Source organism: Phoxinus phoxinus, assembly GCF_949152265.1.
Source record: "Phoxinus phoxinus genome assembly, chromosome: 12".
Lineage (NCBI taxonomy): Eukaryota > Metazoa > Chordata > Actinopteri > Cypriniformes > Leuciscidae > Phoxinus > Phoxinus phoxinus.
The window spans coordinates 26,764,316-26,832,121 of NC_136887.1; the positions used below are offsets into that span (position 1 = coordinate 26,764,316).

Genomic DNA, 67,806 nt, shown 5'->3' on the forward strand with positions numbered 1-67,806 from the left:
ACAGCTGTAATCGCAGCAAAAGGTGGCGCTACAAAGTATTAACTTAAGGGGGCCGAATAATTTTGCACGTCCAATTTTTCAGTTTTTTATTTGTTAAAAAAGTTTGAAATATCCAATAAATTTCGTTCCACTTCATGATTGTGTCCCACTTGTTGTTGATTCTTCACAAAAAAGTACAGTTTTATATCTTTATGTTTGAAGCCTGAAATGTGGCAAAAGGTCGAAAAGTTCAAGGGGGCCGAATACTTTCGCAAGGCACTGTATATATATATATATATATATATATATATATATATATACAGAGTATCTCACAAAAGTGAGTACACTCCTCACAGCAAACATTTTAGTATATCTACTCAAGGGACAATACTATTATAGTATTAAAATAATAGACAATAACATCAATGGAGTTTCTCCATGTAAAGTATTTAAGGAGTTTTACCTCGAGACTGGAGAAACCATAGTTAGAGTCCAGCAATGATCAGAGCCAGAAGGATGTACAGAGAAGATTCTGAAAACACAGGAGAAATAATCAGAGAATATGATCACATTGAGCTAATTATATTAGAGTTATATCTCTGTGTTGGTTACAAATGTCTCTACTCAAAACAACACTTTCTCCATCTCAACCTGTTTTCTCTTTCCTGAAATTATGCATGTATGGGAACTAGTATTTCTTTCTTTTTTGTTAAACCTTTGTGCTGTAAAGTGTACATAACAGTTCAAAATGTTGACGTCAGTAAGATTTTTTGGTCCCACTTTATATTAAGTGGCTTTAAGTACTATGTACTTACATCGAAAAATAAGTACAATGTAGGCTACTTATTGTGTTCATGTTTTATTGTAAAAAACTTTTGCTGCTATTGCGGTGTGGTATGGTCAAGTTTAAGGGTGGGTTAAGGTATAAGGGAAGGGTCAACAGTGTAATTACAAATGTAATTACATTAATTACAGCTGTAATTACATGCAGGTATTTTAAAAATATAAGAACAATGTAAAAACATGTATGTACACAATAAGTCCATTGTATCAAATTAGTCATTTCAATGTAAGTACATAGTACTTAAAGCCACTTAATATAAAGTGGGACCCATTTTTTTAATGAAATAAATATTTTTATTCAACAATGATCGATACATTAAATTGATCAAAAGTGATCCAAAACATTTTTTTTTACTTCATATAAATGCTGTTCTTTCAACTTTATTCATCAAATAATTCGGCATAAAATGTATCATGATTTCCACAAAAAATATGAAACTGTTTTCAACATTGATAATAATAAGAAATGTTTCCTGAGCAGCAAATCAGCATATTAAAATGAATTATCATCATGAGTAATGATGCCGAAAATTCAGCTTTGATCACATGAATAAATTACAGTTTACTATGACATAAAAAAACAGATAGCCCATGTTAAATTGTAATATTACAGTTTTTACTGTATTTTTGATCAAATAAATGCAGAAAATAATTAAAAATCCCACAGACCCCACACTTTTGAACAGCAGGCTAGTGTACAATAGTACATTTACTATAGGCTAATTATGGTAGTTTGGTAAAAGGCACTGACTAATGACAGGCGGGTTCAGCGCACAAATCAGAAAATATTTAACGTTAGTGCAAACGTATTCAGATTTAGCATATTAATGATGCATTCAACTCATAAATCATGACACACTGCTCTAGCACAGGAAAGTGCTACAAGTTCAAGTGCAGGCTTTTAAAATTAAAGGCTTTTAAAATTTTGCTTTTAAAAAGTATTGGTATCGATACCGACGATATCGATACCGAAATGTGCAGTCTTGCCCACCAACACCAACCCGAATCACCCACTGACTGACATTACTAACTTACTCAAGGACCTTGACAGAAATGTAGTGGAGTAAAACAGTACAATATTGGTCTTTCAGTAGCCTACGTTATGTAGTGAAGTTAAAGTAAATATTTCCAGAAAAAAATAATACTCAAGTAAAGTACAGATACTCAAAAAGTGTACTTCTCAAGTAAATGTACTTTGTTACTGTCCACCTCTGATTTTCACATTAGTATTAATGTTGTTACCTGTCGTGTTCTCCAGTCCAGATGGATCTGTCAGGCTGCAGGTGTCGTTTCTGTCAAATAAGCTGGCCGATCGTTTAATGCAATATAACAGATCCATGTCGCTTCGATACTGCGTGTGTAAACTATATTTCACCGTGTCTATAAACTGCGTGTGTAAACTATATTTCACCGTGTCTATAAACTGCGTGTTTGCTCTACAAATGAGTAGTTTTTTTTTTTTTTTTTTTTTTTTTTTTTATATTAGACATTAGACATAACAAACATCAAAAAACACACTAACATGACAACGAAACTTGTCTATAGAGTATGGACGCTCCCCGTCTGTGACGTCATGAACTGAACTGGCGCGCCTGTGACGTCACTCGATGACCCGCGAAGCTGCTATGATTCGAAATGGCTCAAGATGGCGCTGTGAACGGCATGTGATTTTGCAAGCTGAGAAACAATATCGGGTATTTCCCCACAAATGAAGATACAGTTTTCGTAAAGTTGCTAACTAATATTTTTACTGGTTGCTGCATTTGATTATATAGAATTTAGAGCGGTGCGAACAGTTCAATTACCAAAGCAGGTGTTTGCTACACAGTTCGAAAAAATGACAGAGGATGCTAATCTTGGCGCAGAGATGGAGGTAGAGATTGTAAAAGAGAAGAGAAACTTCAACGATACCCACTCGTATGCGCGCGGGAAGTCATTTTTGACAGGGGGTGCTGGCGGCGGCGGCGGGGTGGGGATACTGACACACAATCAAAGACAGTACAGTTTATTGTTTATTCCCCGTGCTATACAGTTCTGCAGGCTGGGGCGTTTGTTTATAAAACAGGGTGGGTCGTTAGGCAGCTTAGGGGGGTTCGGGGGCATGCTCCCCCGAGAAATTTTGGATTTCTCGGACCTACATATGTGCATTTTAAGGTGTTTGAAGGCCAACAAATTGGAATACAATAGAAGCAAATAATGAATAAAAATACGTTTATTTGTATTATGTACAAACTTTTGTTTCGTCATGTTTTCATAGCTCAATAGCGTTTCGGTGTGCTCAGATGTGCGCGCGCTTGCAGTCGCTAGGAAACATGCACAGACGCGCGCGGACATGGATTTCTGTCGCACAGGAATGTTTATTTTAAAACAACCACAAGTAGATTAAGTGTTCACAAACCCCATAACGGCCAAAAAAAAAAAATCCCTAAAGTGCCACAAAGTAACAGACTATGCAAATCTGTCTTATCCGAGGGACATTCTTAAACGCTTACGATCCTTTATATAAATCTGGGCCTGCATGGCGGCAGGAAAAATATATTATATGACAAGAAGAAAATCATGTAACCAAATATGGAATGTGCGGTTGGAAGACCGTACAATGTGCGTCAATGATGACGATATATTCTAATTTGATTACGTCTTAGCACTTTCGACTCTGATTGGCGGGAGAAGTTTTAAGTCCCTCCTATTGTCCGGCTTTTACTTCAGAAAAAGCACGGGGTGTCCTTTTGACAGTAGGGCTAAACCATTCATTGGTGTGTAGGTGAATGTCGTGTTATAACATCTTGCTATTTTGTATCTTTCCTTAAATGAGTCTGAGATTTGTTTCAAATGGTGAACTCTTAAATAGCACTGATATTTTATATATAGAATGCCTCAATACATTATGTGATTTTATTAGTAAATGAAGACTCAATCTTCTAATCTCCCCTATCAAAATATAGTTCACGTGTCACCCTGGAATATGACGACACTACTACCGGCATCTTTTCCATACAGCGAAAAGAGATGTCAAAGTAATGTCCAAAATGTATTTTACAAGTGTTATATAGTTTAGTTAACTTATTTCTTCCGTATCCATACCATCATTTGCTAGAGTGAATCGGTTTAAACCGAGGTTCGAGGGACTGTCAACCTAAGAATAATAATGCATCCCGCCCGGCGCTGTTCATCGCTGCTTCATCGAGACCTGGCCGCAGTCTGTCTGTCATCACTGGGGACACATCCAAAGAAATCCGGTCCACTGAAGGAAAGCAGCCTTCCGAGCTCACGACTCTGTGTTTATCCTTCTCCTACCAGGTCCAACTGCTCACCCGTTCTTCTCGGTTCTTCACAAGGTAATTTAATTTAAGATTCAATCATATATTCCTTTGCTAAGACTGTGGTTGTGTTTCACAACTCATGCTCATATGACGCACACAAGTCTGTCTTGGTTCAGTGTGAGAGTAGGCTATGATAATCTTAGGAGACACACACTTAAATTTAAAGAATGTAACTTTGTGATTATCATATAGCGTGGCCATATGACTCATGTACAGTAATGGGTGTGATGACTTGTCACATAACGTTACATCCTGAGGTGTGGAAATACACTGCAGTTTCCTATAACAAATCCCTAATAACCGTGTTGATTGATTTAGTTTATAAAGGCATTTTATGATTTTTACTCAGATGCATTTAAATAGTGTGCTTTTAGTTTTTAACAGTCGTATTTAGCTTCATTCTTTATTTCAGCTTTAGTTTGAGTGATTTTAGTATAACTTAAACTTATTTCAGTTCGTTAACAACTATGCCAGTGCAACATTTATAGTTTCCATTGAAGTTTGTTTAATTTTATATTTTATGTATTTTATTTTATATCTAATATTTCGATTTTATTTTAGCTGTATTACCTGAAAATTATTTTTAGAAAAGTTTTTGGTTTTAAGAAAATTTGATATATAAATTTGTTTTAATAGTATTATTTTAGTTTTTCTTAACATTGTTTGTTGAGTTTGGTGTTCTGTACTTGGATCTATTCCAGAGTGCTTTCAAGGTAACTTGATAGTCCTGCTAAAGGTCAGTAAACAGTGCAGCGTAAACAGTCCCCAAGCCAAGGGTTCGATCCCCTTAAACAGGGTTTCCTTGCTTATCTGAGTGAGATATGCTCTCTTGACTTGCGTTACATTTATCAAACTCTGCATAATTTGTGCAGTTTTCTTATAGCATTAAACAGTAATGAGACAATGTTAATGAATGTCTGTGTTTAGCTTATGAAAAGATGGATGGTGACAAGCACATACTGTAAACCAAAAGTTGTTGTTAACCAGCAAACAGAAAAGTGATTTTAGCTCTGTGTGAACAAAGCCCCCTGCAGGACCGCTCTTGTGTAAGGGATTTGACCTGGTTTAGGAAAAGGTCTGGGAACAGTGATGTTATGTAATTTGAACTGAATAAGCAAGTAAAAACAGCTCCAGTAATTCTGGGAGTATTAACACTAACAATGAGGTATAGTATTTCATTTCAGCTTTATTGTCAATTCTTCACATGTTCCAGACATACAAAGCAATCGCAATTACGTTTCCCTCCATCCCACGGTGAAGACAAAAAACATGTATTTAAAACTAGACTAAAGTTAAAAAACTAACGGCCTGGTGACTGAGGGAAAAGAGTTCAGCATCCAGTATTTGATATTACATTGTACAATTTGGATTTAGAATGGTATTTTCCCCAGCAAATATATGCACCATAGAATCCAAGGCAAGGATGTAAGCAAATATTCAATATTGGCATGGCCCAAAGGTAAAATAAAAAAATCAGCTGCTGAAAAATCCATGATTATTGATTACTAGACAAAATATTGGGGTGTGTGTTTCTCCCAATGTCTATGTTGATTACGGCCCTGGTCCAAGGTGAAGCTTCTCTGTAAATGTCATTTCAATAATGACAACTGGAATAGTTTTAGCATGTTATTGAATACGGGGCTCGGGGGGCCCTAGAATCGTCTTCACCTTTCGCACCGCTAGCGATGTAAGCATAAGCCTTTGCCGTAAGCATGTAAGATATGCTGCTGCTGCATAAAAATAGACATAAATCCTGTAGCAGGTGGAGCTGGGGGAGGTGGAGGGTTTCAGATGAACTGGTACAGCAGGTACTGGTACTAGCGTACAGCAAACAGTGAACCAGACTATTTAAATGTTAAGCATTGGCTGCAGGATCAGCAAGAGCCAATCATCTTGTGTTATTATGTGGTAATGATGTGATTGATGTGAACTAGATATTTAGGCATAGTTTTTAGGTTATAGTTGGTGTGCTGTGAATTATCTTCATACCTAATGAAATTGTCAGCGTTTCTGTTAAACAGAGAATAGTTTTATATTTGGTCCTAATTCTCATATGCAATAGTTTTACCAAGCGTAATGTTACATCACACTACACATACAGGTCACGACTCATATACAGAAGGCAAATATGAAGTCTTGCTTCATGATTTTACATAATGAGTCAAAATAAGTGATAAATGTCAGAGCTTGCATGGGGAGAGAGCTCAGCGATGTGTAGAATGAGCATCAGTTACGTAATGAGGATTTATAATCTCTTCTTGTGCTTCCAAATCAACTGTATATTTTTTCTCTGGTTTAGGTGATCTAAAGCATGACCTAATAACGAATTTAACTTTATTGTAAAATGTCAGTGAAAAATGGTGACCTTATTATATTTCAGACAAATGAGCCACACGGTCTTTCTCAATCCATAGATTAAGTCAGGCCTGAACGGTTCTCTTTACTCACGTGCATGGCTGTGTGCACATGTATGCGCAGGCATGCATCGGGTCCCTCTCGTGATTTTCAAATGAGTCATTGTTCAGAATGAATGCTAAGGGGAAGCACAGACACACTGGTTAATTCAGGAACCCCTTTGTGTAGTTACACACACGCAGATACACACACGGTCACATCCACAGCCCCCAGAATCTTCACATACGAAAGCGAACGATCTCAAAGGGTGGATGCTAGTGTTCTCTCTGTCTAAACTTGTATTATTCACTGACCCACTGATCGGATACTGGATTAGTCCTGGACTCCCACAAATTCAAAGTGAAGAAGATTGTGCCTTTAGTTCACCTGCATCGGAGACATTCAGTGGAAAAGGAAAAATAAGAGGTAGTTTTAAAAGAAATGCATGTTTCTAAGTGTTTTAGACTAATGTAAGTCCTAAATGTTTGAGAAAGTGACTGTACGGACATTAGTCATTGATTTAGTTACAGTTTATGTGTCTAGAGATGGTGAGTTTTAAATTAGACAAGATTACAAATCAGATTGTTTAATGCTGATACAATAGATTAATGTGACCTACAAATTAAAAATGTAATTTGTTGCTTTAAATTATGGGTGCTGTGTGGTTTAAACGATTACTAAGCAATGACCAACCTCACCCATGAACAGCCCTTGACCAGTATTCAGTACTTGACTATTCCATTAATAAATGGAAAATCTTTATGTGTCACATATAAATAATACCAAGATTATGCTTTTCCGATATGACGAAGACATAAACAACCACATAAATATAAATAGAGAGACACTGGAAGTATGTATTTTTCTTGTGAAGGTAAAGGAGGAGACAGAGGTGGAACAGGAGGAATCAGATGAGATGAATCAATCGAAAACAGTATTTAAATTAACATAATTACACTAAGTGTAGTTAAGTATATACGTACACTATAAATGTAAGTGCACTAATGTTCAAACATTTGGGGTCAGTAGTGTTTTTTTATGTTTATTAATGAAGTCTGTTATGCTCACCAAGTCTGCATTTATTTAATCAAAAATACAGTAAATCAGTAATATTGTGGAATTCTGTTACCATTTAAAATAACAGTTTGCTATTTTAATAGATCGATAGATAGATAGATTTTCCTGTGATTTTTGTAACATAATAAGTCTTTACTGTCACTTTTGATACATTTATTGTATCCCCGATGCGATGAGTAAACGTATACATTTTTTTTTTAAACGTTTGAATGGTAGTGTAAATATTAGAGATTCTACTGTGTTTTTGGTGGTTGCCAAGACAATGGCAAATGTGAACAATGCTATGCTGTTGTTGCTAAGGTGTTCTAAGTGTTTTTTAGTATGGCTGTGCAGTTGCTAGAGTATTCTGGGTGTTTGCTAAGTGGTTGTTAACTGGTCTAAGTCAAACGAGAACCTTTTTATTCTCTGCTAGATAAAAAAAAATGATGTCTTGAGTTGCTTATTAAAGTAATAGAAAACCTACATGATTTGAGGTATCAGACATGCGTGTTAATATGCACCAAGGGATGAATTAATAAAAGGTTTATTGGGAACACTTTATTTTACAGTCATTGTTACATACTGTATGTTACATAAGTTATGCATAATTACATGCTAACCCTAAACCAAACCAAACCCTAATCCTTACCCTATAGTAAGTACAAGTAGTTACTTAATATTAGTCCGTACTTAAATATATAATTACAGTGTGACACCTTATAAAGTGTAACCAGTTTATTATATATATGAGCAACAGTAATTGTGATTCTCGTGCAAACAGTGAGCACTAATAAAGATAGCTTTTTCTTGTCCATCGGTCAGTGTTCCCTATAGCACAGTTTGTTCTCGGTATAGTGTCTGCGAGTGAGGCTGAGTTGTCATGACAGACCGTAGACAGCAGGTAACCCATTGTCCATTAATAAGATGAATAATTTACAGAACTCTCTGTAACTAGCATCCAATCTTTCCATTGAGGTTTGATTTGCTAATGAGGTTATTGAAATATTGTCTATACAGAGATAGCATACAAGCCAACAAACATGCACAAACTGCAAGAATGTTAATAGGTGATTCGTAACTAGTTAAACCTCTTTAGAAAACTAAAAACAAGCCCAGACAGAGGCAGACAGTCACAGGCATCTCTCTAGTTCCCAAAAGAATCAACCATGCAATCTTTTCCACATTTAAACAATTCTCTGCGAGGGAGCAAATAACCAAATAATCCAATTTTGTTCAAGCTGTATGAAGTGTGCATATTTTGTTGTCATGCGGCATATTATATAGGACATACTGTATTTAAGACAAGCCCAGGTAATACACAATATGAACAAGAACAGACAGTACTCAGGCCTAATGTATCTGCACTTTAAATAACTACCATGTGCTGTCATCATGCCACTGTTTATATTGTCATACAGAGTGCTTTACACTGTTGCTATTTATATCTTCAGTGGCTCCTGTTTGGTTTTAGTGTCTTCTTTCACATACTGTCTAAAAGTGAGTGACGGCAGTTTCTGCATTGTAACATGCCAAGTAATCTAAAACTATTTTGTAACTATTTTGCATATGTATTTTACATGCAGCATTTATGTCCTCATATTATTTGTGCTGTTTGTAAAATTTATTTGACTTTTAAAGTGAACTGCAAAACAACTAAAAATGATTTAAAAACATGAAAAAACTATTTATTTAGTCCAATTTAAGCACCTATAATATACCTATATGTTATTATGAATCTGTAAAGTTTTCCAAAAAGTGTTCATGCCAGAGTGTGTGTAACATGTTGTGTGTGTGTGCAGTGTGTCAGATGGGCAGTGGCAGCAGCAGTAGACTCTTCAGCACTCTGGCCCAGACTTTGAGCAGCGCTGCATTGTCAGACCCACATGTGGATCCTGACGACTATGAGTATGAGCAGGCCGACCCAGACGCGCTGTTGCGCGAGTGTGAGGAGGTTTTGAGGAACCGGCCCCCTCGACTGCACCGAGACTTTGCTATGACCAGAGCCGGCTCACTGCAGAACGCACCCCTCCGCATCATGCAGTGGAACATCTTAGCACAAGGTACAGAGTCTGTGCTTATGTCTTGTATTTGATTCCTCTTTGACAGCCAAAAATCATTTATTTTATAATTATAATTATTATATATTTTTTCACAATTCCTGAGGAAACCCTAGTACATTCTTGCGGCCCCAGTTTAAAAAAAATATTTATATTAATCTAGGACTTAACACACTTCACCTTTAACTGCAATGCTACCATATGATGCTCAAAAGGTGACGTAAACATTCTTCATTTTTCTTGTGTGTCTGTAGCTCTGGGTGAGGGCAAGGACGGTTTTGTGCGCTGTCCGATGGAGGCGTTGAACTGGTCTGAGCGGAAGTATCTGATACTGGAAGAGATCCTTACCTACAGGCCGGATGTGCTGTGCCTGCAGGAGGTGGACCACTACTTCGACACTTTCCAGCCTGTGCTCGCCAGCTTGGGCTACCAGAGCAGCTTCTGCCCCAAGCCGCGCTCTCCCTGCCTGGACGTTCACAATAACAACGGCCCCGACGGATGCGCTCTGTTCTTCAACCGCCGTCGCTTCCAGCTGCTCCACACCACTCACCTCAGGCTCTCCGCCATGATGCTCAAAACCAACCAGGTGGCCGTCGTGGTGACGCTTCGCTGCCGGCTCACAGGTCGAGTCTTCTGCGTGGCAGTGACGCACCTGAAAGCGCGGAGCGGCTGGGAGGCGTTTCGTGGTGCACAGGGGGCTCATCTCCTCCAGCAACTGCGCGACATAACCGCACAGTCATACCCAGAGATGGATCAGGAAAACCGGACTAGGGTTGGGGCAAGTGAAGAGGGTATTCCGTTAGTGGTATGTGGGGATTTTAACGCGGAGCCGAGCGAGGAAGTGTACAGGCGCTTTATGACTTCTCCGCTGGGGCTAGACAGCGCTTACAAGTGTCTGAGTGAGGACGGGACCACGGAGCCGCCCTACACCAGCTGGAAGATCCGGCCCAGCGGAGAGAGCTGCTCCACATTGGACTACATTTGGTACTCGGAAAGAGCGTTCCAGGTGGACGCTGTGCTCAGGATACCGAGTGAAGAGCAGATCGGGCCGGACCGGCTTCCGTCGTACCATTACCCCTCTGATCACCTGTCACTGGTGTGTGACCTCAGCTTCAGTCAGCAGCCTCATAGGCTCATGTAGCTGTCAATCATTAGTGCTCTCCAATAGGGATCTATTGTCTGAATGTGAGAATGCATTATTTGTATTATTGCTCAGAATGTAAATTATCTTATTCACATAAACTTTATTTTTACCTACTTATGTAGGTCTTAATGCACCCCTGTGCACATTATTTTCCTTAGAGATTAATTATTATCATGCTCTTGTTTGTTATACAGAGGTTGTGCAATATACTGTAATTTATTAAGTGCTAAAAGGATGATCTCAGGAAGACTCACATTCTCAATTAAAAGGTTCTAGAAGTGAAAGAACGTTTATATTTATATTGACTGTACTTTTTTTCTTTTAGTAGCGCTTTAATCATCAATATGTTTGCCACTGACCAATAATACAAAACATAACATTGTACTTAAATTGTGTGGTGTCTCATTCTTTAATGATCAGCTAAACTGAACTGGTTTGGGAAATCTAGATCAGTCCTCAAGACACTTTGCAGACTGAAAAACTAAACTTTTATTCAACTTGTATAATGTCAAACCATTTTACCATATCTGATATTAATACAATCGTTGTGTCTAATGTCAGCTTTACAAAACTTTTGTCTTTCTTTTGAGTTTTGATATCGTTATTGATATTCACACTACTGTTGAACTGACTCGTATATATTTTAACATTGTAATACTTCTACAACTACTTCACGCTGCCTTTTAAATCTGTCCTTGCATAAGTGAAAACTTTTATGATCCGGATCCAAAGATTGTCATCCTTTAAAGCCAACTTATTCTGGCCCGAATCCCTCAGAGCCAATTACTGGAAATACAGAGCAAGCCTTTGTTCAAAGTTAACAACTTAGTAAAGTGCTCTACAGTAATCCCTGTACATGCCACAGACTAAAGTCTCTACAGTTAGAGCATCTAAAATCATACAGTATATTTAGGGAAAGTTTGATATTATTTTGGTTGTGTATTATGGTTTCATAATTGACAGATATTGAACTGAAATTACTAAGATCAAACTTTATGCCTACACTTTGACCAATGAATCTCCATCCTTTTTCCATGTCAATTGTGATTTCTGAATAAAGTTTTTATTTATTTATCATTTGATCAAGATCACATTCAGAGAGTAATTTCTAACTGAAGAAATACTTTAGAACTGTCCATTCTTAATAATATACAGTACTGTGCAAAAGTCTTAGAAACGTTAGTATTTTCACTCCAAAAATGTTTTTAAGACCGTTGTTTATATCTTTTGCTGTAGTGTCACAGGGAAATATCAGTTTACATTTCCAAATTCCTTTTGCCATTAATTGTAATAATCCACACGGAGATCTGATCTCACCATCTTCAAGTCTCTCTCAAGAACTGTGGCAAAGTCTCCATGACACTTTAAACCTTCCTGCAAATCTCCCTGTAAAATATGCATAAGTGTGCCAATCAATGGGTGGTCACACCAAATATTGATTTGATTTAGCTAATAAGTTAATTGATAAAATCTATTTATGGCATTATTTTTGAAAGCCTCCTCACTTTACAGCATTTTTACACAAGTGCCTGAAACTTCTTCTCACAGGACTGTAGCTTTGCAGGAAGGTTTTTTCAAGCATCTTGGAGATGTTGTCGCAGTTCTTCTGGATTTAGTCCGTCTCAGTTTTTTCTGTTTCTTCATGGAAATCCCAGACAAACTCAATGATGGTGAGAAAAGATCTCCATGTGGAGCAGGCTGTATATGCCAGCTGTCAGACTCCTCAAAAAATCTCACTGGATTATTACAATTAATGGCTAAATAAATGTTTTGAAATGTAAACTGATATTTTCTACAGCAAAAGATAAAAATAACCATATTTAAAACCTTTTTGTGTGTGTGTGTGTGTGAAAATACTAACGTGCCTAAGACTTTTGCATAGTACTGTATGCATGTATGTATGTATGTTGTATGTACACACACATATGTTTATATATAAATATATATATTATTCCATTTTTATTTACTTAAAATTCCTTGATATTATCAGATTTTCCATGACTGTGGAACCCTGTGAGGACTAATGAACAAAAACACCTTTTACACATTAATTAATGACAGAAAGAAAAAGATCATTTGAACCAGCTGTTTGCATATTTCTCTATATTTAAATCTACTTGGATACATTTTTGGGGTAAGAATACAACAAAATATATGCTTCATATATTGAATATTCAATATACTGTATCAGACATTCTTTCCCTTTTTTTGTACACATGAAAAACAAAACATAAAAAGCAGTGGAAACCACAAAGCGATAAATGCACAGAAAGGAAATTATTTTAAAAACTCTGAGATAACAGGAAAAAAAAAAAAGATTGAAATGTCCTTCAGAAAACAGTTTTCTTTAAACTGTACAAAAAAAAACTTCCTGGTACAAAATATAAAAAATAAATCATATTTACACAAAGCACAATCAATTACTTTTAGTAATGACTTAGGAGGAAAAAGCTGATCTAAGGCTGCTTGTTTTATTTATCATTAACTACCGCAAAGGTACATCTATGCACAGATTCTTTTATGCTCCAAATTACCAGGTGATCAAAACGAGCATCTTGGCTGTTTCTCTTCACCCTTGACTTACTCTCAAACTTTAGCACCAAGTGAGGTTCGTTCCTACAGCATTACAGCACAGATGGTCGGCTATAACGAAGCATGATTTGAAAAGATTATTATAAGAAAAAGAAAAGAAAAAAGGCCTTCCAGAATCTAATCCAGATTTGAGGCTACACATGGTGGTTCTAGTGTAGGGAGTGAACAAGCGTCTGATCTGTAGTGCTGGTTTCATCTGTTTCACAGAAGACAGCCAGTCTTTACGTCACTCATTTCATTTACGTCACTCATTTCATTTGTATCTGTGTCACAAGTGTTGATGTCGGTTCCTGTGAGTGCAGTGACATTTGATGTTTGCTCAGCTCTGTGTGGTCGTGGGGTTTGTCTGTGTGCTCGGCGTGTTCCCTGCAGCACTGTTAACTGTCTGGTCCACGGAAACCTCAGGAGATTCAACCTTGATAATAGTCACATCCTGTAAAGACATTGCTGGCTGTACGTTCGGCACCATGGTCACCCCTGGCTGCGAGGTCACCACGTTTACAGGAGCTGTGGAGGTGGATGTGGTGATGTGTGAGGGGACGGCGAGCTTCAAGACTTGGGTGTTGCTGGTAGGCACGGTGACGGGGGAGAACGTGCTCAGAGTGATGGGAGTGCCGGGTTTTCCGGGCATGGTGGGAAGGGTGATGAGCTGCAAGGTGATTCTTTCACCGCTTTGCCCCTGAGCAGGCACTAGCGTTGGCACGGCCTGAAGAACCATTTTGCCAGAGCTGTTACCCCCAGTGATAGAGTTGGGCAAGGAGAGGATGGATGAGCGGACAGAGGGTGAGTTAACAGTTACTGTTGAGAATTTCTGACCCTGTGTCGTCATGAGAACAGGAACCTGCATGGCCAGCCTCATTGTCCTGGAAACAAACAACAAAAAAAGCATTGTGATAGGTGCGGTTGTAAGCAGTAAGCTGTGAAATCGTTTCTTCAAGTTCATAGGGCCCTACTATTAGCATTTTGATACCATACCCAGGGGCTGTTGCTATGTTTTCTGGTGACTGTTGGACGGTCATAAAGGCATCTTGTCCTGAGGATAGATTGATGATTTTAGATACAGCAGCAGAGGGAGAGACTGGCGTCCCTTTGCCTTTTGGATTGCTGCGATTGGAGGCGGCTGGGGTTTCTCTCTTTCCCTCGTCAATGCTGTCGTCCATATTGTCATCATCTATGAAAACAATGTCTTTGGGCATCTCCTTAAACTGGTACACAAGTCGTTGGCCTTCCACTTTTGATAAAATGCCCCGTTGGTAGTAATACCTACACACACACACACACACACACACACACACACACACACACACACACAAAAACAAAATAAAATCAAGACAAGACTGCTGGAACATTTCCTGTTCACTGGTAACATCGATTAAATAAATCTAAAACAACAGACAAAACATTACCGAAGCGCTCTCCCCATTGTCTCATAGTTCATGTCAGGTTTATTCTTATGTCTGCCCCATAATTTAGACACCGCTTTGGAGTCCACAAGCTTGAATATGCCCTTCTCCTTCTGAGTCCACTTGATGTACTTTGGACAGGTTTCCTTGTCCTGCAGAAGGTCCAACAGGAACTCCCACAGGTAAGTAGTTGAGCCTGTAAGACTCAGACTTAAAATTTGTGGCACCAGGAAAAAATATATTCCCTTGCGTATTTAAATAAACAGAAACACTCACCCTTGCTGTCTTTTGATTTCCTCTTATAGACCAGATCCAGAGAACCATCACAGCAATTTCGTGGAGTTCTAGGTTTTCGTCCTGCTGGTGAAGATCACACAAAACAAATGAATCTCTTCTAGAAAATTACAGTTTTCAATTGTAATTAATTGAGCTGAAAGTGCACTTTACGCACTGGTGCAGTTTAACACTTCAAATGCAATGTACCGGTACTAGAATATGCAGCAATAAACAAAAACTTGCATTAATTTCCCAACGTTGCTATAGTCAATTGTCTAAAGGGGTAATAGCAAACTGTGGTTCACCTCTCTTCTTCTTCTTCAGTAAATCTGCCTCCTGCAGGACAACAGATTCCATTTCCTCAGTTCTCACTTCCACCTCCATCTCAGACAGAAGCTCCTCTGCAGAGAGCAAGAGATCTACCATTATTGTTACTCTTCATACAAATGTGATTTACAGATGTGTTAAGTTGTAGTAATTTGTAACATTTAAGAACAAATAAGACATGAGGTACATGTTACCGTGCACATGCTTTAATCACACACCTGTACTGCGATCCCCCTGCATGCTGGCTGGTGAATCCATGTGGAGCAGAGCTTCAGCTGCCTCGATAGTTTTATCATGCACTGAGACCTCCACTAAGAAAGAGGAAAAAAGCTTTCTGTTTTCCAAGTTTGCCAATAAAAAAAAAAGAAGCAGATTCTGATACAAACAAACAAATAAATGCCATACATACCATCATTTAACATGTTCTAAACAATACAAAAGCCTTTTAGAATTTATGGTTGCAGTGTAAAAACAGATGCTGCCTACAGGGCCAAAAACTAATACAGAAGATTGAGCTTGTTTTTGATTAAAAGAGCATTCCTTGTTCATAAATATTCTCATGTACATAAACTCATAAAATTGGCGGTAAAGGCAAAATATATTAGCATTTCGATGTGTTCATTGGCTACACTGCAGCTTACGAATCAATCAATGCTAAGCGCTGAATGGCCAGGCGTCCTGTCACTCAACGCCTATACACTTCCGCCCTAAACTTCAAAAACAAGCGTTTTTTTTTTTTATCAAATGTGATATTTCACTTAGCGAAAGTCTTTAAATAGCTCTATACATCACAGAAAATAAGTCGAAGCGTTATTTTTTTTATAAAACCACACGGTTGCTACGTTGTATGCAACAATATCAAGCAAATCTCATAAAAACAAAAGCTGTCAATTCAGATTTCTTGCATGTCGCTTTTAATGACCAAAAAGCATTACCGCACCCGTTATACTTTAAAAATATCCCGCAACAAAACTGTTTATTATCGTCAGCGTTAATCTACAATCAAAACAATAAAGAACAGAACCGTTAGCTGATTTAAACAATCAGATCGTACAAATATTAAACTGCTACTAATAAAACATTTTTAGCTCCATGCTTTACCACAAAACCCTATTAAACAGTACATCATGTTATAAACAATATATCAGATAACGTGGCCAAGACGCAAAAAAGAAAACAAAAGCACTTCCTGGTTTCTGACAACCACCATCAATCCTCTAGAATAAATCATAACTCCAACCGACTTTAAACAAACAGTAATAAATACACACAACACCAATGCCACATATTACTCAACGAACACAAAATAAAAGTGTCGCTAAAACAAAATAGCAAGAAATTATTTAATATTACTTGGCGCACGGGATAACGACAGCTCTTCACTTCCTGGTTGTCAAGCGATTTTGCATCCTTCAGTTTAGCAGTGCAACGATCATTACCTAAAATCACGTGATACACTATTGTGATGAGTTATGTATTTTTTTTTTTAAAATTAGTATTATTATTGTCTATAAGCTTTGCAGAGTAAATCGAACTGGTGTTCAGATACATTGTGAAACGCATCTTATAGCCGACTAGTCTTACCAGCTGCTGCAGACTTCTTGACATAAAAATTACTAATAATATCTGCACCATGTATCTCTTCGTCTCCGGTCACAAAGACTACACTGCCTTTCTACTCCCTTTGTGCTTTTCAAAAAAAGGTCAATACTACATTGGGCAGCTAATATTGTATTTCGTATCCCTGAGCACAGAAAATATATAATAAAATCATTATTAAATCCGCTCAATATTTGTGCAATCGATATACCCTTTAAAAAAAAATCCTACACAAATTATTCTTTGAAGCAAAAGCTTTGTTTGTTTTTTCTTCTCATTTGTGTCTTTTATAACTTCCACCAAACCACCACAAGATGTCTCTCTTTAGCTGTTCCTGCTGTTAAAAGAAAACTGGAAAAAGCTTAGACGACTAAAAAACAATAGGCACGTTTGGAGATCATTCTAAAATTACCAGTCCATGCAATCGTAGTTTTCTGGGTTTTCAGAATTAGGTCTATTGTTCAGTTAGGCAAAAAACAAGACCACCTTTTGACTACCTCAGATTGGTCTTCCAAGCAGATATATAACAGTTTCCTTCCATGGAAATATGATCCTCTATGAACTGTGGAATTATTGCTCACCTGCTCCCATCTCCTGCAACTCAGTCTCCACAACTTGTTCCTCAGCCACATCCTGCACCAGGTAGGTATTCTGATCGTCATAGACTAGCACCTGTGCAGCATAGCACTGCTCCAAATCGGCACTATTCACCTGCTCCACTATCACTGCAGGACAGTGCTTTTCTCCATCAGACTCCACTCCATCAGGACAAACCTCCTGGAAAAGAAACGTCAACAATAAACACCTTGAGTGGCTTTAAAATGCCTAAGTTTATTGTGCATTTTAGTTCACGCTTTAAGCCAGAGACACACCAGGCCGACTTGTAAGCCGACTTGTGTTCCCCACCGTTGGCACTAGTCGGACACAGTCTGTTTTTTTTTTTTTTTGGGCCGATTCAGACTGTAGAAATCGGTGTCGGGCCATCAGTGAGAGAGAGAGAGAGAGATCTCTGATTGGCTGTTCAGTTTAGTGAATGAGTCAGTGCACGAGAATAATAGCAAAACAGCGAGCAAAGAAGTCAAGACGGTATAGACAGAAGGCTGTTGTAATTTTACATTATCTCACCTGAGTGTTCCTGGGCGAATATTTTAATAATAACATGAGATAGAAATAAAGAAAGTGATCAGCACGATTAATATTCAAAACGGTGAGCACGCGCTGCTTTGTTTACGGTTTGTGTATCTGCAGCCTGCAGTTCAGGGCCTATTTCCCTTTTTGAATGACGAATATAAACAAATATATCAGCAGAAATAGACATATCTCCTTTACACGCAGGCGCAGAACACATGCGCTAGCTGACAGTCAGCTGTAGTCCTTTCGGTGTGTTCAACTGCAGCTTTTTTGCCCCAATGCAAGACGACAACACAGTCGGCATTCATCTGCGCTAGTTCTTTGGCGTCAGTTTGGTGTGCCCCTACCTTAAGTTGCAATTCTAATATGAGTGTGTAGACTTCACCTGTTGTGCTTCCTCATCTCCAGTGACATACTCCAATATATTCCCTCCTCCATCTACTATCACCACAGAGGTCATGACTCATTCCTCTGTGTCAGAACCGAACTTATCCACTGTGCCTCTGCTGATGACCTTGGGTGATGTCACAGCCTGAGAAAAGAAAACAGCATTTATGAAATTAAAATGTACAAAACTCCCAAAGGCATTTGCCCTTTACAATCATGTGATAACTTTGGTTATTAAGCCATGTCCGGCTATCATCTCATGCCTTTTCAGCTGGCATGGGAAAAAACCCTTAATATTCTTACAAAGATCACGAGCAGAGCTTTAGGCTTAAAAAAAAAAAACACACATGCAGAAGCAAAGCAAGAAAACGGAAGAGGCCTGTATCCTGTTGGCAAAACTGATCTCAGCCCAGTCATATTCACTGTTTAAGTTTTGTTTGTTTTTAGAGTAGAAAAAACCCTAAGGTCATGCCCATTGTATGCCCCCTTTGCTTATCCAACATAAAACATGACTAAGACACTAAAGAACTAAGATGATTACTAACTATGAATGACCAAAGTTACTTCAGCAAACCCTCACCTTACACAAAAGTGAAAATGTAATGTTAATCTGGCTCTTCGTGAGGTTTCAGTCAATATGAACTGTTTTTAAAATGCATCAATAAGAATCAAGCAAAACTGCCAAATAGGCAGAATCGACAATAGAAAAAATCCTGCTTAGTCAACGGCTTAATTTTGCTCGTCTGTGTTAACCTTTATCATAGTTTTCCATCAAGCATGACAACATGTCAACTCTGAGTGTCTGACACTAGACTGATAGACACTGACAGACTAAATGCGCGCCAGGGGGGCTGCTATTATTGGCGTTAAAACAGCGCTTCCATTCTCCATATTGTATCAACTGATTTATCAACAAGGAGGAGCCAACATGTAAATAAAAACCGTTTAAAGAAAAAACAATACAAACAAATCATGTACTTTTACAAAAACTATCTAACACGAATAATTAGATCGGTAAACAAACAGCTTGCTGTATAAACAGCCACACTAAAACAAACTACCAACCTTCCGATGAAGTCTAAACGAATTAACTTTAACCTCTAATGTATGTATAGATGAAAAAATATGAAATTTCTCACCGTTTGTGGCGATTTCTTGTCGTTTGGTGAACCTCAAGACAGTCGAATACACCCTGTCATAAGGTTAGCATGCTAACCATGCTAATGACAGATTGACTGGCTGCTGTTAAAGCTGGTCAACTTGCGCGAACTGCTCGCTGATAAAGCGCACGCATGCAGGCGACAGACAAATGTCTATTTAGTCGATGTAAAATACAAAAGTATGAGTTTTGGCAGGCTGCGTTAGTGTAGTAGGTAATGTTTTGCGTAGCTGGTTTCGGGCCTCCCGTTAGCAGGATCTGACTGACGAACTGCGCACTGTGCGCAGCAACCGTAAGTGACGTCACATACACCCTTGTCAGGTGGCGCGCGCGCTTAAATTATAATAAACAAATAGTGACCATGACACAAGTTAACTATACAAATACAATCACACCAAATAATATCTCAATAATATTTTTAAGTCAGTGTGCAAATGTTTCAGGGGGAGGCAACAGCAGATGATACAAATACAATAATGTTGGCCAGTACAGACTTGTCGTTTGAATCTTGTTATAGGCTAATGTTTCAAAAAATGCAGCTCACCATTACACTGTGGCTTTGATACCTTAAAAATATATATTATTATTATTATTGGAAAAGCAATCTGTGCTGTCGTAACCTTATACAAATTATTATCACTGTCCTCGAAGATCCTTTCCTTTGAATTTACCAAAATTAGGTCTTTCTCAAATCCAACATATTAACAGCACTGTATACAGTGCCAGATAATCAAATCTGACACTCTTAATCTTAGTCACACACAATCACACTGAAATGTGTTTTAACCCTTTATTTTTCTTTGATGTACAGTACATTCACAGTTTAAAAAACCCTGTTCAGGGACTACAGTGAAAGTGAAACCTCAAAACAGCACAAGAATATTACATCCCTAACTGTTAAAACAAAGACAAAAGAACTTGTGAACACACCCTTTATGATACGGAAACATACTTCACATTATTCCCTCACATTCACATTATTAAGTTGTAATCTTACTCATAATACTCAAGGTCCCTTTTCAAACATGTAAAGAAAGAAAAAAAGAAACTGTTAAGTCAATTGTTAAGAATCTTTTCGTGTAATTTCCCTTGTGAATCAATTTAGACTGATAGACTATAATGGTAGACAATTAAGACTATACTATAGACTCTAAAATTTGAATGAGAGGAGATTAGCATCTAATCAAATCAAATGAGAATCAAATATGATGCTGAAAGTATCATAGAAAGTGTAACTTTGGCATTACAGGTCTGGGGACATTGCTTTTGACACAACAAGGAAAATACTTTATTATGCACTTGTCAAGCAACAGGTTTGCATGATGATGACGACGACGGACTGACGTCATGTTGTATTGATGGATCAATACAACAAACTAACAGAGAAGAGGAAAACAAAGACAGAGGATGCAGCAGTGTGATTTGCCTTTTGGCCTTTAGAAATTAATTATAGAATTCTGACTTGGCATGGCATAATATTTTAATGATTATTTTGATAAATGCAATCCGTTTGTCAGTTGTTTTTGTTTTGACCTATCGTATGACATTGTAAATGCAAGCTGGTTACTTACTAATACTGGTTACTGGAAATGTGTAAAAAGAACACTGTAATTTTAAGCTGAGGTAGAAAGGTACAAATCAAATTTAGTGTAAGTTCATAAATAATGCAAACGGGAAAATAGCATAGATTGAAGATAGAGGAGAACCTGAAGTTTGACCAGAAAACTGGTGGCCAGCATGCAGTTATGGCAGTGTTTGTGGCAAATTTGTGGCCTTGCTGGTATAGTAACTATTGACACTGCAATTCCTACTAATGTGAGGTTTGAGGTAGGGTTAACTATAGGCTTCAATGTGCAGTTGACTCAAAAAGAGTAGAGTTCCATTTATAAGATCGGTCACAGCATTTCATGCATATTATTATTGTCAAGAAACCTGTATCTCTCATATCAGAGAGGAGTGAATGTTCACATGAAGTAACCACGTTTCAGTGGAAAGAGAGGTGTACTTAAGAGCGGAGTGGGAAGGTAACAGCACTCTGGGTCCAGTGTTAAGATTACTGAAATCCAGAAGGTCAAATTGTTGGTGGGCTCAATGTGGACGCAGGCAATAGGGAAAGGGGAAGGCACATCACTAATTCTTTATCAGGGAACCGGTTTACTATCCCAGGACACCTGACTCTACTAAACTGAGAAAAAGACAAAAAGAAACCAAAAATTGTCATGTCAATGTACACTATGATTCAAAATCTTGGGATTGGAAAGATCTTAAAAAGTCTTTTAATTTGATCAAAAACACAGCAAGAACCATAATAGTGTTACAGTTTAAAATAAATGTCTTCCATTTCAATATATTTAATCAAATGTAATTTATTTCTGTGATGGCAAATCTGAATTTACTCCAATCTTCAGTGTCACATGATCCTTCACAAATCATACCAATTTGCTAATTTGGTGCTCAAGAAACATTTCTTATTATTATCAATGTTTAAAACAATTGTGCTTGCAATTTTTAATTTTTTTATTACTGTGATTAATTGTATTTAAGATTTTTTTGTTTACTAGAAAGTTCACAATTTTAGCACTTCTTGTAAAAATGTAAAGGTCTTAACTGTCACTTTTGATCACTTGTAATGCATTCTTGCTGAATAAATTGGATATCTATAAAAAAAATCTTACTGACCCAAACATTTGAACAGACACGCAAAGATAAAAAAAAAAGATTTCCACAATACGTTACCTTTTTTAGTTGCTGCTAATACATCTGCACTTTAAGCAAATGGCGCTTGCCCTATGAATGAAATAAAAGAGTAACATTTAGATCATAAAAAGGAGGTTACAAGGTGTATCATGAGCATTCATTAAAAACACATGTCTTGGATCTCTTCAAATCCTCTATAAAAAAATGAGTATTCACCACTTTCTCTTTTGAATCACTATTCAGTTAGTTTCAGGTCAAGTTTTGGTTAAACTAAATTTTTTGCTATCATCATGATTTAGTTAACTCAGCATTGCATTGTTAAACCATTACCTGTTACCTGACCCGATGGCTCTTCACCATCATCAGGGGCTGGGATGATTCTGCCAGTCAAGGGGGCCACACCAAGCACCATGGGCTTCTTTTCTGTTTTGGGACCTCCCTCCAAGACAACCACTATGAAGTCTCGTTTGGGGTCTTCCAAAGCATCAGGTGCACTTGATGTTTCAGCTGGAGAAACCTCCTCTGCCACCACTGTGCTCACAACATCTGGTTCAGCCACTCTTTCTGTAACATCCACAACCGGACTTGCTGCTTCTTCCTCAACCACACGCACTGAAATCTCCACAACTGCACTTTCTGCGATCACCTCTGAACATGCTGCTGCCTTCACTTCCTCACCTTCTTGTGCTTCTAGGACGACTGCTGGAACAACCTCTTCTGCTACCGTGGCTGCAGGTGTTTCCTCACGTTCTTCAGTTACCAAGAAAACTGGCACCTCTTCTGGAACAGGTGCTACATGCATCTCTGGTTCCGGTTCAACTGGTGCCTCTTCTGTCACTGGGTCAACCAGTACTACTTCTATCACAGGGACATCAGACGCCTCTTCTGAGCTTACTGGTGAATCAACTGGTGTCTCCTCTGCTGCTGGAGCCTCTTCTACCACTACAGTAACACGTGGTTCCTCTACAACTGGGGAAACTGGTGCCTCTTCTGCCACTGGAGCAATAAACACTTCTACTACTGGTGAATCAACTGGTGGCTCCTCTGCTGCTGGAGCCTCTTCTACCACTGCAATAACAGGTGGTTCCTCTACAACTGGGGAAACTGGTGCTTCTTCTGCCACTGGCGCAACAGACACTTCCTCTGCTACAGCAGCATCTGGTGCCTCTTCTGCTACTAGTGACACTGGTTCCTCTTCCATCACTGGAGCAACGGGTGCCAGCTCTGCTATTGGTTCACTTTCCACATTATCTGTTGAAGGCACCTCAGTGTGCTTCTCTGGTACAGCTTCAACTGGCACATCTTCCACAGATACAGACACCGCAGGAAGAACATCGACCACAGAAGCAGCAGCCAGCTCTACCGTTTCTGCATCTACTGGGCTGACCGACTCTGACGGAGCCACTGCAAGACACAATCAAGCCATCCAATAATCATACAAAAAAACAGACATCAGATGTTTGAGGTGACAAAATAATTAGTTTAAATATTGTTCTCTTTTTTTAAATAAATAATGATATTGCATTGTGTGAAGTTTAAAACAGCAGATGGATCTAGATGCAGACACAATGGGAAAGATAGAAGTGAGACTACTAAAAGTACAGTGCAGAGGTTCATCCTCACTACAGTAGAGATAGATCTAACAGCATGGAAAAGAGCTTAAGTAGTTTAAATAAAGTTCAAGAACATTAATTTATGATCTATGGTGTGTATATTTCACAGAATTTAAGAGATTTTTGACAAGAATCATGTGTGTTAACACCATGCAGCTCCATTTAGGAGTTTCCCCATTATTTAAAACATGCAGTACATGAAGAGGCTTTACTGCCAAATATCACATAGAAAAGGACACACCACAAATTTGATCACCACAAAAATTAAGATATGAAACTTCTAACATTTTGTGATGGATTTTTGAATTTAGGGATGATATCATAGACTATAATGTACAGCATCAGGACATCAATGATCTTTAAAAAATCAGCTTTAAAAAAAAAACACTTTTAAAAAAAAGAGGATGAACTTGCCAATGTTTAACGTGTAATATTTCAGTTTGTAAATGGAGATTTCAGAAAAAAATTAAACACAGAGAATATCTTTTTGATATTTATCCATAAGTTTATTAAATGGCTTCGAAATCCCTTATTCATTTTTGTTACACGAATGCCTTTTTTCCAATTTCATTGAATCACACACATACTTGAGCTCCTTGGTAAGTAACTGAGTTCCTTGTCAGATCAGTCATACAGAGGAATATAAAGGGGAAACTAATACAGAAACACAGCTGGCCTAGTTGCTAGGGAGCAAAAGACTCACAGATTTCACAATATCAACTGGCGTGTACCAACTAAGTGATATCTGGCAGAGAAGCACATGTTTGGACAAATCCAAAAATCAATAACTGCACTGTTAAAGTTATTACAGAACAAATAACAACATACAGCAGTACATTTGCAGCTCTTCTGTGTAGTTGTGCCTCTGTGCAGTTGTGCCTCAAAGAAGAGGTAAGGCAGGATAGAAGTTAAAAACGACAGGAGGCTGGCTCAGATTTTTAGAGGTCGAGAAGACAGACAGTGAAACTGAGTGTAAGAAACAAGAACAGGAGAAGATAGTCTGAAGTGTGTCCACTGGAATGTTTGGTCAAATGTAACAAAAAGCAGCAACTTTGGATTCTCACAGTGTTTTCTACAGTTATCATTATATAAGTTCATTAATATAATTTAAATATTCCAGCAAACTCCAGGAATATAATGAGAATATACACAATCAGCTGTGTGCTGTTTAGTGGGATTACATTATTGCACTGCAAGGATCAAATCCTGTTCTATAACTCACCAATGGAAACAGAGGAAGTACAGTACGATGAGGACTATACAGTCAATCACATGCACTTTCATTCAGTTAATGTCACTGAGCTCCTTACAACTTCAGTTAATGACTAAATAATCTAATTGGAAGGGAGGAAAACTGAGGATAGATAGAGAGACCTGCAGGTCTGCAATAAAATCTAGCAAGTGTCTAAAATTGTTCAAGTGTCATGTTTTGTTCTTTCTTGAGATTTAAGGATGACATGTTCGGATTAAGTGAAACAGTGACCATTTTGCTATAAAGGACATTTAAATCTTCTGTTTCTCGTGTGTGTAGGTGAGTGTTTGAGTACCCATGAGCCATTCAGACCTCTGTACTAGTAGCCTCAGCTACTGCCTCCTCTTGGGAGGCTTCTGGCGTACCGTTGCTCTCTGACACCGTCTCTTCAGCTTGGATGACCGGAGTAACAACAGTCTCAGCTGCTGCCTCTACTTCCTCTGCAACCTTCTGCACTTCCTCTGCCACCGCTGCCACCTCCTCTGCCGTCTCAGCAACAACCCCTGCCACCTCAGCAACCACCTCTGCAGTCTCTGCGACCATCTCGGCAACCTCTTCCACGACGGTCTCAAGGGTTCCCGTCTCCTCTCCAGTGGCCTTGGCTGTTTCCAGCAAGACCTCAGGTGCTTCAGCAGCTACATCCTCCTCGGCTGCGCTCTCTACGCTTTCTGCCACCTCTGCTTCCTCTGCACCAGCTTCTTCTAAACGGACAACAAATTAGGAAAAATTAAGCTACGTTTCCATTTCTTTTAGCATTCTTCTAGTTAATTTTGAATCTCACATAGAAATGACCAGGTCATATTTATCCCCAAACTAAAAATAAAAGGATATGAAGTCATATTTTGCCTAAAGAAAATGAAACCTATTTTTAGACTATTGAGATCGTTTTAAATTTTTTTTAATGACAATTAAGAATATTTTGCACAAAAAAGAAAGAAAATATTTTTATTTAATACCGTATCATTATGGTAGAGTAATTCAAATCATCCTATCCAGACACAATGCTTTTTTCTTCATCTATATTAAAAAAGGATAAATAAAATTCATAAATACCATGATGTTTTTAAAAATGAGATAATTGCATTTTTTCCTCAATTTATTATTTATATAATAAATACTCATTATTAAAAAATATTAAATATTTATTTTCTTACATTACTAAAAACTTTTATAAAATTTTCCTTAGGTAATTAGTTGCAATTAGCACAATATTCAATAGAGAGTTTTCATTTATGAATATAGAGAAGTAATAGAGCTTGCAAAATAGCAATACCTACACATTAATAATTTAATGGAAATTTATTGACAGTTTTTGTAAGGTGGTACTATAATTCACAATACCTATGATGACTTCCATATATTAATAAATAAAAAATCTGTGTTGAGATTTATACTAATTGCAACTAATTACTCAAGGAAAATTAAATTTTTAATATTAATAAGGTTTAGTAACGTGAGAAAAATGTAATTATTTAAATAAGTATTATTTAATTATACAAATAATAATGATAAAAAAGTAATAATTTAATATGCAAGTAAAGTATGTCATTGTAGTATTAATTGAACAATTTAAGTTATGTTAATTTCCTAGGAACATTTGCGTAGCTAAGAACATTTACTTCCCCATGCCATTCCCACGCACACAACATCCATCTTACCAACCTGGAAATACCTCATCATAAGGGTATACAAGGAATATAAATCCAGCTTTGTCAAAATCACTAACAACATAATCACTGAAGGCAGCATGCAAAACCCAAGAATGAGAAGGGAGGGTGTAAAGAAAGAAAAAAAGAGGGAGAAAGGGGCTGGGAGGACAAGTGAGGAGAAGGAATACAAAGATGGCTGAGCCTTACCATCTCTTCAAAGCTAGCAGTACCAGCAACTCTGTGAATTCCAGCAACACAGAATGACAAACAAAGGGCTTTGTTGTGTGTGTTTAATAAGTTAACCCAGCTTGGGAAGCTTTCTTTTACATGTCTTTCACCAATTTTAACTGTATTACACCACAATAAACAAATTTAATTAAGGGTTTCAAAGTCAATGGAATAAAGAGAAACTTAAAAAGATAAATATCAGTTCAATGAAATAGCAGGACTCATAATGACAATAACTCAGGAGAGAATCATCCAAAAAGTCCTGACTGAAGACTATAGGTGCCCAGCCACGACTGTCCAAATTAGTTTACTCTGGAAAGAGTCAGAACAAAGACACAGTTAGGAAAGTAAGGAAAGAGATTAGTTAAGAGTTTTGAGTTCGTTGTTCAATATCATGATTTCATTGTTCTGTTTTGACATTTGAAAGACTACAGTGTGTGACCACAGTATCAGAAGACCACTGTGCTTAGTGCTAGTGCTATTGGCTGGCAAGTCTTTCTGGACTGGACTGCAGTGATAAATAGAGGATCACAGGTAAATAAGTAGGGAAAGAGGGTCGTGAGAGAGAATGGGAGTGCACAGGGGTGCAGACGGATCATATAAATGGTTTATTCAAGAGGAGAGTGACACAGTGTCAAAGAGAATGACACCCAGTTCTGATTAACAAGCTTTCTGACAAATAGGATCAGGGGATCAGGTGGGTTAGAAGGGTAGGACATGAGGACAACTACTCAATCCAATCTCAACGACACCAAGAAAAAATATGCAGCATTTCATCAAAACCAATAAATAAGGCTTCCTCTGCCTTTTTAGCACACTTTTCTGGTTTTCTATTTGAAGTTTGTTGAACTGATAACAATAAACAAGAATTTTGTTTTTGCAGTTTAGCCATTAGATAATCTACCCATATCTGCCCATTGTAGTGTCTTTATAGGATATTTGTAAAACTTAAATTAAGTTGATCCTACTTGGCATATAGCAAATATTAATCAGATCAGGTCATAATCTGTGTGGCAAGAATATAATCTTTGTCCAGTGTTTTGCAGCTATCAGCCAATAAGATATCAGGATCTATTTAATGGGAGGAGACGAGCGCGCTAGGGGGCGACATAATTTAGTTACCATCTGACCCTCAGAAACCAAGGCTATAATACATTTCCAGATTACTCATAAATATCCCACTGGTTTTAAGACAAACAGATGTGTGATAATAGACATTTAAGTACATTTAAATATCAAAGTTATTTACTATGGTACAACATGGAGAGATTTTGACATAAAAAAGATCACATATAAACTCACCATCATCCTTCTCCCCACCTAAAAAAGAACAACAGAAACATGAAATGTTAAATTTTAATCTGTAATCTGAAACCTGAAGCTGCTGTATAAAGCTTTGTCAACAGACACTTACTCATATTAGACTGCATAACACATTACATGCATGTCCGCTTATTTAAAATACTTGAATGGGAGAGAGTGTTTCAAAGCTCCTGTAATTTGATAAGACTGTTTATATAGTGCTTTGGCTCAGATGCAGGAGTGTTAGAGAAGCTTGGATATGATACAATTATTCAATGTGGTGGAAGTGGTTTTGGCAAGACTGAAATGCGTACTAAGAGGGCAACATGTCTTTTGTTGTGGTTGTAATTATGTGTAGGAAGGGCTGCAATGGATTATTTATTGGCATCTGCAGTAGATCTCGTAGATACGTGCAGTAGATAAGTTGACAATTAAGATCAGCAGTCTAGATGCCACTGAGAATTAAACTTTTAGGGTTACTATCAGTGATGTGCGAAAAGCATTGGTTTTCATTAATATCTGCAACAAGATGCCAAAGATTGTCTATATGTTACCTTATGCCTGTATCTTTCACCTTCACATTTCATTATAAACTTCACAGACATGAGAAGGCTATACAACCAGTTTTCAACCTTCTGTAACCAGATAAATAATTTCCATTCATGCACCCTAGATTTAAAACTACTCATCTGAATACTAAAAGTGACATTGGCTGAAGTTACAATGCTGAAAGCAGAACTGACACTGAGAAAACAAAACCAGACTTACTCTTGGGCGGCCATGGTTTGGGTTTCCACTCAGACTTGGGACGAGCCTTAATTTCATTAATACGGTCATCAAAGCGTTCTTTGTCTGATACAACTGTTCTGTAAACCTATCATAGAATTCAAAAAGATATTCATTCAACAAATGTATGATCTGACATCAATCTATATCAATGGTTTGAGCTTTAACCATACTTACATATGTCAAGGAACCGGCGCAGGCTCCTACACAGAGGATGCCGTACAGGATATTATCGGCGGAGCCACCAGGAACTGATGACATGAGCCTCCGTGGAACGACTGCATAGAGAACAGAGGAGTAAGGGAATGAAGAACATATTAGTTGAGGCAACGATTACGGTCTCATTTCGACAGCTGTGTCCTCCGCAGGTCGCATTTGTCGGCCACATTTCTCTAACTCTTTCTCTCTAATAGTTTTAATAGTGTAGGCTAATAGAACTCAAATATTTTTTGTATTTAAGAGTTAATGTTTTAGTTAAAGTGCCTGGCACAGAGATTGACCTCCATGGCAGTAATATGGAGGTCCTGAGCTGCTTCCTGCCCAGTAGGTCACTGCCTGATTGGATTCCTGTCAATGGTTTAAGGTACCTATAAATATGCCTGTCAGCATTCATCCGGATTTTTAAACATTAACTGCATCAGAAATCGTATACTCCCCTACTATATAATTGGCAAAAAACAGTATGTGACAAAAGTATCATGTCCGAATTCACAGTACTCATAAAAGAGTAGGCAAAAAGTACCCGGATGACCTACTTCTTCCGATGAGATTCTGAAGTGTGCATACGACACTTTACTATCCCATGAGACCATAATGACAACACGGCGAATATACGTCCAGGTTACAATCATACTATATAGAACGTACTTTTTTAGCGGTCGAGAAGTAATTACTTCAAAATAAGTGCCTACTTAAGAGAGTATGCGATTTCGGTCGCAGCCATTGCGTTTTTGCATTTCCGTGACTTTAAATTCAGTATCACTCTATATAGAAGATTATCTCGAACAATTATTTTTATATAACATATGTATTGGTCAATGATTATTCTACTGTGTAAAGAGAATTATGCATTGTCTATTTTCTTACCTAAATAATTGTTTAATAACCAAATATTCTACGTTATATTCTATAGTTGAATGACTATCTTAGTACAGACAGTTCCTTGTCTTAATAAAAGTTTGAGGTCAGGGAGCAACTTAGATTTAGAAAACCATCAGTGCAGTACAACCATGATGATTGAAACACAAAGATCCTTCTGACATGGTAGAGGAGCCTTTTTTCAGGAGTCTCTTCAATATTCTCATTAAGATAATCCAGTCACTTGTGCCCAGCTAGAGTAAATGGGTTCTAGACACCTCCGTGTTATTTATACCAACTAATCTGTTAATCTTCCCTAGGAGTCAAAGGGTGAAGCAAACAGAAAGTGAGACATGCTTAGTTAGACCACTGGGAACCAACTTGAGTTTTTCAATGTCAGATGTTGATCAATATCTAGGTTGGCGATGGCCAATATAATACCTATATTTACATAAAACAATTTAACAACAGCAAATAAGACAACTGCTGAAATTAAACAAACATGTATTTTACACAATAAAGATTTTTAAAATATGGTAATCTCGGTCTTATATTGACACCTAGTGGTGTGGAATCAGATGCAGCATCAAACAAAACAAAACAAAACAAAACACAAAACAAAAGGCTTTCCATTACAGATGCTATAGAAATGCCCTGTTTGCAGAAAGTCACAATTATTTTATTCTGCATGCGAGTGTCCAATACTATTTTTATTTTAACAATAGGCCTGCTATGTTAAAAGGATAGTTCTCCATTACAACATAATCATCATTTACTCAACTTAATGTAAGTTGAAAGCATGACCTGTTTTCTCAAAACATCCATCCTGCAAATCACCTTCCAAAAAAAGATTAATCACAGCTTGATACTGGAACGGTTGAGCGGAAAAGAGTTAAAATGAAAGGCTTTAAGCTAGTGGTGTCTGACAAGTGTAGGCCTACTGTCCAGCCGTTAATGGCTATTTGAGGAGATATTTAGTGGGTAGGACAGACAGATTTAATCTATGCTTATGTTGTTTTTTTTCAACAGATTTTCAAGATGTAATATTCTTATTAACTGCATTACAAATATCATAACCTAGATTTTCCACATATATTGACTCATCTAATACAGTCAAGCAACAACAAGGGCAGACAAGTGTCTTGCTTTAAGAATGTCTGCTTGTTTATTTAAACAACCAGGGTTTCCCAACAGGGGTCTATGAGCCCTCCTGGAGTACATAAAGTTGGGGGTCTGTGAGTTTAAAATGCAAGAGCTAAATTCAATAGAATAATAATAAAAGCCTAAATGTTTAAAAGACTAACACAGGGGTTTGGGTGATAAAAAAGTAGAAACCCCTGAACCCTGAGGCAATCATTAATTTCGGAATAGCATACTAGAGCTAGCAAACAAAAATTCTGCTTGAAGTAGTATCTAATAAATACGTACTAGTCACAATTGGAATACATACAGTAGCTGATATTTGAATGAGGATCTCCATTGAAGTCATTGGCATTAAGAGTGTTAGTAACAATGAAATGGTTCCTAGTCACTACTGAAATAAAAAAAAGTATCTTAAATACTAATAGTATATATTTAATAGGTACTAGTATCTACACTGAAAAAGACTTGAAACTATTTTCACTCACAACAAATTACAGAGGCCCTAAAGGGACATTGTGGAGAGGAAAATAATGAAATGGTGGGGAAAATAATAAGTCAATGCTTTTGTGTTTTCTTAATTAAAAAATAATTACAAAGAAATAGAAAAACTGAAATAGTATGTTCTTTTAAAACTTACTTGCTTTGTCTACTTTTATTTTCTACAATGTACTGAATTAGGTGGCCATCTAATAAATAATAAATAATATCTAATGAATAATAGTATATTTTTTTTTTTTAAGTACTATTACCTCAATAATACTAGTATACCTAATCGAATTGATACTAGTAGGATATAAATATTTTTTTAGAATGAATTGCTAAAACGGCTTGCCATCATAGACAGTATATAAGAGCTTGCCATAGGCTACAGCCACTGAGTTCCATAGGTCCGCGTACACAACCACGTGATCTATACGTGAAACACAGAACACCGAACACCCTGAAGGTCAAAAATCAAGCGGTGTATTCATACTTAAACCATGATGCCAAAAATAAAAATTCAACCGATTCCCTATTACGCAAGTTCGTGTTTCATAATCCATTTAAGTGACGACGGAATGAATTTGACAGACATTATTTGAATCATATTCAAGAGTTCACAATAACATAACTTTTCACAACGTTTAAAATGCAGTGATAGTTCGTGTATTTTGAATAATAAATATGTGCAATATGATTACTGCAGATTTGCACTGCCCAAGATGGCTACATTCTTGTGTGCATGCATGGTGCCAGGCTGCGGTTTTAGATGTGTACATTGTGTTCCCTGCAAATGACACGGCGAACATGTGTTAGTAGTAGTAGGAGGCGTGTAACCTCTGACTGGCAATACAACTTGACAATTATCTCAAAAGCCATTTAAAAAAATGTGAAGTAGGCTACCAATAGGCTCCGACTGACCTTCATGTCCCCTTAACCCTAAACTACATGTCATCGGGCCAAACAATTGTACATTATGATACAAATCAGCCCTAACACATTTTCAATGTAAACTAAAGTCGAAATGCGTGAAATAACAATATTAGCAGATCACGAAAGCCCAAAAGACAACAAATATACTGCAAATGATATGACTAATAGATATAAACAAAACTTAACGAGACAGATAAGACGGTCCTCACCATCTCTAAAGAGGTGAGCACGATTGATGGACAGTCGTGCCAGAGGTCCACCACACCTCTGCCAAGATGCTCTGCATGCAAACATGGTCCAAATTGCCACTGCCACGGGAGGAAAGCAAGCAGCGTGAGAGTCCAATGGAGGCGCAATGAATGACTGTGTGACAGTGCGGAGATATGCGGAGGGGAGGAGTGAACTTGAGGGGAGGAGAAAACGCTCATCGAATCCTCCTCGTGCTAGGATTCACTGGCACGATGGCCTTAAAGAAATGAAGTATGTATTTACTCAAATGCTTTTTAACCACATGCGTATAGGCGTATAGGATGTTACAGACTCTTTTATTTTATTTTTTATCACTGGAATTTAAGTTCCACAGACTGACACCCTGACATGGTACCACCAGCACTGAACAACACCCCTTAAAGGGATAGTTCACCCAAAAATTAAAATTAGCCCATGATTTACTCCCTGAAGTCATCCTAGGTCAGGGGTGGGGAACGTCGGTCCTGGAGAGCCACAGCCCTGCAGAGTTTAGCTTCAACCCTGAAAAAACCCCTCACCTGATTGCAGCCTTAATGATCCTAAAGACATTGATTAGCTGGTTCAGGTGTGCGATTAGGGTTGGAACTAAACTCTGCAGGGCTGTGGCTCTCCAGGACCAACGTTCCCCACCCCTGTCCTAGGTGTATATGATTATGATATGACACTCTTCTTTCAGATTACTACAATCAGAGTTATTAAAAATAGCTTCCAAGCTTTATAATGTCAGTGAATGGCCGGTTTCTGTTTTAAGTCCATAAAAGTGCATCCATCCATGATAAAAGTGCTCCACACGGCCCAGGGGGGTTAATAAAGTGTGAAGTAAAACAAAAAGATTAAAATAACTTGCTTGCAGCAGACGGCCATACGCAAGTCGACTTGCGCCAAAAGAGTAACACTTGATGATGTATGGCGTAGGATGTAGGAGTAGCGTAAGCTTTGACGCCTCTCGCGGTTCAAACAAACAGGGCTGGGGCACAAACTCAAGCTCCTCCGACATTTCCCTTTAAAAATTCTCGTTTTAGACTTCTAATACGTGACTGGTGTTTTGTTTTGCTCTATCCTCAGCGCTTCCACGTTCGTCAATGCATCGTGCGTTTTTCTTACACGAACGCATCGCTTTGCTTCAGAAGGCCTTTTATTAACCCCCCGGAGCCACGTGGGTGGAGCACTTTTATCATGGATGGATACACTTTTATGGACTTTAGTTATGGATAACAGAAACATTATAAACCTTGGAAGAGCCAGGACATTTTTTTTATATAACTCCGATTGTATTCATCTGAAAGAAGAATGTCATATACACCTATGGCTTGAGGGTGTGTAAATCATAGGGTAATTTTCATTTTTGGTTGAACTAAGTTAGTAGCAATGTGTTTTGTGTTTTTTTTTATCCCAATTCTTCTTATCTTCTAAGAATATTCACATGGAGATTGAAGTGACAACCTAAGAATCAATACATTGTCTAATGTTTTTTTCTTCTATCGGTTAGCGCCTTTAGAATGTTTACTATACTATTCTGTTTAATAGTATGTCTAAGTACACAATGTGCCTAGCTGTGTGATGAAAAGCTGTACTGAGTAATGAAACAAGACACTGTCCAAAGCTCTGTGGCCTATTAATTTGTATGCTATAATGAGATATTGACAAATAAAATGTACCATTACACCTAACTTGCTGTTTTGTGACTGTCCTCTTGCTTCTCCTGACCACATTAATTATTGACTCTATACGATCCTAAAAATTTAATTTTGGGATATCACTGGTTTGATGACACTGAATGTTGTCTTCAAAAGTCCCATGCTTTGTAAAAAACTGACAATGACATTTACCTAATTCGGACAATTAGGCCTGGGTTCACAGGCAGGGCTTAGATTAAGACAGGATTAGACCTTAGTTAGTTCAATTAGGACATTTAAATACATTTTATAAATGTGCCTTAGAAAAAAAAAACATTAATGGTGTGCATCCTGAGATCTTAATATTTCAAGATATGGCAGTGCAAGTAGCTTTCAGATAAAACAGCTCAAACATGCATTTAAGTCTGGGACTAGGCTTAAGCCTTGTCTGTGAAATCAGGGGACAATTTACAAGAATGATTCTGTAATTGTTTTGCTTATAAACCACATCACTACACTGAATTGAAGGGAACAAAGGGAAGCCATATATATTTAATATAATATTTATATCTCTACAACTCATGTTCGCTGGAGCCAGGAAAGAGTGACTAGAGGCAAGTTATATATACACAACTTTATTTAATATTATTGTACATCATTCAATAGCATAGGAACATCGAAACAGGAAAAACAGAAGATCCATGAAGCACAGAGCAATCAATGCCCTAAAAAGGGGGGAAAACAATGACTATTACTTCATTAGCTTGGCATCAGGTACAGATCAATTAACAGTTATGTTATTTAGTTATATATTATATAACGTTAAATAAAACTTCAACAGACATACATTTTTAAATAACTGCTTCAACAACTGGAGTTAAGTGCTTTGGTTTCACAAGGTTTCCAATCTCACTGTCACACTGAATAAGGAAATGGTAATGGTTTTACTTACATATCCTTATGAATTACTCTAACCCATTCCTTGTTTTGTACTCATGCACATCAGTGCTGTGTTGCTTGAACAGCTGGTGGGAAACAGAGAGTGCGTTTAGGAAATTTAAAAACAGGTGTAAGTTAGTGTGCAAGTATGAGAGATCATTAAATGGAGTTACCAGTGCCCACAAGACAGCTGTACTTCCAAATGCCAGTCCTACTCTCAGCATGTTTGGCTTGGATGGATCAGGTTTGGATGCTGTATAAGCATTTCTACTAACCACTGAAAAAGAGAGAATAGCGACCATCAAAACAATCTATACTTAATGCAGTCTGATTTTTCACCAACACCTGAAAATGGCCATATCATTAAGACATACTAGACTACATATATATGGACATTATAAATGTGCACATTTTGTTCTAAATAAAACTAACGTTATATAATATAAATACCTCATACATGTGTTGTAACTAAATCATTGGCTGCTGTGTTGCTAGTCTTGCTAGGCTAAGAAAGGTCATGCCATACTCCTTTGCTAAGATAAGGCGAGTGAACAAATTTACCAAGGAAATGTATTGGGACTATAATGTTCGCTAAATATAATTCGCATGGCCGTACTCACTCTTATTGACAGTTGAAGTCCGCAACAATAACCGGCCGAGAAGCATTTTGACGGTGTTTCTCTACCAGACAAAATTAGATCTTTGCTCGATTGTCTTTCCTTCCTGCAGCCAGGACTGAATGACCTAGTGGCACGTAGAGTAATCGATCACTCATTCACTTCCATACTGTGTTTTGTGCTTGGAACAAAGTATACAGCAGTATACAAAAATATACAAATGTATACACAAATGTACCAGAGTGAACATAACAACCATTCATTGGTTAAAAAAACTATATTAATGAAAAATACCTCTTTACCTCTCTGTAACTGACGTTTGTCTTTTTGCCATTTTTGTGTATGTGAAATTTCCCCAAAACTAAAAAAAAAAAATAATAATACTTCAATTACTTTGATATAAAATAAACCTAATATTAAACTTTTAAAAAATAATAATAATAATTGTTGATGTTTTCATTGGAATAATACATGCATATATCAAAATAATTTATATTGGATATATCCAATATATATATATAGTATTTGTTTGTTTTTTCTAATGAAAATTTCCATATGCACCCAAAAAATGTAATGGGTATACACAAAGAATAGGCAATAGATTATTTTCTGTTCAACAAAATCTCAGGAATAATCCATATCTAAACGAAATCTCCAAAACACTCTTAGCTGTAAATAAACCCTGTAAATAATTTAAGTGTAATCTTTTTTACTTTATTATTTAAACGGTATTTTTCACAACGACATTAGCACCGTTAACATTTCTAAATACATTTGTCAACAATAAGCTTTTGTGAGAAGCTGTTTCGCCTATTATATGTTATTAGTGTTTAAGAATAAAAATATGTCCTGACTCAGTCAGAAACATTGATTATAATAATTATAATAACGTCAAAAAGGAAAACTGCCATTTTCTTACAAATTTGTGTATTTATTTCATATAATTATATATCTTAATTTTATAATATATTAAATATATATATATATATATATATATATATATATATATATATATATATATATATATATATATATATATATATATATATATATATATATATATATATATATATATATATATATATATAAACGATTTCATCCCCGCCTCGGAAATGCTCCACACTCGACGCATGCGCAGTTCACCGTTTGACCCGGGGAGAAGCAGCGTCGCCATTTTGGTTCTGAAGGGGGGCCTGCTGTCACCACGTGAAGTCGAGGAGCCCCAGACAGCGAAGTTCGGGGGGCTTTTACGATACAGCAGACAATCCGGCCAGAGGAACGCAGATTCCGATTCATGATTAGAGCAAAGTCACGGTGATCAACACTCAAAAGCTAGAAGCATGCCTTCGGTAACTCTGCCGCCGAAGGAGAACGCTCTCTTTAAGAGAATATTGGTAAGTTGGGGGAAATATATCTGCAAACGAACGCTGGATCGTTAATAATAGAAAGCAAGCGTGTGCCAGTCGCCTTCCTATTTTAGCCAGGATCTCTCTCTGCTGACCTCATGAGAAACCTCCTAAGAGTCTTTTGCAAGCAAAGAGAGAGCATTGGCGTTGCTTTAATACTCGTAACATGACTATTAGCTCATGCACATTCACGCACTTTGAGAGCAGATGAACTTGCCTGACACCGAGCAGCTAACGTTAGCTACCTTAGCACGTTAAGCGCAAAGATCAGTGATTTAATAGCTGTGGCCGGAATAACCATTAAACCGGGATATAAAATCGCTTTATAACGCTGTACCAATCACATTGTGTGGTGTTTGAGTTTCGTGCTTAACATCGTGTCAAAACACGGAGTTGAATCGATTAGTCACCGTACAAGTTAACAGTAGTATGAAAGTTAATCCATTTTAAGCAATACCCACCGCCAAATAACAGTAGTGCATTAAAGCACAAAGACAATATTGCAATAGTTACGTTAGTGTGTACAGAATTGTTACGCAAGTTTAATTGGGAAAAAATACTTTAAATCCACTTTTATTATTGTGTATTGACACTTTTATTAGTAACGTTACCTGAACGCCACGCCTCAAAAACTGCTGTCAGATGCTATCTGGACCAACTAACTCATTAATCATGTGTGGTGGTTATATCAAGGAGTGGGACGTTATCATACTACATAGATTTTGGTTAACAGAATTCTGTGTAATGCTGGATGAGTCAATACATTTTTTGATATTAAGTGCCTGCAATATTGATAAATCCCGTTAAAGGTAGGGTAGACAATTTGTTTAATTTTTGTTATAATGGTTGAAACTCTCTTCACATCCTGGCATTTATTATTTGTGAATAATTATAAGAGTAAACTAGTATATAGATGGCCTCAAAGAAGCGGACACTCTTTGCCTAAAAACTATATAGGCTAACCTTAATTGTGATTTCATAGGTTTTTAATATAGTTCATACAGAAACCAAAAGCAAATGTTTTCTGGGAGACTATCTTGACAGGTTGGCTGTGTCTCAATCTATTAAGCTGTCTACCTACACGGTTAGGTCTAGTTAGACAATAGTCTAGTTAGGGTTTGGAGACAAAGTTGGTCATGAGACTACTCTGATAGAGTGGTCATATGTCCAATCCAAATTATGCACTTTTGTTCTTCTGAAATTCTTTGTGCTTTGTTTTGGATATTGTTTTAGGTCATAGTGACTCAACAGCTGCTTGTCCAGTTTTTGCTCTTAGTAATGTGTGTATAATGACCAGTCGTGAAACAGACCCAATTAGTTGTTTTTACTGATTATTAGACTACCCTGACTTTTCATGTTCCAGAATGCAAAGTTAGACATCTTAATACATCTGACGTTGGTTTATTTGAGGTTTCTTACATTTGTTTCTCTTCTGGCACATGGAGGGAGCTTGAATTGCTAGATGTCTTTATTGTGATTTACATTTTTTCAACTCACACACTACTTTTAGACATGATAATGTGAACAGCAGTGCTCTGTCCATTAAACATGCTTATGTTAGAAGGGCATTCCTTCACATTACTGTTATGTCGATATTTAGCTGACAGCTTTCATGGGATGTCAAAACGGTTGTGGTGACCAAAGTAGATTGGAATCTGTTTGTAATCAACGTCTCCCCATCATAGCCTTCTTTCTTCTGAGCCTGCCACTGCGTTTTAGTAGCATTGTCAGGGTTCCTAATATGCTGTTTGGAAAAGTATGGAATTTGATTTGAGTAATTTCCAGGTCTGGATAAGTATGGACAAATATTTGTTTTTCCAGACTATTGCCCCATTCAGTTTTCTAAAGTACAAAATTATGCATTTCTAAAAAAATTATCATACAAGCAGATAGAGGGGGGTTAAAAGTATACATTTCTCGATTTTAATGGATTCTCATTTTTATGAACCAATATCAATTCTTAAATCCCAATAATCAATCTTTTAGTCTATGCTGTTTTCACTTGATGAATAAGAAAAAAAACTTTGTAGTATGCCTCCCATCCAATACATCACAGTAAGCTTTGTGCATTGTTACTTTTGATGTGAAACAAAGCCTCAGCTTTCAAATTCTGTCTTTTTTATTACAAAATTGAATGAAATGGAATTGAATCGCAAACTTGTGAATCGAAATCGAATCGTGAAGTTTGTCAATATGCAGTCCTACATGTAGAGTATTTTCATGGTAAAAGTTTAGTGATTTCTGATCACCTAAATCAGACTGTACTTTTGCTGTTTGGTGAACATGCAACATCAGACCTAGAATATCAAATTGATCTGTCAGAAGTGAATATATGCAGGTTATGAACCAATGAAAATGATTGAAAATAAAAAATATTTATAGATGACTAATGTTTACCTAAAAATAATGCTGTATGAACCATTTGTGTTAAATATGGTCTGAAAAATTGTTTGGCGGTCTGGAAATTTGAGTGTGATAATCTTTTTAAATGGAAAATATGTAGGAACTCTGCTTTGTAATTGTGAAGTACTTTAATAAGAGTTACATCATCAAATATACAGCAGATCTGTAAGAGGGTCATTGTTACAGAAGGTGCAGCCGCCTTCTCAGATTCTTTTCTTGATTATCCAGCGCATGTCTTTGCAGGAGTTCATGAAATCTTTTAACCTTTGTGTTCTCTTGTGCCGTCACAGAGTGTCAAGGTGGTTCACATTTGTATCATTGACTCAGTGTGCATTGGTTATTATGCGTCTCGCACCTATTTTCTGTGAGGTTTTGGCTTGATGTTTCTGGTTTGAAGTGTTCAGAAGCTGTACATCTCTAACCACACACCTCTACTGTACTTTCAGTTTGCCTAATACACAGTGAAAGTGTTTTTAGTGAGCGTGCTTTTCCCGGTTTATGTCTTGCAGAGATGCTACGAACACAAGCAGTACAGAAATGGCCTCAAGTTTTGCAAACAGATCCTGTTCAACCCGAAGTTTGCCGAACACGGAGGTAAGAACCTTCTCGGACATTAATTACTTCATTTTCTCATCATTATGAATAATTAATTTGGTTGAGCACATGATCATCAATCCCCCCCCCCCATTCCTCAGAGACCCTCGCAATGAAGGGACTGACTCTGAACTGCTTGGGCCGAAAGGAGGAGGCGTATGATCTTGTGCGACGAGGTTTACGAAACGATCTGAAGAGTCATGTCTGTATCCTTAACACTTTTCCCATTGACAGTAGATTCATGAAAATCATTGTCAAAAAGTATTAGTAATTTTTGCGTACGTATGAACATTGTACGTAACTACTAGTAAATGAAACCCAGCTTGAGGTACTTTGTAAATCTTAATTTTTAGTTGCCTGGCAACTGTACGGCACTGATCATCTCACAACACAAGTTAATTAAATAAGAGTTCAGCGTGACAGTTTATTATTATTATTATCTTTTTTACATGTAAATATTTCTTGTTGTTTAATATAATTAAAATAATAGTAGTAATAACAATTATTCATTACTGTCATATTGATATAATCACAACATTTTGGGCTAAATTGTGCAGCCCTACATACAACCACTGCAAACCTGGAGCTTTTTTTCTTTCTTTTCTTTAAAAAAAAATAGCAATCACAATTTTTGCTATCAGAATTTGATTCCAACACCACCCCTTCCCACAAAAAAGAAATTCAGCAACAGGCGCAGTGCAGTTTCCTGTCCTTAACTCTTCTTCAGGTTGGCACGTGTACGGTTTGCTTCAGCGCTCGGATAAGAAGTATGACGAGGCCATCAAGTGTTACAGGAATGCTCTTAAATGGGACAAAGACAATCTGCAGATCCTCAGAGATCTCTCACTGCTGCAGATCCAAATGAGAGACCTCGAAGGTTACAGAGTAAGTTATTTTGAATGGAAGTGCTTGTATAACTATGTCAGGAAATTACTATGTTTCATGGAAATTTCCAAAGTCATCCTTTCACTTAAATTGTTATGGTGATATTATAATTCATTTTTGTATTTATATTAAATTTGAAATATGCACATTATAAGAGTTGTCATTGTCACTTCTCTATTTTCTCTCTCACAGGAGACCAGGTACCAGTTACTGCAGTTGCGTCCAGCTCAAAGAGCCTCCTGGATCGGATATGCCATTGCGTACCACCTTCTGGAAGATTATGAGATGGCGGCTAAGATAGTGGAAGAGTTCCGCAAAACACAACAGGTTTTTTTTTCATAACTTCCGGACAGTTATGTCATCTGCACTGTTTATTTTTGTGAAAAGCTTGGGTAAGGGCATACCACCAAGTGTTTGTTTTTGAATGCCACTGAGGATTGTGGATGATTGTTTTTCAGACGTCTCCAGAGAAAGTGGATTACGAGTACAGCGAGCTTTTGCTGTATCAGAATCAGCTGTTGAGGGAGGCCGGGCTTATCAAAGAAGCCCTTGATCACCTGACCAGCTATGAAAAACAGATCTGTGACAAACTGGCTGTAGAGGAGATACGAGGTGTGTTTTTATAAATGTGTCAGGGGGATGTTCAGTTCAATAATGTGTCAGTTATTGGCTGATATTAGAGGGTCTTGTATTTTTTTCAGCTGATTGGATGTTTAACTATGCATGCTTTCATTTTTTTACTTGTAGATTAACTGCTGCCATCTAATGCTCACTTAGTTAATATTTAAAGCAAACACACATTTAATAACACTGTTAAAAGTTTTAGCAAATCTCAAAATGTATATTCATATTTAAAGGTCCCATATTGTACACCTTTCTGAAGTTTTATTTTAGGTTTTGATGTCTTTAAGAATATATATTTGCGGTATAAGTACCAAAAAACACCTCAATATATATTTTACAGCTCCTTTCTCAGGAGCTCTGCCAAGAACAGGTTGATTTTGATCTGTCTACATAATATTCATGAGCATCTCTTCTGATTGCCCTGTTTTTTTCTGAGTGACCCACCATTGGTGGGGGTGGTGACTGAGTTAGTGAGTTCTGACATCACATTTATACGGAAGTCACAACGGCTTGTGAAAAGGAACAGTTACTTTATGCAGGCTGTGGATCGACTGGTTTCATAACTTGGTAGTTTCGTAGCCCCTAGACCTCTGTTATCATGAAAAAGGACAGGAAATTTTAGTTGTGAGTCAATATGGGACCTTTAAATACTGCACAATATAATGTTGTGATGCCTAAATTCACTTACACATTTTTTTTTGTTATTTAACTATTGTTCAAAAGAGGTCAATAAGATTTTTTTCATGTGTTTGAAATAAGTCTCTTACGCTCATCAAAGATGCATTTATTTGATCAAAATACAGCAAATTTATGTAATATTATTATATAAAAAATATTATTACAATATAAAATAACTTTATATTATATAAAATAATTCTATTTGAATACATTTTAAAATATTCTTTATTCCTGTGATGCAAAGCTGAATTTTCAGCATTACTCCAGTCTACAGTGTCACATGATCCTTCAGAAATCATTCTAATATGCTGATTTGATGTTCAAGAAACATTTCTTATTATCGATGTTGAAAACAGAATCTTTGTTGAATCTTATGATCAAAGAACAGCATTTATTTTAGATATAAATCTTTTGTAACATAAGTATCTGTATTAAGTAACATTAATTTCTTTAAAAAACTTTTGAGTGGTACTGTATTTTTTATTTATTTAGACAAAACAACACCATTTAATATGAATCTGTACATTACAGCTGTTAGCTAGAACTTTAATAAGGGTGCATCCTTTTGTGTGTTGTCTGGGAACTCGTTTTTCATGGGCTGTTGCAGTTTCTCTAAAGCAAAGTGTGTTGGTATGTGTGTAGGAGAGCTGCTTCTGAAGTTAGACCGGGCTGGTGAAGCTACGGAGGTTTACCGCCGAATGCTGGAGAGAAACCCTGAGAACTGGAGCTACTATCAAGGGCTGGAAAAAGCACTCAAACCAAGTAAACACACATTATCCTGAAAGCAGCAAATCTTGGCTGATTTTCATTTCTATTAGCCCTTATTATGTCATGCTGCTTTCAGAGAGTGTCGAGGAGAAGCAGAAAATCTATGAAGATGCCTGGGTTAAGTATCCTAAAGGCCTGGTGCCAAGAAGACTGCCTCTCAGCTTCCTCACAGGTCAGTCTTGTCAAATCAATAAGGCTGTTATGCTCTCATAATGTGTCTGTGTATATGACCGCATTTGTTTCTCGCAGGTGAGAAGTTTAGAGAGTGTTTGGATCGCTACCTGAGGATGAACTTTAGCAAAGGATGCCCACCTGTCTTTACCACACTAAAATCACTCTACCACCACAAAGACAAGGTGAGATGACAATATGATATGACCTAGAGATGTGTAGAAATTTCTGCACTTCAACAAATTAGAAAATTTCTTTCTGTCTTTTGCAGGTAGCGATTATTGAGGAGTTAGTTGTGGGCTATGAAAAAAGTTTAAGAACCTGTAAAATGTTCAACCAAAATGGTGAGTACTTGTAAACCGATTTTAATGAAGGATGGCAGTTGAAGTAATAGTATTATAGGAATAGTATTTCAGCCTTTAGTTAAACACGATTATTTTTTTCTTATGCATGCTATTTTTATTTCTTATGCAAATGTGATTATTTTATGATTTTTTACATTCCTTTTCTATATAAAGCCCTTTGAATTACCATTGTGAATGAAATGTGTTATATAAATAAACTTGCCTTGCCTTGTAATGGTGTGGATGGTGCCAAATTTCTCACTGTGGACATGTGTTGCTGAATTTGTAGATGACGGGAAAATGGAGCCACCCACCACTCTACTGTGGGTTCAGTTTTTCCTGGCCCAGCATTTCAACCATATCAGCAAACAGACGCTTGCCCTCGAATACATCAACACAGCCATTGAAAGCACCCCAACCCTCATAGAGCTCTTCCTCATCAAGGCGAAGATATACAAGGTAAAACACACTTAGGTCGAAGGAAACAAACTTAGGTACTTTGCATCAGGAGTTAACGAAATGACACACCTTTACGTTTGAGAAGTGTTTCAAAATATTCTCAAGGGACTTATTTTCCATCTCGCTCTTGTTCTCTTGAAAGCATGCGGGTAACATCCGTGAAGCTGCCCGCTGGATGGACGAGGCCCAGGCTCTGGACACTGCTGACCGCTTCATCAACTCCAAGTGTGCCAAGTATTTGCTCAAGGCTGGCCTTATTAAGGAGGCTGAAGAGATGTGTTCCAAGTTCACACGGGTTAGTGTGGTTAAGCTCAAATGACACCAATTATTGCATAATACACTACCAGGGCTTGACATTAACAACTGCCAACCCGCGGGTGGATTTCAGCAGCGGTGTATAAAGCAGTCATTCCTACTAGCCACTTGGTTGGTTTTTATATATAATAAATATATACGTTTTTAAATTGTAGTCTTACTCGTTCTCGCATAATTTGATCTCTCACCCAAAGTGCACACACATAAAGCCACCTCTCAGTACTAAATTGAGTTGTTTTTGCTGCTTATTGTGCTTGAACAGTCAAATACACACGAAATAATGTCAAAATGACGGTCTCTGCGAGTATTCACGTAAACAGTCAGTTATGTTTTAAGTGAACTTACAGTTGAGAAAGGAAACGCATGTGTAACAGAATGATAGATCTGTGCATCAGGTTTTAAAGTGACAGCAACCTAATATACCTACTGCGAAATTATGAGCAAGCAATAGGGGAAACCCTGTTTTACACCTTTTTTGCTGATGAGCAAAAAAGTTGGTGCCAAGCCCTTTACACTACAATTCAAAAATTTGGGGTCTAGGATTTTGTTCAAGAAATTAATACTTTTATTCACAAAGCTGATCTGAAGTGAAGACATTTAGAATGTTACAAAAGTTTATTTCAAATAATGCTGTTCTTCTCATTAATCAAAGAATCTTCATAAATATCTATCACAATTTCCACAAATTCAACTTTGCCTTAACAGAAATAATTTTAATTTTAAAATGCATTAAAACAGATAACCGTTATTTTAAATTGTAATAATATTTCCCGTATTACAGTTTTTACTGTATATTTGATTGGTTAAATGCAGCCTTTGTGAGCATAAAAGACTTCTCAAAAACATGAAATCTTTATGTCCCCAAACTTTGAATCCAAGTATGTTCCTTTAGCTGATATTTAACGTCCCTTTAAAAGACAAGTTCATTCAGTTGGAGATGATCTTGGCAGCTGTTTTTTGGCTTGTAGTGTATCGGAATAGAGAGAGGCCAATTACATTGAAATACTACATTTCAGTAATGTTTAAGGAGTACATTTTTTTTTTTTTACAAAAAAACGTTTCAGTTTTGTCAAGTTAATGCCCACTTTCCTGTAAAATCTGTCTGGTAATGCTTTAACTGGTAATTCACTTATCACTTGTAACTAACTAACCTTTTTAATTTCTCACATTTATTTTTCCAGGAATGATCTGTCTTCGTGCCAAAAACATATAAATCTGAGTGTATCTGATCTTTGTTGTTTCCTGCAGGAAGGAACCTCTGCGGTAGAGAATCTGAATGAGATGCAGTGCATGTGGTTCCAGACAGAATGTGCTCTGGCCTACAAGTCCTTGAACAAATACGGAGAGGCGCTGAAGAAGTGCCATGAAATTGAAAGGGTAAGTCCTACAGCATTAGACACTGTCAGATGTTCAACTTATAATCTGTAGTTTAATACCTCAATGCTAAATCCGTTGGTTTGACACAAAGCTAGTTCAAGATGAATGGTCTGAAATATCCTGACACTTTCATCTTGCTGTTCACAGCATTTTGTGGAGATAACAGATGACCAGTTTGACTTCCATACATACTGTATGCGGAAGATGACGCTGCGCTCCTATGTGGATTTGCTCAAACTAGAGGATGTGTTGCGTATGCACCCTTTCTACTTCAAGGCAGCACGTACGGCCATCGAGATCTACCTCAGCCTTCACGATAACCCGCTCTCTGATGACAACAAGGAGTCGCAAGCCGACAACGGTACCTTCGTGCACACTAAACGAACTCAACACATTCAAACCTCCAGAGGCCCATCCTTGCTTTTTGGAGAAAGTTGACAAAAATATGAGATGGTTTTGTTTTCTGAATAATTGTTTATTCTGTAGCCAACCTGACAGACAAGGAGCTGAAGAAATTGCGCAACAAACAGAGACGTGCCCAAAAGAAAGCCCAGTTAGAAGAGGAAAAGAAGAATGCTGAAAAAGAGAAACAGTTAAAGAACCAAAAGAAGAAAAAGGAAGAGGACGAGGAGGAGATTGGAGGACCTAAAGAGGAGCTCATACCAGACAAACTTGCAAAGGTGTGTATGTTGACACAGCCACTTGCTCTTTAGAGGATAAAGTATTTGATTTGTCATCACATTGTCATGTTTTTGTCTGTAGATTGACAGTCCTCTAGAAGAAGCGATTAAGTTCCTGACTCCTCTGAAGAACTTGGTAAAGAATAAAATAGATACGCACCTGCTGGCCTTTGAGATCTACCTCAGGAAAGGTGACCATATTGATGACCTCAACATAATGATTCTTAACGTTTCCGGTTCTGTGATTTTAAAGCTCATAATGTGTGTTTGTGTTTGTAGAGAAGTATCTTTTGATGCTGCAGTCGGTGAAGAGGGCTTACTCATTGGACCCCGATCACCCCTGGCTCCACCAGTGTTTGGTGCGATTCTTCAAAGGAGGTGCATAAAGGCGGACATACTTTCCCCACATAGAACAAAAGCATTACAAGTCCACTAAGATTTGTTTGTTTTCAGTGTCGGACAGTAAGGACATGCCTGAGGCAGTGCAGACGGTTCTGAAGCAGGAGATCACAAAACTGTTTGGCGAGAGTGACCCCAAGACTTTCAACAAGAACTTCTTGAGCAAACATGCAAACTCAATACCACACAGAGTTGCAGGTACCCACTTGTGATGTTACTGAACTTTTAGAAACCAATATTTTGGAAACTTCAATTTTTTTACATAAAGTACAATTGTAAGTATATTGTAATCTTTTGAAAGAAATTAATAATTGAATTCAGCAAGAATGGAGTAAAATGATCAAAAGTGACAGTGAAGACATTTATAATGTTACAAAAGATTTCTATTTTAAATAAATGCTGCTCTTTTGAACTTTCTATTCATCAAAGAATCTTGTAAAAAAAAAGTTAGAGGTTCCAAAAAAATATAAAGCAGCAGTTTTCAACATATATAATAATAAGAAATGTTTCTTGAGCAGCAAATCAGTATATTAGAATGATGCCTGTTTTGTTTGCAGCTGCTAAGATGATGGTCTTTCTGGACCCGTCCTCTGAGAGCATGGCTGCTGAGCTGGCTACTTCTTTAAACGAGCCCCTAACAGGCAGTACCATTCAGGTACCAAAACTATAAATAGAACAGTGTACATTTTGTGATATTTCACAAGAAAAGAATGATGCTACATCTCTCATTTGTATGTGTGACTATTAGACGTGCACCGAGGCGCTCCAGGCTTTGAGGGACGGCAGTCTGGGCTCGCAGCAGGAGAAATTTATCGAATCATACCGTGTGGCTTGCCACGGTGTCTATCCCTACGCTGTAGCCTTCATGCCCCCCGGTTACCAGGACAACTCTGCGGTGACCACCAACGGAGACCTGTCCCCCTGCGACCACGAGGACATGCCCAATGAGATGTGAGCATTTCAGGAAGTGAGCAGGGTGGCCGTTTTATGGCCGTCAGCATTTTGAGACCAGACGCCCCACAGAGGTTGAGACTCCACTGCACTAACGAGACCAGTTACCTTCTGCCTTCGCATCTACTCACAGGAGCGAGCGAGCAAGCAATAGGGGAAAACCCCGTTTTACTCCTTTTTTTTTCTTTCTTTCTATCTTGTTTTTTTCTTTTTTTTTATATGGCCAATGGCGTCTCTTATGCTAGAACAGAATAAACGGTATTACAGAGAAAGATTGATCAAGACGGTCACAGTGAACTCATTGGGCCTAATTCCTGTTTATCAGACACATGCATCTTGCTTCTCATGTTTTTAAGAGTAATTTATATAAAATAATATTAATGAGAACCGAATAATATCAGGAGCAGCAATACTCTTGGTCCTGGTTTGTCTTGCGTGGTCGTGTGCCAAACCTGTGGGGTGGACCTTAAGATGCAGATGACGGCACCTGGGGAGGGGGGTGGGGGAGTGTGTGGTATTGAATTAATTTGGCATTGTGTTGCTGGGCACAACGCAGTTCCAGGATCAGCCACCAGGTGGAGCCAGCAGTCGAAGACTTCCATGTCAATCGGGAGGTGACTCGGCCAATTCAGCCGATTTAAAAGTCACCTGGAGTGCCGAGGAGAGGCAGACGTGCATCTCTTTATTTTTTCCTTTTTTCATCCTCTTCTGCCTTTCGGTTATTCAGTGAACGTCTTAGAGGCGGCAGTGGCTTCTGTTGGACCTTTTACTTTGACTGTGTTTCTTTTGGGTTTGTTTGGCTTATTTTATTTTTCTCCCACTCATTGTTTGGGTTCTCCTTATGCTGGTTTCAACCTTTCTGTTTATGATTTTTTTTTCTCCCCCTCCATCAAACATACCACTGTCTGAATTCTGAGAAAATGTCCCGTCATTTGACATTCACACAGTTACAAATAAAACAAAATAACAACAGTGATGCACTTCTCTTTTTGTTTTTAATTTCCACATTTGGTTGTACACTAAGATGTAACCATTTAATTTCTTAGAAAATACAGACCACAAGAATTTGCAGAGGCTGCTAAAGTTACATTTGTGCTTGAGTACTTTTACTGGTTGTTTGGAAATAAGATGCCTTTTAAAATATATTAAACTGAATTATAGCCTCAACTCATGTTCTATAGCTATGGTTCTCAACCAAGGCTCTCCATGTTCCACAACAATATTTGAAGGCCAGTTCTTTGTAATTTATTTATTAAATTATTCTTTTTGATCCAGTAAAATATTTTAGAACTTTGCCTTGGTCCAGGTCTAGATGTTACACTTTTGAAATTAGGATTCCTCATATATTCCTCATATAGTTGTTGAGGAGGGGAATTACGATTAGACATATCTTGATTTTTGGTTGCTTTGGCCTATCATTTTAAGTCAATTGGTCGAGTACTAGTACTACTGTGCTATCGTTATATGGAAGTATTTTGACCCATCTTCATAATTATTTGTCTAAAAATCTAGGTATGAAGACTAGTTTCACAAATGTTACGAAAACATATTCATGCATTCATGGATGTATTATTTTGCTTGTGATGTAGAAGTAATTTTAGACTTGTGTAATCCCACACTTGTTTAGAGTCTGGCTTTGGGCACCGCATCTGTCGGTCCGTTCTCATGTTGGCTCTGAGAGCTGAGGAAAGTGTGGTCCAGGTTAAGGTATGTAGTGATGAACTCTGGGAAATTATTCTTCTGCACTATCTCTAGAAACATGGACACAGCAGTCATCAACCTCTCTCTGTCTCTAAAGAGGGTGGAAAGAGAAAAGGTCAGTATTTCTCAATGTGAGCTCTTGGGCAATCATAGGTGGCATAGCTCTCTGTATGTAACAGATTTACAATGGTAATTTAGACAAAATTATTTTTTTAATACTGCATTTTTCTGAGATATTGTTGAGACCCCTGGGGGACATTAAATAAAAATCATTAAAGCAGTATTCATTCATCTACCAAATATATATATATATGACTGAACTCTGATTGGATGAGTAATGTTGAACATAGGCAATATATACACAACAATGTGAAACTACAGTTAGTCCAGTGTTATTTTAATATTTATATACTACTATATATTTTTTTAATTAGCTTTTATATTTTATCATTTTAGTTCATAAGCTGTAGTAATTTTATTATGTGCTTGTGCCTTTTTAGGTTTCTAAAATATATCTATTTAGCTTTCTTTTTATTTCAGTTATAGTTTACATCAACTTATTTCAGTTACTTGCCATGGTCACATTTCTATTTTTTGTCATATAGGCCTACTATTTATATTTTATTTTAGCTTTATTTCAATTACTGAAAACAATTTTAATAAACTATTATATAAAAAAGAAACCCCTTTTTCAGGACACTATAAATCCAAGTAAGCTTTATTGGAACATCTTCAGACAATCTTTAGTTTTTCATGCTTGTTCAGTGAACCATAAACAATTATTGCACATGAACCTGTGGAACACTTAAGACAATTAACAGTTTACCGGCATCAGTGAACATGCCATTTAGTCCTGCTGCTTCTGCTGAGGCCTGCACACCGTTTTTGGTTCCCATAAGAACCTTTCAGTGAACGGATCTTAAAATAATCATTTATTTTAATAGTGTGAAGAACATTTTAATAATATAAAGACCCCTTTTCCACTACAAGGAACCTTTTGTGCAGTGGAAAGATTCCATGGATGTTAAAGATCCATTGTGGAACCATTGATGCCAATAAAGAACCTTTATTTTTAAGAGTGCAGATGTAAACAGAGAACAATAAACTGCAATGTCCGTAATGTAAGATCTGATCTGATCCTCCTTTGTTCAGGCTTCACCGAGTTAGACTAATAAACTATATAACTTTGAGGAGGTTTATTTAATTAGTACTTTGTTTTATTAGTATATATTGAATTTTCATTTTGTAATATAATTTTTTTTATACATGTTATAATTGATAAATTAAATAGTAATTGTTTCATATCGTCCACAAGAACACCCTGTAATGGTAAAATCACTGCAACGCATGGTCTCTTGCTTTAATCCCACTTAATTTTGTGTACATTCCAACAAATGTATTTCACCAGCATTCTCTACCTGTTTGTTTGGCAATTTATGGCTGCCTTTAGATCTCCCATCAGATCGTCGGCCAAGCTGCTGACTAGAGCTTGTGTCACCACCATCCCATCATCCTCCAGTCTCACCTGGTGCCGGATCCACTGCCAAACCTGATAAATGCAGCCTCTTAGAATAAGAGATGGCGTTGTATTGTACCGTGTGAGCTGGGCAGTGTTGTGAACTGACCTGAGATCTAGATATCTCTGCAGTTGCTGAATCCTCAACCTTCCCCAGATAGAAGAAATGACCTCTGCCTGGTGTTAAAAGTCAATATTCATAAAACCTCAAATTTTTTGAGCACAAAGCATAAAAGTGTTGTTTAAGAAAAAAACTGTCCTGTACCTGAAAGCCAGGCTTCAATGAAGAGGACTCCTACAGCGATGTTGTACCTCAGTCCATGCAATGTTACTCCTCCCTATATAGAGATAAAGCACTTGAAAATTAAATATAATGGCGACTCCATTTAAACTATAATACAAATTTGCAAAACCTCACCACACTAAAGACCTTGAAAGGAACTTTGACCACAAATGTATTAATAAGTTGACATGATTTGTAGTGATGGAATTGAACTAACTGCAGGCATAATAAGCAAGTCCTCAGGGGTCACACTGATGTCTTCACGCAGCTGCATGAGTTGGTTCTGACCGTGAGAGTGAAGCTGGAACAGCTGTGTGAGAGAAACAGTTTTATATATGCTAGTGATGTGATGGGAAAGTCAATGAATAGACCTATGAACAACCTGTTATAGTACGTGCCGTGGGACACTTACTTTTTGCATGGGCTTAATCAGGTCCATGTCGTAAACCATGAACCCATCAACTCCTGCTTTGATCTCCAGTAACTTAAGTCTGAAGCAACACGAGAAAGATCATTTGTATGAAGAACAAATACAGAAGTACAATTGGATGAGCTGTGTTTTTTGTTCAGCACAAATACATTATATGTAGCCTAGGCTTTACCATAACTTGTGTTCAATTTTAAAATTAATATGACTGATCGGGCAATTCAAATATGGATTACAGAACTGTAATGACATAAGTAGAGTCTGATAAACTTGACTAGAGAGTACACCTGTGCAAAACAGGCCCTTACAATGTTATGGTGTTGTGGATGGTTTGAAGGGCTGTATAGGATTGCTATGCGGTTGCCAAGGTTGGTGGTTTCCAAGTCTAAAGTCTAAAGTCTCTATTATACGCTGGTCCTTAGATATGGTTTGTGCTCCTCCTTCAATGTGAATAGGCCTAGGCATATGTTTTATCGTCTGCAAGGGAACAATAGTCAGCCTGATGGCTTTGATCATCTCCAAAAAAGGTGCGTGATTTAAGGTATAATTTGTGCATGATTGATGCTGCCTTATTATAGCATAATGAAAATATATGATATCCAAATAACTCAAAAAGTTAAGGCCATTTCATGTTTTATGCCGTATTTGGATTTATGTGCCACTGCATTTTTATTGTGATTATGGATTGGATTCAAATCATCATAACCATAGAGCTGTTATTTGCATCTTGCCTGGTGACAGTAGCGAGTACAGTCTTGTAGAAGTCACTCTCTTTGTCTCTAGGCAACAGCAAAGCTGCCATGCCACCTGTTGCTAGGGCACCCCTGCGGTGACACGTCTGCACTAGAAGGTCCATGTAGCTGTGCAGAAAACGCTTCTCCATATCTACATACTTACTGCGGTCAGGGAGGAGGAAATCAGCCCGATGACCTAGAAAGCAAACCATCGTCATTAACAAGAGATGTGATTGGGTTTAAAGCCGTCAAACTTGCAGAAAGCATATGAGCTGACCGAATTTGTTGACAAATGAAGCGGAGTAATCCCAGATGCCACAGTTGAGACCAGCAGAGTGTTCCTTGAGCTCATACAAAATCTCTTCCATCTCGAACGATGCCAGGACACACTCGATCAGCACGGTAGCCTTTATACAGCCCGCTGGCAGGCCAAGCTACAAAATAATTCAATCGGAATATGAACTGCATGGTAGTTAAAACTGCAATGGATCATATGCAATCTCGATCTGCACCTTCTTCTCAGTCCAGAAAAAAATCTGACTCCACAATCTGGCTTCCATGTAGCTCTCAACCTGTACAACAAAACAGGAAGATTTTCTTGGATATGTTTGATATACATTAAAGTTATGTATGAAGAAACATGATCTGACACTGACCTTGGACAAGTAGAAAAAAGGGCCACTCTGGTTTTGAAGAAGTAGTTTTGCATTATGAAACATCAGCAGACCAAAATCGAACAATGGACCAGGAACCTCTCGACCATTCACCTACAGCGAAACAGATGTTCATAGTCTTCTCGCTACCAAGAAGGATATTTTATTATTCAGGGTTAGCTCATTTACAGCTAAAGAGATTTCTCAGTTATCTTTCATTTTGTTCACTGTGATTTTGCCAAGTAAGACATGTTTCTGGATCAACATATTTTGTATGTATATATATTTAATCTGTGCCATTATACCAGCTCACTACAGATCCATACCATCATGTTGTGCTCCACCATGTTCCACGCTCGAGGACGGAGCATCAGGACTGGAGCCTGAGAAATGGGTGGTACATCTATTTATAAGAAATGTGACAAATTGTTAACACATGCTTTCCAGATCACAATTTTAATAAAAAAAGTAGCAAGAGATGACATAAGACTCACCCTGAAATTGGTTGTGCACAGCCAGGTAAACATTATAAATGCCCTTTATTTGATTGCGATATGTTGGACAGTTGCCATCATCAAAATCAACCTACAACAGAGCAGAACAATAGTATAATTACAACCAGGAATCCATTATTTATCTGTTCTTTATTCAGTGCATTGATTGTAGTATACGTTTGCCACTATAGTTTTCTGTACTGTATGTCACCACCATCATATTGGCACAACTAAGTCCTACCTGTAACCCTTGGGCAGTAGATTGTAGTCCCATTATAAGACGTTGTGTATCACAGGGTGAAAGGTCACCAATGTCCACATGTCTGCAGTGTAATCTGTCTGGAACTGGGTTAACTCTCCAGCTGGGATCATTTCGGATGTGAGCTGTGTCCTGCAGAAAGTCTGGTAACTCTCCAGTAAGATCCAATTGAACTTTCCGGAGAACTCTCAAGTTCAAAACCTTGCAAAAGAGTGAGAATATCTCTTAATGAAAACGTGTCCAAAAAATAAATACATAAACAAACATTGTTATGAGTAAATATGTAATTTGAGTTTCCTCTATTTTAAATGGATTACTGTGCAGGTTAGTTCCAAAAACACAACAAATCAACATTCTCATTTTGATATATATAGCCTATATATATATATTGTTATTGACTATTATATTTTGATCTTAAAACAGAGTAACAAACTGTAAAAACTATTAGAAATTATATATAAGTTAAAGTGGGTACCTTGTCAACCTCTGGTTGGAAGGTAGAAATGAGTTCAGACAGAAATTGCAGAGCATCAAAGTTAAATAGAGTATGAAACTCTCTCTCCAGTCCTGAGGGAGGCGTTTCCAGCTCAACACCTTGATGTACCTATTTATCAGCAAATTAAATCTGCATGATCTCCAGACAATGATGCCTAAGAACAGTTTCATATAGGCTACTAGTGTTGCACCGTTGAGTGACATTGTGACACACTTTATAGGCTATAAATTCAAACAAATAGTTGAACATAATGAAAACATTTTAGTGAATAAACTTTTAACATTTCATTGAGTGTTTTATTAGGCTACCGGTTTAAAACAGTAGCCTAACAAATTGTAAGAACTTACCAACATTTTCAGCAGTCGTCCAGTAGCCTAAATCTAGAGTTGGACTTTGGTAACTGTCAGTGTTTACTTGAAGCCACACTATGTACAGTGAGGTTTCACTCGTGAACGGCTTTTAAGCGAATGAATCAGTGAACGAACATAATTTAATCTTTTTAGTCCATTATCCATCAATGTTAAAATAACAAATATTAATCAAATCATCTCTGGAAAGAAAGTGAAATCATCTACCACGTTATTTATACAAAAAATAATTGATTTAATTTAATTACTTGTATATTTATTTAGTTTGTGAGTGTGTTTTTTATGTGCTCTGTAGGTTCTGTTTACAGATGTATGTTACATTTTTGTTATGTGTTTTTTCTTTCTTTGTGTGTATTTTTTGGAAGTAGCCTACCAAACAAACTCTCTCAGTATTCTGTAACTTCTCGCGAGATTACAGTTATGTGTCAACGTCGTACGTGGCTAAAGACCCAAACAGACAGAGGACTCCGCCAGGAATGCATCAGCAAAATGTACAGTGTACCGGTCAACACGTCAAATACACTCACCAACGTTTGAATCTCTGAGTTTTGCACATGAAGCTTGAGGTGAGGGGCTGAAGGTTAAGCGAAACCTACGTTTGAATCTGACCCGTTAACGTTAGTACATTTTCACTGTGTCAGTCTGTAAGGGGCACTTGTTTCTCTATAGGAAGACAGCATGGCAGATATCGAGTCCTCATTTGAATTTAGCTCATCTTTGACCAGCTCTTCGCTGCCTCCCCCACGGACTCGAATCTTTAAGATAATCGTGATCGGTGATTCTGGAGTTGGCAAGACTTGCCTCACCTATAGATTCTGTGCGGGCAAGTTTCCAGACAGGACTGAGGCCACTATCGGGGTGGATTTTCGGGAGAAGATTATTGAAATAGATGGCGAGAAAATCAAGGTGAGGATGCTTGTAATTTTATTTATTAATTGTGTTAATTTACTCCAGTTTGCGTACCCAGTAAAACCTGACACAATGAGATAATAGTCAGATTATTATTATTATTATTATATTTTTTTATGTAACAGAACAGTTTGCACATGTGTTTTATGTTTTGTATCATATTCGATACACTTGGGGAGAAAAATATACCTCAATTTTATTCAGAGGCCCAAATTTAGCTCAAATATGCAATCTGGAGCAGTTATTTATGCCCAAAAGTAAGATGAAATTCTGATAGAATTTAATGTAATGAGATTTTTGTAACAATATAGCAGAATACGAAATTAAAATGCATATAAAATATCAGTTATCACTATGGCCTTGTTTCACAAACAGGGTTTAGATTAAGCCAGGATTAGGCCGGAGTTCAATTAGGATATTTAATTAGCTTTTATAGATGTGCCTTAGAAAAAAACATTACTGGTGTGCATCTTGAGATGAAACAATGGCATTGACATACTTTAAGATACGTCAGTGCAAGTTGCTTTTAGTTAAAACAAAACTAAAGTTGCTTCAATCCACTAAGTGTTCATCAAAAGTTATTCTTATGTTTACTTCATACAACGTATATTATTATATTACCGTATATAAAAACTAAAGATTTCAAAGCAAAAATACATGTACCACAAACTATCAATCAGACCACAGAACGCATGTAGTAGATTGTGTTGAATCATGTTTGATTATGTTGAAAATTTAGAGGCCTTAGAAATTCAGGCATCAAATATGATACAGTTTGAAAGACAATAACAAGACAGTGAAATCAAATGCAGTGTTAGGCTCATTAGTGTGTCAATGCATTGGTGTAACCGCTTGTTCTTCCCCTATGACGTTCCCAGCTGTCATAGTAGCCTCAGTATAGAGCTCTGTTGCACACTTAATGATATTTTCGAAAACCTCTCATGCACAAGACCCACACTTCACCATTCACATAATACCTGCCAGTGTTGTTAAATTAGGCATGAACACACCCTGCATTCTCCTGCAACGTTTAAAGAACAGATATGTGTGCTATGATGACATAAGTTGACTGCTAATTGCTCTCCCTTTTCCCCTCTCCAGGTCCAGTTGTGGGACACCGCAGGCCAGGAGCGCTTCCGTAAGAGTATGGTGCAGCACTACTACCGCAACGTCCACGCTGTGGTGTTTGTCTACGACGTCACTAATGCCGTTAGTTTCCGTAGCCTTCCGTCATGGATTGAGGAGTGCCGTCAGCATGCCCTGGGGCAGGAGGTGCCCAGAATCCTGGTCGGCAACAAATGCGACCTGCGCCACGCAGCACAAGTAAGCACTGACGTAGCACAGCAGTTTGCCGATGCACACTCAATGCCTCTGTTCGAGACCTCTGCCAAAAACCCCTACGGAAACGACGATGGCAGTCGGAATGACAGTGACCACGTAGAGGCCATTTTTATGACTGTGGCGCACAAGCTGAAATCTCAGAAGCCGCTGATATTAAGCCAGCCACCTTGCGGATTAGGAGATACTGTCACTCTCAGGAGGCAGGATGAGGAGGAGAGGGGAAGTTGGGGCTGTGGTTGTTGGAGGAGCTAACGAAGTGCACGTTTAAAGGAGGAGGCACCCCTTTACAGAACGGAGATGATAGAAGGTGAAGCACTTTTTAGAGAAGCAGATTTAGAGGTGCTTTTGTGTTCTCTGTGAAGCGGAACTCCAGGATTGAGGACACAGGAACATTTATTCTCAAGATTTCTTAGTGTGTCTGACGTGCAGAATATGGCCATTATTTAAAGGGGAAACGACTTTAGGAAAACGTTTCTCCAACACTCATTAGAAGCTTTGACAAGTTGCATGTAGGCCAACCTACCTTACATATACAAGCTTCATATGCCACTGCCAAACACTTTCACTAGAATTACCTACTAGTTTTGTCGGTTATGCAGTTCCGCAGTGGAATTGAAGGGTGAAATTGTCATACACAAGATGTTACCTTTTTAATCATATCTTTGAAACTATTTTCTTGCCAAAATTAGATAAACTGTTCTGTTAAATCACTTCAGCCTCCCAGTTGAAACGCAAATCTGGTTTAGTCTGTGTGTTTGTTCTCTCATCCTCTCCCACCCACACACAGGCAGGCGCTTCCTGTGAAAGTTGGGAGGAAAAGACAAACCGACAAACGCTCACTAAATGCAGGTTATTTATTATTAGAGAAGCGAGGGATGAATTTAAAAGTAAAATAAAGCTGATATCCTTGCCTTTCTGAAAAAGTCTTAAAGCCAGTCCTTGTTTCACTGCCAGTATTTTATTTATTGCCAATTTATTTTCTTTTAGCAGTCACTTATCTGAATAAAACAACTGTAAGGAGTTATGCATGTTATCCAGTCCTTCTTGTGAATCGGCTCAAAATTTAGTTTAAAAAGACTTTTTGGTAAAAAGGGACAATAATTCACTGAGGATATTTACGTCAGTGTCTAAGGTCATGTTTGGTATGTAGTACTGCTTTATTAGGCAAAATGAAAATGATCTGTACGGTATAATCACAGATTATTATGATTACCTCATATTATTCATGGCTCTGTGCATGCATTGATCTGAACAAAAGGTCTGATATCAATCTATATTTGAATGTATAATCTTAGTAGTAAAAACATACAGACTCGCTAATGGCTAAATTATCTCTTTCCCTTTGGCCATTTTATTTCCCACACTAATATGCAGCACAGAGTTTAGTCCATTACGAAATATCCATTCATGTCTTTAATGTAACAGCACAGCAGGTCCTGTGAAGTGCGTGAAAGAATCTCAGGCATGACATTTTTTTTTTTTTTATGGGGAATTGCCAAAAAGTGATTTTGCATATGATTTTCAAATATGTATGTGAAGTGGGTTGGTTAAGGGCCAGGTTAGCTGATGCGTTCCATTGTTTGATTGGGGTACACGATACAGTAGGGGAGCATATGATTGGCTGAGGAACTGTGCATGGTATGGCCCTTAAATATTGAATGCATAGTAAAGACGTGTCTATTTGTGCTTTCTGTTTTGACCCTGGGTCTTTACAAAATGATTATCTCATCATTTATCTGCCAGAAACATCATGAGCATTCATACTTTTTGTCACGCTGAATTGATCTCTAGATAAACGCTCTTGTTCTGGGTTCTATTGTTTGTCTATTTATGTATTTCTGTTTGCATTAACACATTAATAACAGATAACAATGTACAATTTAAGCAGATCTCAAAAGTCCACAGAATGTTCCAGATTGAAAATTACAAATGCAGCAAATATATGGAAGATTGTTGAATGTTTCAAGTGACACACTTTATTATTGCATGTAGGTTACTTATGGTTTATTATTCTTTCAGTGGAAGTTATGCATCTTGCAAACAGTGTATGAGCCCAATACATGCTATCAGGGGTCAACAGTTGATAAAACAAAAATGCTAGAACTCAAGCATGCACAACATATCTTTACTAATATTTTTTCTGATACAATTCCAATCTTCAATGTTGGGTAGTGAGTTGAGTGAAAGTTAAGGAAATCAACAATATAAACCATCAATCTACTGTAATCAAAGGAGTGCAAAAGAAATCATGCGTCTGCGTGTTACGGTTTTGATTTTAACAGTTAATGTTTTACTAAGAAATAAAGTACCACATCTTTGAACTTCAGAAGAATGTTGTGCCTTATTTATCCAATTAAAGAGTGCATATGGGAAATCAATTCTCGTCAGACTATGAAATTCTTTATAAAGTAATGAACTGAAACGCATCTTAAAAAACGATACAGTTTAGTGTTTGACATGGGTGCCAACATCAAGTGCATAATCCAAATTAAATTTCTGGAACTGATTACTTTTATTAGTCTGAACATCCATTTAAAAGCAATAGTTTTAGATCCATAAAGAGGCAAATCGAATTCTTAATTAATAATTGTTTATTGTAAAATATATACAGGTTTATTTATGCAAAAATATCAGTTTGATGTAAAAAAGTATAAAGCTAAGGCATATGCGTTTAGAAAAAAAAGCACTAAAATATAATTTAAAATTGATATGGCACTGATAATAACTTAAACATCAATAAACACATTTAAGTAGAATTGAAACAAGCAAGCTCGATGAAATTTGGACATTTTACACTTTCTTTGGCAAATTAATTAACTAAATTTCCCAATATTTGATATGTTGTCCAGTCACATACATAAATTTTTTTTAAAAATGACTAAGCTAGTCTGCTATATGGTGGAAGCGTGGAGAGGTCTTGCTGTTCCTGCTCAGGACAGCGATCAATGAATGACACGGGGGAGTTAAAGATGCGCTCTTCACCATCTGCATGAGAAAAAATAAAATCTCATTATATTCAGCCACATCCTCACTAACATCATCATAATTGCATACATTGTGGCTCATGTGGCAGATGACTCATGAAATATGATTTTGTTATCTCAGTGTGTACAAAGCCACTTCAACAACATCTCTTGCGTACCTTGCCAAGTGCATACGAGTTCAGTTGGAGAACAAGGATCATTCTGAGGAACTAGAAAGTCCTGTAAAATACCCAACCATGCAGTGATTAAAAGCTCAATACTGTGTACTGTATATTAACTTTTAGATATTGCAATTTTCTTATGAGATCCTTGTTTTAGAAAAGACTTCACCCACCATGCCATTTGCAGAATCGTAGCAGCCGCAAAACGGCAGACTGCGACAGCCAACGTATACAATCAGAGAAGAAAAGAGCAGAGACCCCGTGCAGGCCAACAGAAGAGTGCTGTTTGCGCCTTTTACCATCCGGCTGAGTACAACCCTCTACACAGGACACAGCATTATCAATCATTTCTATATTTTAAGCTGAGGGTATAACATAGCAAATTAAACATGATCTGGTGTGACTGTACCACTTCAGGGATAGGATGGGGATGAAAGACCTCATCATCATCCTCTCCATAGCTGAGAGTGATGCAAGCATAAACAAAGACAATCACAACAGCAAAAAGCGACACCACAGAGGAGACGATCATGGCGTTTACCTTAAAGTATTAAAGAGAGCGCGTTAATATCAACTGGTAGAAAGAGACAACTGTCAGGAAAAATACTTAATTCACAAGAAGAAAAAAAGTAATTACCAAAATAGGGTTTTTCTTCTGAGATGCAAAAAGGGCAAGTACACCAGGTGCAGCCATAATCTAAAAGAGGAGGAAAAAGTAAAATGAGCTTTACAGAATCAGTGTCAATAGGGTGAATGCGGTTCAAGTGGGGGACCCCGAAGCCTAATCTTCTTTATGATTATGTGCATAATCTTCTGTTACTAAAAATCAGTATTAAGTTCATTCTAAACCACTTTCACAGAGGCTCAGTCAGAGGGTAGCACTGTCACCTCACAGCAAGATGGTCCCCGGTCTGAGCCAGGAGGCCTTTCTGTGTGGAGTATGCATGTTCTCCCTGTATCTGCGTGGGTTTCCTCTGCTTTCCCCCACAATCCAAAAGCATGCAGTGTAGGTGAATTGGAGACGTTAAATTGTCCGCATCAATGTGTGAGTGAGTCCCGACTCCCAAATCATGTATGGGGAGTGTTGTTGGGGAAAGACCTGGCAAGGCAACCTACCCCAGAAAATCATTCATGAACAGTTGCTCATGTATGGCAAGAAATGGCCCATAGAATTGGGCCTACTGAAATGGTTAATAATGAATGAATGAAACCATGTTCAGCAGCAGTGAGAAAAAGAAAATCATGTTAAGGTTATAATATAGTGAAATGTGATCTATTTTGATAGACATTCAATGTAACCTTCATATTAATCTTTTTTACGTGATCTTCTTGAGACTGAACCAGTTTGCCAACAATATTCTGGCAAACTGTGATGCTGCATTATTGGTTAACTGGGGAAGCCATTTTAAAATAAATAAATTGAAAGTGTTTAAGCTTTCTCACCAGTCCAGCCCAGAGTGGAGCCCTAGTTTCACTCAGAGTTGTGCTCTTTCGGAAAACTGCGTCCATAAAGCCGCAAACCACGCAAAGCCCCGCGCACGCCACCTGAAGGATGCCGAGGACCACCACACTCTTCTGATTGAAGATGAAATACCTGTAACGGTCACGGTCCATTCTCAGGCCTTCAGCGGGGACAGAAGAATCAAACAGTAGTTTTATGTTTATAAATATTATTTAAAAGAGAAAAACCTTTCACTGTTATGTCTCTAAACGGAGTTGGATCATGTATCAAACGTACTGACTTGAAGCAGTAAATCACTATCGCTTTCCACGTTTGGTTTGAATCTGGAACTACAAAACCACTTCAGTAACCTAATTATAGTAAACGCTATTCTGAAGCAATGTCAAACACAATTTAAAAGTATAAAGTGAAAATTTTAAGTTCTTTAAATTAGAATATATTGCGTATTTACCTATGCCGTTTTCCCTTTATCACTTCCGGGCCGCTTTGTTAAGAAGAAAGTGGTGAAGCCGAGCGTGTCACTCATTTACCTGGCGCGCGCAGGTGCAGCACGATGACCACGCCCCCATTATGTGGACATTTACAGCGAGTGTTGACCTGATTACTTTGGCATTAAATATTCCCGCATTTTGGCATAAAGAAAATCCGATTTATAATTTCTACATTTCATAACATATGCTACTTATATAATATATAACCTTACCTCCTTATATAATAACCGAGAACGTTGAAAAGATGAGTCAAATGAACTTGTGCTCTATGCTGGAGTTTTATTAATAAATCTTTGTTGGTATCTTTTGCATATCAAAGGCTGAAGTTCAGATCAGTAAAAAAAGATTTCTCTTCACCCCGTGCCCTAGTCTCAGATACATTCTGATTCTGTTCAGTCTTTTCCCAACATATAAAGTAGGCTACACTTTACTTAAACTTTCTTTTGTGGAGTAGATTTTTACTCTTGGTGTGTGAAAAAACATAAAAATATCACAAATAAATAAAGGGCCTTGCCAGTATATTACTATACTTCAAGACAACTGGAGCCTATATAAACTTAATTGTAGCTTTTTGTACATGATAATAGAGACAGAACAAATTTGTTCACAAGAATAACTGTTGGTAATAACAACAAATTTATATTTTTAGTTCTTGGGGAAAACATGAGCAAAGCAGCAAAAGACACTATATTGGTTTAATACTGCATGCATGGTTGACAAGTTGTGGTAAAGACGTTGAATACTTAAAGGAATAGTAACAATAGTCGTTAAAACTTTTCAACTCCACTCATAGATTTAAGTCAAAATGCCTTTTAAATCACTTGCTCTTATTATTTCAACCAACTCAGTCACTGACTGACACATACCAGGACCTTCCACATTGTAGAACCATAGAATTTTGCTGCTTGCTCAGTGATCTGAGCAAGGATTTCACAGTTAAAATACTTGTAAATGGATGAGGATGCCAGAAATCAGTTCAGGTGTGTGATTATTTGTAATTGTTAGCTTGTGATAGTCAAAGGACAAAGTTAGAGTTTCTGGTGGTAGTTGAAGGCTGGGATGGGAGATCATATTTTTCCAGGACAGCGGTGGCGAGAAGGGTCTTAGCAGGTCTTGTCAACCCCTTTTCCTGACACCCTCTGCTGAAACTCCAGCAATTGCTTTGTGTACCATTCTGGTGCTTCTGGATCAGACTTCCCTGATGGCTCATGGTCATAACCATAAGCAACAGTGAGTTCTTCATCCTTCTCAATGGCACGGATTGCTCGGATGCATTTTATTTGCCCAAAACGAGGATGGACGTACCTGGACAGGTAAAAACAGCTCTTAGTACAATGGTTACACGACTAACCCAATACTGTCCAACATATGATTTGTTTAAATTGAAATATCCAACCAAATGCTCCTCAGATTAATATATAAAAACAAAAGCACAATGTTTCTAAAATATACATTCACACTCACGGGTCATATTTGCAATTGGGAGAGAAGGAGTGATTGGCCTTGTGACCTAGAGATGCACAATAATTCTCAATCAGATTGAAAGGTTCCGGAACATCAATCACAGTGTCCTCATCTAATGAAATAGTGTTCCCATTCAGGGACCAGTCCCGACTGTCCACCTGTTAATTTAAACATAAACGGATTTTAGAATACTTTAAATTTAGCACACCATTCATCTTTAAAAATGAAAAAGTATTACATTCTGGCATTAAATGATGAAAAATGGAAACAAACAAACCTCTGAATGTGTAATGCGGACACCATTATAAAAAGCCATCACTGTGTTATCCTCAGCCTCAGTTTTTGCAAATAGCCCTTCTCCAGCTCCGGAAATAAGTGAAAGTCCCACATACACACTGTTAAACCAAAAGAAAACCACCTTTCAGCTTGAATCAACAAGATGAAGACATAAGAAATAATGTATTTAGACTAGAGAACCAACTGAATTTCCCCCACTGAAATGACAAGACCAGACAATCCATCACTGGAACAAACAAGTACATGTTTTCTGTTCAAAACAAGATTTTATAGATTGAGGTTTACATGGTTGATCACAGCTTGCACCAACCGTTGACTTTCGTAGTGGTCAGGCAATAGTTTATGGCTGGCGATACATGATGAGGTGGATTTATCGTAGCAGTAAACAGGACCTAAGAGAGTCAGAAAAGAAAGATTATCCTAGAACTTGTATGCCAAGATGAATGTTTACTAACCAGATTTAGGGCTTTTAATTTGCATCAACGGGTAAACAGTTTCAAATAAGACATATGAGAGTGTAAATAAAAGTACTACTAACTCTCTGGATCAACAGTGAAATGTGGTCTGCCATTCTCTTGAGTGGTAAGAGTGGCAAGTTGGGCCTCAATCAGTTCTCCATCAACAAAGGAGCCATACAGAGCTGTACGCCCATCAGGGTAAACATAAGCCACTGCCTTTCCTGTCATCTCTCCATCTTCATTCACTCCCCCCACCACGCAGGCGCCATCCTTTAGACGACAGGGAAAAAAAAGAAAACTTATATATACATAAACCTTGAGCTTTTCAATAGACTCACTGTTCATAGTTCAATATTAAAGTGCTTGATGTAGGGCAAAACAAACCGGGTAATAGACCCAGCACATGCCACAGCGAATGTTGTCCTTGTACTGGCCCCTGAAGACCGGTTGACCATCTGAATTGAACTCTTGAGCAGGTCCATTGAGCTCGCCGTCTACATAAGTACCATGTAATGCTCCTCCATCCTCATAAGAATAAATGCCCTGGCCCTGCAAAGCATCGTCCACATAGAAACCCTCCAGCGTACTATAGAGGGGAGAAAAAAGGTAATGTGCGGGTGAAAAATAATTACATTTATTTATTTGCTATAATTAAATTGATCCAAATAAGTTTTAGTGTAAAAAGAAATACTAGGACACCAAAGAGAAGCAAATAGAATCGGGAAAAGTTAATTCTTCAAGTTAATTCTCTTTCACACCTTTCAAGACTGCTGGTGATGATGCATGTGCACTTAAAGGGATAGTTCACCCAAAAATGAAAATTATGTCATCATTTACTCAACCTCAAGTTGTTACAAACAAATTTCTTTCTTCTGCTGAACACAAAGGAAGATATTTTGAAGAATGTCAGTAAACAAACAGTTGATTTTTAGTATATAAAAAAAATACTATGGAAGTCAATGGGGCCCATCAACTGTTTGGTTACCCATATAATTACAAATATTTTCTTTTGTGTTCCGCAGAAAAAAAGAAATTCATACAGGTTTGGAACAACTTGGGGGTGAGTAAATGATGATAGAATTGTCCTTTTTGGGTGACCTATCCATTTAAATGATATTGAATCACAGTGATATGATTCTTAACTCTATACATAGTTAATTCATGAAACCCAGAAGGCAGTTGATTGGTCAGATAATCACTCTCTTTCCCCTTCACACAGCCTTATTTTTTTCCCATCCTAACCTGGTATAGTTCAGTAATGTGGGTAATTTATGGCCAATTATCTCTAACCATACAAATCATACAGTGAAAATCAATAATAAACTTAACAATGGTGCCAACATACACCACAAGTCTCAAACCTGCCATCAAAAAAGAAGAATTTTCCTTTTCCATTCTTCTCCCCATGAACAAAGTGTCCCTCAAATCTGTCACTGGAGGAGTAGGTCACAGTACAGAAACCATGAGGCTGGTCATCCTCATCCAGTGGCCCTAAAAAGGAATAGATTGATGATTATGCACACTATACTTAAAAATAGCACTACTTTTAATGTCCCAGTTTAATAACATCAGTACAGTTAGATACTTAACATAGAAAAAAATCCAAAGTGATTGTAAATTAATTGATTGTAAATAAATTAAAAGTCCAGAGCTGAACGAGACTCTGCAGTTCTGGTGTCAACACCACACTTTCTTAACCACGTGGCTTCAACAATATTACATCCATGCAAATATAAATTCAACCTATACGATATTTACAGGCGCCTTACAAATATTATATATTATACAAAGTGTCAGTAAATGTAATAAAATTAAATATATTCAAGAGAACAAAATCAGTCTATGTTTTTACTTTCTTTTTATAATGGGATTTCAGAAGGAATCATAACTAGTCCAAAGCCGAAATAGGACTCGCTGTCATCTGGGTTTTTTTAAAATTAAAAAGCTTACGGGCCTCGGGTGTTTGACAGCTGACAGTTTGACAGACATACAGAGGACAGCTGTCGGTACTAGGCTAATCTTCGGCAGAATGAGACTGCATAATAGTTCACCCCGAGAAGACGACAAAAACAAAGTTAGGCACACCGCGTCGTTTGTGAATACGCTTGTCGTACCTTTGACCTCTTCTTCCATATTGTCATCATCGCTGTCCATGTTCGCGCTTCCTCTGTTGTTTATTAGAGATAATTAAAGAAAGCTGCTTCTATATTTGCCTGGCTGTGGCGGAAGCGTCAGCAGCGCAGAGCTGGCAGTTCCCGGCGCACAGTGTCTGACATCATCAGCGTCGAGCGCCCAGCACTGATTCCCTTACACAAGAGCGCTGTGCTAGCTTTGGGAAGTCTGAATCATTTTAGAGAATCGATTCAATCGGACAATTCGCCTCATTTAACCTCTTATATACTGTCTATGCATTTAACTGGTTAACCGTTCTCAAAAGTATTTGGTTTTAGACCACGCCCAAATAAAATCCTCAGATGACTCTTCGAACGAATCTTTAAAAAACACTGTTTGTGTGCAAAAGGTAGGTACAGGCTCTAAAAATAAAAAACTGCTTATTGTGTTGGCTTTGTAAATTTAGTCGAATCCAAGTAAAGGCCCAAGTTCAAAAACATCGCCCACGCGACTAATGCAATCGTTTTAGTCTTTCCCCAACTGGAAAGGTGAAGTGCATAATGTTAGTCCATAGTCTGACATGAATCATGATGCAATGCTACACCTTTTGCAAACGTTAAACCGGTATTTCCTGATCTTAAAAACAGGAGGTAATCTGCAACAGGCGAATACGGACCTATTTTCACATCTTTGTGGCTAGACTTAATAAAAAAAAGGAGTTGTTCCGAACCAGAAATATGACTTCGGATCTGCCAGTTCTCCTCGCAACAGTGTCAATAATATCTGCTCTCCAAATAGGTAAGTAGCTTATCTTCTGAATCTGCACCATCAAAAATACAAACGTGCACTGCAAGTGGACTAAATCATAGTTGGCCTAATAAAAAATAAGAC

General features: G+C 37.6%; 10 protein-coding genes across 23 annotated transcripts in view; 4 read left to right on the plus strand and 6 right to left on the minus strand.

The window, feature by feature from the left end:
* Positions 1-3,554: 3,554 nt before the first annotated feature.
* nocta (nocturnin a) lies at positions 3,555-11,870 on the plus strand. Its single transcript, XM_079630805.1, has 3 exons — positions 3,555-4,160; positions 9,395-9,655; positions 9,907-11,870. The coding sequence occupies exons 1-3, from the start codon at positions 3,971-3,973 to the stop codon at positions 10,791-10,793; spliced, it is 1,338 nt and encodes a 445-aa protein (XP_079486931.1). The 5' UTR covers positions 3,555-3,970; the 3' UTR covers positions 10,794-11,870.
* An 862-nt stretch (positions 11,871-12,732) lies between these two features.
* On the minus strand, positions 12,733-19,985 carry elf2a (E74-like factor 2a (ets domain transcription factor)). 4 transcript variants are annotated; one of them, XM_079630802.1, is made up of 9 exons: positions 19,651-19,985; positions 18,510-18,656; positions 17,575-17,770; positions 15,613-15,705; positions 15,373-15,468; positions 15,068-15,148; positions 14,795-14,987; positions 14,364-14,651; positions 12,733-14,251 (listed from the first exon to the last, which is right to left on the minus strand). In XM_079630802.1, exons 2-9 carry the CDS (start codon positions 18,582-18,584, stop codon positions 13,708-13,710), a joined length of 1,566 nt encoding a protein of 521 aa, XP_079486928.1. In that variant the 5' UTR covers positions 18,585-18,656; positions 19,651-19,985; the 3' UTR covers positions 12,733-13,707. The 4 variants fall into 4 exon arrangements, with proteins under 4 accessions (XP_079486928.1, XP_079486927.1, XP_079486930.1 ...); XM_079630801.1 differs by having other exon boundaries at positions 15,068-15,151; positions 19,651-19,964; XM_079630804.1 differs by lacking the exons at positions 17,575-17,770; positions 18,510-18,656; positions 19,651-19,985 and adding an exon at positions 16,748-16,841.
* Positions 19,986-20,447: 462 nt separating this feature from the next.
* mgarpa (mitochondria localized glutamic acid rich protein a) lies at positions 20,448-33,593 on the minus strand. 7 transcript variants are annotated; one of them, XM_079630743.1, is made up of 8 exons: positions 33,040-33,582; positions 29,375-29,475; positions 29,180-29,285; positions 28,412-28,429; positions 25,598-25,933; positions 22,698-23,771; positions 22,407-22,457; positions 20,448-21,850 (listed from the first exon to the last, which is right to left on the minus strand). In XM_079630743.1, the coding sequence occupies exons 1-7, from the start codon at positions 33,122-33,124 to the stop codon at positions 22,438-22,440; spliced, it is 1,740 nt and encodes a 579-aa protein (XP_079486869.1). In that variant the 5' UTR covers positions 33,125-33,582; the 3' UTR covers positions 20,448-21,850; positions 22,407-22,437. The 7 variants fall into 7 exon arrangements, with proteins under 7 accessions (XP_079486869.1, XP_079486872.1, XP_079486867.1 ...); XM_079630741.1 differs by having other exon boundaries at positions 20,455-21,850; positions 22,705-23,771; XM_079630740.1 differs by having other exon boundaries at positions 20,455-21,855; positions 22,705-23,771.
* Positions 33,594-35,309: 1,716 nt separating this feature from the next.
* Positions 35,310-36,401, minus strand: ndufc1 (NADH:ubiquinone oxidoreductase subunit C1). The gene is made up of 4 exons (XM_079630430.1): positions 36,255-36,401; positions 35,808-35,911; positions 35,648-35,720; positions 35,310-35,420 (listed from the first exon to the last, which is right to left on the minus strand). Exons 1-3 carry the CDS (start codon positions 36,298-36,300, stop codon positions 35,661-35,663), a joined length of 210 nt encoding a protein of 69 aa, XP_079486556.1. The 5' UTR covers positions 36,301-36,401; the 3' UTR covers positions 35,310-35,420; positions 35,648-35,660.
* Positions 36,402-37,354: 953 nt separating this feature from the next.
* On the plus strand, positions 37,355-49,281 carry naa15a (N-alpha-acetyltransferase 15, NatA auxiliary subunit a). Its single transcript, XM_079630431.1, has 21 exons — positions 37,355-37,645; positions 40,570-40,654; positions 40,756-40,860; positions 41,382-41,539; positions 41,732-41,866; positions 41,998-42,151; positions 43,484-43,603; positions 43,686-43,781; positions 43,859-43,965; positions 44,052-44,124; positions 44,414-44,583; positions 44,726-44,878; positions 46,147-46,275; positions 46,423-46,636; positions 46,762-46,955; positions 47,038-47,146; positions 47,235-47,333; positions 47,409-47,552; positions 47,912-48,009; positions 48,103-48,305; positions 48,862-49,281. The coding sequence occupies exons 1-21, from the start codon at positions 37,592-37,594 to the stop codon at positions 48,944-48,946; spliced, it is 2,685 nt and encodes an 894-aa protein (XP_079486557.1). The 5' UTR covers positions 37,355-37,591; the 3' UTR covers positions 48,947-49,281.
* Position 49,282: 1 nt separating this feature from the next.
* On the minus strand, positions 49,283-55,304 carry ugl (ureidoglycolate lyase). 2 transcript variants are annotated; one of them, XM_079630433.1, is made up of 15 exons: positions 55,216-55,304; positions 54,848-54,976; positions 54,355-54,573; positions 54,114-54,204; positions 53,946-54,022; positions 53,623-53,733; positions 53,479-53,538; positions 53,244-53,400; positions 52,964-53,162; positions 52,218-52,296; positions 52,023-52,115; positions 51,788-51,860; positions 51,632-51,699; positions 51,425-51,555; positions 49,283-50,097 (listed from the first exon to the last, which is right to left on the minus strand). In XM_079630433.1, the coding sequence occupies exons 1-15, from the start codon at positions 55,219-55,221 to the stop codon at positions 49,929-49,931; spliced, it is 1,662 nt and encodes a 553-aa protein (XP_079486559.1). In that variant the 5' UTR covers positions 55,222-55,304; the 3' UTR covers positions 49,283-49,928. The 2 variants fall into 2 exon arrangements, with proteins under 2 accessions (XP_079486559.1, XP_079486558.1); XM_079630432.1 differs by having other exon boundaries at positions 53,479-53,733; positions 55,216-55,274.
* rab33ba (RAB33B, member RAS oncogene family a) lies at positions 54,980-59,948 on the plus strand. 2 transcript variants are annotated; one of them, XM_079630436.1, is made up of 3 exons: positions 54,980-55,802; positions 55,906-56,142; positions 57,247-59,948. In XM_079630436.1, exons 1-3 carry the CDS (start codon positions 55,791-55,793, stop codon positions 57,736-57,738), a joined length of 741 nt encoding a protein of 246 aa, XP_079486562.1. In that variant the 5' UTR covers positions 54,980-55,790; the 3' UTR covers positions 57,739-59,948. The 2 variants fall into 2 exon arrangements, with proteins under 2 accessions (XP_079486562.1, XP_079486563.1); XM_079630437.1 differs by having other exon boundaries at positions 55,643-55,802; positions 55,878-56,142; positions 57,247-59,856.
* Positions 59,949-60,056: 108 nt separating this feature from the next.
* Positions 60,057-62,680, minus strand: LOC307007943 (uncharacterized protein). 3 transcript variants are annotated; one of them, XM_079630440.1, is made up of 8 exons: positions 62,545-62,667; positions 62,374-62,422; positions 62,075-62,253; positions 61,269-61,328; positions 61,041-61,172; positions 60,805-60,951; positions 60,629-60,689; positions 60,057-60,471 (listed from the first exon to the last, which is right to left on the minus strand). In XM_079630440.1, exons 3-8 carry the CDS (start codon positions 62,243-62,245, stop codon positions 60,365-60,367), a joined length of 678 nt encoding a protein of 225 aa, XP_079486566.1. In that variant the 5' UTR covers positions 62,246-62,253; positions 62,374-62,422; positions 62,545-62,667; the 3' UTR covers positions 60,057-60,364. The 3 variants fall into 3 exon arrangements, with proteins under 3 accessions (XP_079486566.1, XP_079486565.1, XP_079486564.1); XM_079630439.1 differs by having other exon boundaries at positions 62,370-62,422; positions 62,545-62,598; XM_079630438.1 differs by lacking the exon at positions 62,374-62,422 and having other exon boundaries at positions 62,545-62,680.
* A 164-nt stretch (positions 62,681-62,844) lies between these two features.
* setd7 (SET domain containing 7, histone lysine methyltransferase) lies at positions 62,845-67,174 on the minus strand. The gene is made up of 8 exons (XM_079630435.1): positions 66,918-67,174; positions 66,165-66,294; positions 65,188-65,389; positions 64,884-65,073; positions 64,656-64,737; positions 64,326-64,443; positions 64,049-64,206; positions 62,845-63,889 (listed from the first exon to the last, which is right to left on the minus strand). Exons 1-8 carry the CDS (start codon positions 66,955-66,957, stop codon positions 63,688-63,690), a joined length of 1,122 nt encoding a protein of 373 aa, XP_079486561.1. The 5' UTR covers positions 66,958-67,174; the 3' UTR covers positions 62,845-63,687.
* The window catches only part of mgst2 (microsomal glutathione S-transferase 2), a 4,633-nt gene continuing 3,845 nt past the window's right edge, over positions 67,019-67,806 (plus strand). Inside the window, exons 1-2 of the mRNA XM_079630441.1 lie at positions 67,019-67,324; positions 67,563-67,713. Coding sequence (XP_079486567.1) covers positions 67,653-67,713 — 61 coding nt within the window. The 5' untranslated portion in view covers positions 67,019-67,324; positions 67,563-67,652. The remainder of the gene's footprint in view (positions 67,325-67,562; positions 67,714-67,806) is intronic.

What these genes read in the sequence shown, in the direction of transcription:
- rab33ba (XM_079630436.1), top strand. An exon ending in TAGATGGCGAGAAAATCAAG is followed by an intron (nt 56,143 to 57,246) that starts GTGAGGATGCTT and finishes TCCCCTCTCCAG; the next exon opens with GTCCAGTTGTGGGACACCGC.
- setd7 (XM_079630435.1), bottom strand. Translation starts at nt 66,957, where the DNA reads ATGGACAGCGATGATGACAATATGGAAGAAGAGGTCAAAG. An exon ending in TATGGAAGAAGAGGTCAAAG is followed by an intron (nt 66,295 to 66,917) that starts GTACGACAAGCG and finishes ATTCCTTTTTAG; the next exon opens with GGCCACTGGATGAGGATGAC. An exon ending in TGTGCTGGGTCTATTACCCG is followed by an intron (nt 65,074 to 65,187) that starts GTTTGTTTTGCC and finishes TGTCGTCTAAAG; the next exon opens with GATGGCGCCTGCGTGGTGGG.
- LOC307007943 (XM_079630438.1), bottom strand. Translation starts at nt 62,245, where the DNA reads ATGGACCGTGACCGTTACAGGTATTTCATCTTCAATCAGAAGAGTGTG. An exon ending in CCCATCCTATCCCTGAAGTG is followed by an intron (nt 60,952 to 61,040) that starts GTACAGTCACAC and finishes TGTCCTGTGTAG; the next exon opens with AGGGTTGTACTCAGCCGGAT. An exon ending in ACTCGTATGCACTTGGCAAG is followed by an intron (nt 60,472 to 60,628) that starts GTACGCAAGAGA and finishes TTTCTCATGCAG; the next exon opens with ATGGTGAAGAGCGCATCTTT.
- ugl (XM_079630432.1), bottom strand. An exon ending in GTACTCGCTACTGTCACCAG is followed by an intron (nt 52,297 to 52,963) that starts GCAAGATGCAAA and finishes GTGTTGCTTCAG; the next exon opens with ACTTAAGTTACTGGAGATCA. An exon ending in ATAAATTGCCAAACAAACAG is followed by an intron (nt 50,098 to 51,424) that starts GTAGAGAATGCT and finishes CACCCTCTTTAG; the next exon opens with AGACAGAGAGAGGTTGATGA.
- mgarpa (XM_079630741.1), bottom strand. Translation starts at nt 33,124, where the DNA reads ATGTTTGCATGCAGAGCATCTTGGCAGAGGTGTGGTGGACCTCTGGCA. An exon ending in GCGCCGGTTCCTTGACATAT is followed by an intron (nt 29,286 to 29,374) that starts GTAAGTATGGTT and finishes ATTCTATGATAG; the next exon opens with GTTTACAGAACAGTTGTATC. An exon ending in GACGGTGTCAGAGAGCAACG is followed by an intron (nt 23,772 to 25,597) that starts GTACGCCAGAAG and finishes TGTGTCTTGCAG; the next exon opens with TGGCTCCGTCAGAGTCGGTC.
- nocta (XM_079630805.1), top strand. Translation starts at nt 3,971, where the DNA reads ATGCATCCCGCCCGGCGCTGTTCATCGCTGCTTCATCGAGACCTGGCC. An exon ending in TCTTCTCGGTTCTTCACAAG is followed by an intron (nt 4,161 to 9,394) that starts GTAATTTAATTT and finishes GTGTGTGTGCAG; the next exon opens with TGTGTCAGATGGGCAGTGGC. An exon ending in GTGGAACATCTTAGCACAAG is followed by an intron (nt 9,656 to 9,906) that starts GTACAGAGTCTG and finishes GTGTGTCTGTAG; the next exon opens with CTCTGGGTGAGGGCAAGGAC.
- elf2a (XM_079630801.1), bottom strand. Translation starts at nt 18,584, where the DNA reads ATGACCTCTGTGGTGATAGTAGATGGAGGAGGGAATATATTGGAGTAT. An exon ending in GAAATCAAAAGACAGCAAGG is followed by an intron (nt 14,988 to 15,067) that starts GTGAGTGTTTCT and finishes TGAGTCTTACAG; the next exon opens with GCTCAACTACTTACCTGTGG. An exon ending in AACATAGCAACAGCCCCTGG is followed by an intron (nt 14,252 to 14,363) that starts GTATGGTATCAA and finishes GTTTGTTTCCAG; the next exon opens with GACAATGAGGCTGGCCATGC.
- ndufc1 (XM_079630430.1), bottom strand. Translation starts at nt 36,300, where the DNA reads ATGCTTCTCGGCCGGTTATTGTTGCGGACTTCAACTGTCAATAAGA. An exon ending in GACTTCAACTGTCAATAAGA is followed by an intron (nt 35,912 to 36,254) that starts GTGAGTACGGCC and finishes TCTCTTTTTCAG; the next exon opens with TGGTTAGTAGAAATGCTTAT. An exon ending in CAGCTGTCTTGTGGGCACTG is followed by an intron (nt 35,721 to 35,807) that starts GTAACTCCATTT and finishes GTTTCCCACCAG; the next exon opens with CTGTTCAAGCAACACAGCAC.
- naa15a (XM_079630431.1), top strand. Translation starts at nt 37,592, where the DNA reads ATGCCTTCGGTAACTCTGCCGCCGAAGGAGAACGCTCTCTTTAAGAGA. An exon ending in TGTGTTCCAAGTTCACACGG is followed by an intron (nt 44,879 to 46,146) that starts GTTAGTGTGGTT and finishes TGTTTCCTGCAG; the next exon opens with GAAGGAACCTCTGCGGTAGA. An exon ending in AGTGCCATGAAATTGAAAGG is followed by an intron (nt 46,276 to 46,422) that starts GTAAGTCCTACA and finishes TGCTGTTCACAG; the next exon opens with CATTTTGTGGAGATAACAGA.